The sequence below is a fragment of the Mobula birostris genome, chromosome 9, assembly GCF_030028105.1.
Source record: "Mobula birostris isolate sMobBir1 chromosome 9, sMobBir1.hap1, whole genome shotgun sequence".
NCBI classification, from domain to species: domain Eukaryota; kingdom Metazoa; phylum Chordata; class Chondrichthyes; order Myliobatiformes; family Myliobatidae; genus Mobula; species Mobula birostris.
Window position 1 is genome coordinate 92,606,555 of NC_092378.1, and position 72,089 is coordinate 92,678,643.

Here is a 72,089-nt window from a genome sequence, read left to right on the forward strand (position 1 = left end):
CTATTACTCCCTCCAATACTCAGATTGCTGTTACAGACCATAATTGATCCGAGACTATTACGCCCTGCAATACTCAGATTGCTGTATCAGACCATGATTGATCCGAGACTATTACTCCCTGCAATACTCATATTGCTGTACCAGACCATGATTGATCCACGACTATTACGCCCTGCAATACTCAGATTGCTGTACCAGACCATGATTGATCCGAGACTATTACTCCCTGCAATACTCAGATTGCTGTATCAGACCATGGTTGATCCGAGACTATTACTCCCTGCAATACTCAGATTGCTGTATCAGACCATGATTGATCCAAGACTATTACCCCCTGCAATAATCAGATTGCTGTATCAGACCATGATTGATCCGAGACTATTACTCCCTGCAATACTCAGATTGCTGTATCAGACCATGATTGATCCAAGACTATTACTCCCTGCAATACTCAGATTGCTGTACCAGACCATGATTGGTCCGAGACTATTACTCTCTGCAATACTCATATTACTGTACCAGACCATAATTGATCCGAGACTACTACTCCCTGCAATACTCAGATTGCTCTACCAGACCATGATTGATCCAAGACTATTACTGCCTGCAATACTCAGATTGCTGTACCAGACCATGATTGATCCGAGACTATTATCCCTGCAATACTCAGATTGCTGTATCAGACCATGATTGATCCGAGACTATTATCCCTGCAATACTCAGATTATTACTCCCTGCAATACTCAGATTGCTATATCAGACCATGATTGATCCGAGACTATTACTCGCTGGAATACTCAAATTGCTGTATCAGACCATGGTCGATCCGAGACTATTACTCCCTGCAATACTCAGATTGCTGTATCAGACCATGGTTTATCCGAGACTATTACTCCCTGCAATACTCAGATTGCTGTATCAGACCATAGTTGATCCGAGACTATTACTCAATGCAATACTCAGATTGCTGTACCAGACCATGATTGATCCGAGACTATTATCCCTACAATACTCAGATTGCTGTATCAGACCATGATTGATCCGAGACTATTATCCCTGCAATACTCAGATTATTACTCCCTGCAATACTCAGATTGCTGTATCGGACCATGATTGATCCAAGACTATTACTCCCTCCAATACTCAGATTGCTGTTACAGACCATAATTGATCCGAGACTATTACGCCCTGCAATACTCAGATTGCTGTATCAGACCATGATTGATCCGAGACTATTACTCCCTGCAATACTCATATTGCTGTACCAGACCATGATTGATCCACGACTATTACGCCCTGCAATACTCAGATTGCTGTACCAGACCATGATTGATTCGAGACTATTGTCCCTGCAATACGCAGATTGCTGTATCAGACCATGATTGATCCGAGACTATTATCCCTGCAATACTCATATTATTACTCCCTGCAATACTCAGATCGCTATACCAGACCATTATTGATCCGAGACTATTACTCCCTGCAATACTCGGATTGCTGTATCAGACCATGGTTGATCCGAGACTATTACTCCCTGCAATATTCAGATTGCTGTACCAGACCATGATTGATCTGAGACTATTACTCCCTGCAATACTAAGATTGCTGTATCAGACCATGATTGATCCGAGACTATTACTCCCTGCATACTCAGATTGCTGTACCATACCTTGATTGATCCGAGACTATTACTCCATGCAATACTCAGATTGCTGTACCAGACCATGATTGATACGAAACTATTGTCCCTGCAATACTCAGATTGCTGTATCAGCCATAATTGATCCGAGACTATTACTCCCTGCAATACTCAGATTGCTGTACCAGACCATAATGGATCTGAGACTATTATCCCTGCAATACTCAGATTGCTGTACCAGACCATTATTGATCCGAGACTATTACTCCCTGCAATACTCAGATTGCTGTACCAGACCATGATGGATCTGAGACTATTATCCCTGCAATACTCAGATTATTACTCCCTGCAATCCTCAGATTGCTGTATCAGACCATGATTGATCCGAGACTATTACTCCCTGCAATACTCAGATTGCTGTACCACACCATGATTGATCCGAGACTATTACTCCCTGCAATACTCCGATTGCTGTACCAGACCATGATTAATCCGAGGCTATTATCCCTGAAATACTCAAATTGCTCTTCCAGACCATGATTGATCCGAGATTATTACTCCCTGCAATACTCAGATTGCTGTACCAGACCATGATTGATCCGAGACTATTATCCCTGCAATACTCAGATTGCTGTATCAGACCATGATTGATCCGGGACTATTATCCCTGCAATACTCAGATTATTACTCCTTGCAATACTCAGATTGCTGTATCAGACCATGATTGATCCGAGACTATTACTCCCTGCAATACTCAGATTGCTGTACCAGACCATGATTGGTCCGAGACTATTACTCTCTGCAATACTCATATTACTGTACCAGACCATAATTGATCCGAGACTACTACTCCCTGCAATACTCAGATTGCTCTACCAGACCATGATTGATCCAAGACTATTACTGCCTGCAATACTCAGATTGCTGTACCAGACCATGATTGATCCGAGACTATTATCCCTGCAATACTCAGATTGCTGTATCAGACCATGATTGATCCGAGACTATTATCCCTGCAATACTCAGATTATTACTCCCTGCAATACTCAGATTGCTATATCAGACCATGATTGATCCGAGACGATTACTCGCTGGAATACTCAAATTGCTGTATCAGACCATAGTCGATCCGAGACTATTACTCCCTGCAATACTCAGATTGCTGTATGAGACCATGGTTTATCCGAGACTATTACTCCCTGCAATACTCAGATTGCTGTATCAGACCATAGTTGATCCGAGACTATTATCCCTACAATACTCAGATTGCTGTATCAGACCATGATTGATCCGAGACTATTATCCCTGCAATACTCAGATTATTACTCCCTGCAATACTCAGATTGCTGTATCGGACCATGATTGATCCAAGACTATTACTCCCTCCAATACTCAGATTGCTGTTACAGACCATAATTGATCCGAGACTATTACGCCCTGCAATACTCAGATTGCTGTATCAGACCATGATTGATCCGAGACTATTACTCCCTGCAATACTCATATTGCTGTACCAGACCATGATTGGTCCGAGACTATTACTCTCTGCAATACTCATATTACTGTACCAGACCATAATTGATCCGAGACTACTACTCCCTGCAATACTCAGATTGCTCTACCAGACCATGATTGATCCAAGACTATTACTGCCTGCAATACTCAGATTGCTGTACCAGACCATGATTGATCCGAGACTATTATCCCTGCAATACTCAGATTGCTGTATCAGACCATGATTGATCCGAGACTATTATCCCTGCAATACTCAGATTATTACTCCCTGCAATACTCAGATTGCTATATCAGACCATGATTGATCCGAGACTATTACTCGCTGGAATACTCAAATTGCTGTATCAGACCATGGTCGATCCGAGACTATTACTCCCTGCAATACTCAGATTGCTGTATCAGACCATGGTTTATCCGAGACTATTACTCCCTGCAATACTCAGATTGCTGTATCAGACCATAGTTGATCCGAGACTATTACTCAATGCAATATTCAGATTGCTGTACCAGACCATGATTGATCCGAGACTATTATCCCTACAATACTCAGATTGCTGTATCAGACCATGATTGATCCGAGACTATTATCCCTGCAATACTCAGATTATTACTCCCTGCAATACTCAGATTGCTGTATCGGACCATGATTGATCCAAGACTATTACTCCCTCCAATACTCAGATTGCTGTTACAGACCATAATTGATCCGAGACTATTACGCCCTGAAATACTCAGATTGCTGTATCAGACCATGATTGATCCGAGACTATTACTCCCTGCAATACTCATATTGCTGTACCAGACCATGATTGATCCACGACTATTACGCCCTGCAATACTCAGATTGCTGTACCAGACCATGATTGATTCGAGACTATTGTCCCTGCAATACGCAGATTGCTGTATCAGACCATGATTGATCCGAGACTATTATCCCTGCAATACTCATATTATTACTCCCTGCAATACTCAGATCGCTATACCAGACCATTATTGATCCGAGACTATTACTCCCTGCAATACTCGGATTGCTGTATCAGACCATGGTTGATCCGAGACTATTACTCCCTGCAATATTCAGATTGCTGTACCAGACCATGATTGATCTGAGACTATTACTCCCTGCAATACTAAGATTGCTGTATCAGACCATGATTGATCCGAGACTATTACTCCCTGCATACTCAGATTGCTGTACCATACCTTGATTGATCCGAGACTATTACTCCATGCAATACTCAGATTGCTGTACCAGACCATGATTGATACGAAACTATTGTCCCTGCAATACTCAGATTGCTGTATCAGCCATAATTGATCCGAGACTATTACTCCCTGCAATACTCAGATTGCTGTACCAGACCATAATGGATCTGAGACTATTATCCCTGCAATACTCAGATTGCTGTACCAGACCATTATTGATCCGAGACTATTACTCCCTGCAATACTCAGATTGCTGTACCAGACCATGATGGATCTGAGACTATTATCCCTGCAATACTCAGATTATTACTCCCTGCAATCCTCAGATTGCTGTATCAGACCATGATTGATCCGAGACTATTACTCCCTGCAATACTCAGATTGCTGTACCACACCATGATTGATCCGAGACTATTACTCCCTGCAATACTCCGATTGCTGTACCAGACCATGATTAATCCGAGGCTATTATCCCTGAAATACTCAAATTGCTCTTCCAGACCATGATTGATCCGAGATTATTACTCCCTGCAATACTCAGATTGCTGTACCAGACCATGATTGATCCGAGACTATTATCCCTGCAATACTCAGATTGCTGTATCAGACCATGATTGATCCGGGACTATTATCCCTGCAATACTCAGATTATTACTCCTTGCAATACTCAGATTGCTGTATCAGACCATGATTGATCCGAGACTATTACTCCCTGCAATACTCAGATTGCTGTACCAGACCATGATTGGTCCGAGACTATTACTCTCTGCAATACTCATATTACTGTACCAGACCATAATTGATCCGAGACTACTACTCCCTGCAATACTCAGATTGCTCTACCAGACCATGATTGATCCAAGACTATTACTGCCTGCAATACTCAGATTGCTGTACCAGACCATGATTGATCCGAGACTATTATCCCTGCAATACTCAGATTGCTGTATCAGACCATGATTGATCCGAGACTATTATCCCTGCAATACTCAGATTATTACTCCCTGCAATACTCAGATTGCTATATCAGACCATGATTGATCCGAGACGATTACTCGCTGGAATACTCAAATTGCTGTATCAGACCATAGTCGATCCGAGACTATTACTCCCTGCAATACTCAGATTGCTGTATGAGACCATGGTTTATCCGAGACTATTACTCCCTGCAATACTCAGATTGCTGTATCAGACCATAGTTGATCCGAGACTATTACTCCCTGCAATACTCAGATTGCTGTACCAGACCATGATTGATCCGAGACTATTATCCCTACAATACTCAGATTGCTGTATCAGACCATGATTGATCCGAGACTATTATCCCTGCAATACTCAGATTATTACTCCCTGCAATACTCAGATTGCTGTATCGGACCATGATTGATCCAAGACTATTACTCCCTCCAATACTCAGATTGCTGTTACAGACCATAATTGATCCGAGACTATTACGCCCTGCAATACTCAGATTGCTGTATCAGACCATGATTGATCCGAGACTATTACTCCCTGCAATACTCATATTGCTGTACCAGGCCATGATTGATCCACGACTATTACGCCCTGCAATACTCAGATTGCTGTACCAGACCATGATTAATTCGAGACTATTGTCCCTGCAATACGCAGATTGCTGTATCAGACCATGATTGATCCGAGACTATTATCCCTGCAATACTCATATTATTACTCCCTGCAATACTCAGATCGCTATACCAGACCATTATTGATCCGAGACTATTACTCCCTGCAATACTCGGATTGCTGTATCAGACCATGGTTGATCCGAGACTATTACTCCCTGCAATATTCAGATTGCTGTACCAGACCATGATTGATCTGAGACTATTACTCCCTGCAATACTAAGATTGCTGTATCAGACCATGATTGATACGAAATTATTGTCCCTGCAATACTCAGATTGCTGTATCAGCCATAATTGATCCGAGACTATTACTCCCTGCAATACTCAGATTGCTGTACCAGACCATAATGGATCTGAGACTATTATCCCTGCAATACTCAGATTGCTGTACCAGACCATTATTGAAACGAGACTATTACTCCCTGCAATACTCAGATTGCTGTACCAGACCATGATGGATCTGAGACTATTATCCCTGCAATACTCAGATTATTACTCCCTGCAATCCTCAGATTGCTGTATCAGACCATGATTGATCCGAGACTATTACTCCCTGCAATACTCAGATTGCTGTACCACACCATGATTGATCCGAGACTATTACTCCCTGCAATACTCCGATTGCTGTACCAGACCATGATTAATCCGAGACTATTATCCCTGAAATACTCAAATTGCTCTTCCAGACCATGATTGATCCGAGATTATTACTCCCTGCAATACTCAGATTGCTGTACCAGACCATGATTGATCCGAGACTATTATCCCTGCAATACTCAGATTGCTGTATCAGACCATGATTGATCCGGGACTATTATCCCTGTAATACTCAGATTATTACTCCTTGCAATACTCAGATTGCTGTATCAGACCATGATTGATCCGAGACTATTACTCCCTGCAATACACAGATTGCTGTATCAGACCATGGTTGATCCGAGACTATTACTCCCTGCAATACTCAGATTGCTGTATCAGACCATGGTTGATCCGAGACTATTACTCCCTGCAATACTCAGATTGCTGTACCAGACCATGATTGATCCGAGACTATTACTCCCTGCAATACTCAGATTGCTGTACCAGACCATGATTGATCCGAGACTATTATCCCTACAATACTCAGATTGCTGTATCAGACCATGATTGATCCGAGACTATTATCCCTGCAATACTCAGATTATTACTCCCTGCAATACTCAGATTGCTGTATCGGACCATGATTGATCCAAGACTATTACTCCCTCCAATACTCAGATTGCTGTTACAGACCATAATTGATCCGAGACTATTACGCCCTGCAATACTCAGATTGCTGTATCAGACCATGATTGATCCGAGACTATTACTCCCTGCAATACTCATATTGCTGTACCAGACCATGATTGATCCACGACTATTACGCCCTGCAATACTCAGATTGCTGTACCAGACCATGATTGATTCGAGACTATTGTCCCTGCAATACGCAGATTGCTGTATCAGACCATGATTGATCCGAGACTATTATCCCTGCAATACTCATATTATTACTCCCTGCAATACTCAGATCGCTATACCAGACCATTATTGATCCGAGACTATTAATCCCTGCAATACTCGGATTGCTGTATCAGACCATGGTTGATCCGAGACTATTACTCCCTGCAATATTCAGATTGCTGTACCAGACCATGATTGATCTGAGACTATTACTCCCTGCAATACTAAGATTGCTGTATCAGACCATGATTGATCCGAGACTATTACTCCCTGCATACTCAGATTGCTGTACCATACCTTGATTGATCCGAGACTATTACTCCATGCAATACTCAGATTGCTGTACCAGACCATGATTGATACGAAACTATTGTCCCTGCAATACTCAGATTGCTGTATCAGCCATAATTGATCCGAGACTATTACTCCCTGCAATACTCAGATTGCTGTACCAGACCATAATGGATCTGAGACTATTATCCCTGCAATACTCAGATTGCTGTACCAGACCATTATTGATCCGAGACTATTACTCCCTGCAATACTCAGATTGCTGTACCAGACCATGATGGATCTGAGACTATTATCCCTGCAATACTCAGATTATTACTCCCTGCAATCCTCAGATTGCTGTATCAGACCATGATTGATCCGAGACTATTACTCCCTGCAATACTCAGATTGCTGTACCACACCATGATTGATCCGAGACTATTACTCCCTGCAATACTCCGATTGCTGTACCAGACCATGATTAATCCGAGACTATTATCCCTGAAATACTCAAATTGCTCTTCCAGACCATGATTGATCCGAGATTATTACTCCCTGCAATACTCAGATTGCTGTACCAGACCATGATTGATCCGAGACTATTATCCCTGCAATACTCAGATTGCTGTATCAGACCATGATTGATCCGGGACTATTATCGCTGCAATACTCAGATTATTACTCCTTGCAATACTCAGATTGCTGTATCAGACCATGATTGATCCGAGACTATTACTCCCTGCAATACTCAGATTGCTGTACCAGACCATGATTGGTCCGAGACTATTACTCTCTGCAATACTCATATTACTGTACCAGACCATAATTGATCCGAGACTACTACTCCCTGCAATACTCAGATTGCTCTACCAGACCATGATTGATCCAAGACTATTACTGCCTGCAATACTCAGATTGCTGTACCAGACCATGATTGATCCGAGACTATTATCCCTGCAATACTCAGATTGCTGTATCAGACCATGATTGATCCGAGACTATTATCCCTGCAATACTCAGATTATTACTCCCTACAATACTCAGATTGCTATATCAGACCATGATTGATCCGAGACGATTACTCGCTGGAATACTCAAATTGCTGTATCAGACCATAGTCGATCCGAGACTATTACTCCCTGCAATACTCAGATTGCTGTATCAGACCATGGTTTATCCGAGACTATTACTCCCTGCAATACTCAGATTGCTGTATCAGACCATAGTTGATCCGAGACTATTACTCCCTGCAATACTCAGATTGCTGTACCAGACCATGATTGATCCGAGACTATTATCCCTACAATACTCAGATTGCTGTATCAGACCATGATTGATCCGAGACTATTATCCCTGCAATACTCAGATTATTACTCCCTGCAATACTCAGATTGCTGTATCGGACCATGAATGATCCAAGACTATTACTCCCTCCAATACTCAGATTGCTGTTACAGACCATAATTGATCCGAGACTATTACGCCCTGCTATACTCAGATTGCTGTATCAGACCATGATTGATCCGAGACTATTACTCCCTGCAATACTCATATTGCTGTACCAGACCATGATTGATCCACGACTATTACGCCCTGCAATGCTCAGATTGCTGTACCAGACCATGATTGATTCGAGACTATTGTCCCTGCAATACGCAGATTGCTGTATCAGACCATGATTGATCCGAGACTATTATCCCTGCAATACTCATATTATTACTCCCTGCAATACTCAGATCGCTATACCAGACCATTATTGATCCGAGACTATTACTCCCTGCAATACTCGGATTGCTGTATCAGACCATGGTTGATCCGAGACTATTACTCCCTGCAATATTCAGATTGCTGTACCAGACCATGATTGATCTGAGACTATTACTCCCTGCAATACTAAGATTGCTGTATCAGACCATGATTGATCCGAGACTATTACTCCCTGCATACTCAGATTGCTGTACCATACCTTGATTGATCCGAGACTATTACTCCATGCAATACTCAGATTGCTGTACCAGACCATGATTGATACGAAACTATTGTCCCTGCAATACTCAGATTGCTGTATCAGCCATAATTGATCCGAGACTATTACTCCCAGCAATACTCAGATTGCTGTACCAGACCATAATGGATCTGAGACTATTATCCCTGCAATACTCAGATTGCTGTACCAGACCATTATTGAAACGAGACTATTACTCCCTGCAATACTCAGATGGCTGTACCAGACCATGATGGATCTGAGACTATTATCCCTGCAATACTCAGATTATTACTCCCTGCAATCCTCAGATTGCTGTATCAGACCATGATTGATCCGAGACTATTACTCCCTGCAATACTCAGATTGCTGTACCACACCATGATTGATCCGAGACTATTACTCCCTGCAATACTCCGATTGCTGTACCAGACCATGATTAATCCGAGACTATTATCCCTGAAATACTCAAATTGCTCTTCCAGACCATGATTGATCCGAGATTATTACTCCCTGCAATACTCAGATTGCTGTACCAGACCATGATTGATCCGAGACTATTATCCCTGCAATACTCAGATTGCTGTATCAGACCATGATTGATCCGGGACTATTATCCCTGTAATACTCAGATTATTACTCCCTGCAATACTCAGATTGCTGTATCAGACCATGATTGATCCGAGACTATTACTCCCTGCAATACTCAGATTACTGTATCAGACCATGGTTGATCCCAGACTATTACTCCCTGCAATACTCAGATTGCTGTATCAGAGCATGATTGATCCAAGACTATTACTCCCTGCAATACTCAGATTGCTGTATCAGACCATGGTTGATCCAAGACTATTACTCCCTGCAATACTCAGATTGCTGTACCAGACCATGATTGATCCGAGACTATTATCCCTACAATACTCAGATTGCTGTATCAGACCATGATTGATCCGAGACTATTATCCCTGCAATACTCAGATTATTACTCCCTGCAATACTCAGATTGCTGTATCAGACCATGATTGATCCAAGACTATTACTCCCTCCAATACTCAGATTGCTGTACCAGACCATGATTGATCCGAGACTATTACGCCCTGCAATACTCAGATTGCTGTATCAGACCATGATTGATCCGAGACTATTACTCCCTGCAATACTCATATTGCGGTACCAGACCATGATTGATCCGAGACTATTACGCCCTGCAATACTCAGATTGCTGTACCAGACCATGATTGATCCGAGACTATTGTCCCTGCAATACTCATATTATTACTCCCTGCAATACTCAGATTGCTGTACCAGACCATTATTGATCCGAGACTATTACTCCCTGCAATACTCAGAATGCTGTATCAGACCATGGTTGAACCGAGACTATTACTCCCTGCAATATTCAGATTGCTGTACCAGACCATGATTGATCTGAGACTATTACTCCCTGCAATACTAAGATTGCTGTATCAGACCATGATTGATCCGAGACTATTACTCCCTGCATACTCAGATTGCTGTACCATACCTTGATTGATCCGAGACTATTACTCCATGCAATACTCAGATTGCTGTACCAGACCATGATTGATACGAAACTATTGTCCCTGCAATACTCAGATTGCTGTATCAGCCATAATTGATCCGAGACTATTACTCCCTGCAATACTCAGATTGCTGTACCAGACCATGATGGATCTGAGACTATTATCCCTGCAATACTCAGATTGCTGTACCAGACCATTATTGATCCGAGACTATTACTCCCTGCAATACTCAGATTGCTGTACCAGACCATGATGTATCTGAGACTATTATCCCTGCAATACTCAGATTGCTGTATCAGACCATGATTGATCCGAGACTATTATCCCTGCAATACTCAGATTATTACTCCCTGCAATCCTCAGATTGCTGTATCAGACCATGATTGATCCGAGACTATTACTCCCTGCAATACTCAGATTGCTGTACCAGACCATGATTGATCCGAGACTATTTCTCCCTGCAATACGTCGATTGCTGTAACAGACCATGATTAATCCGAGACTATTATCCCTGAAATACTCAGATTGCTGTACCAGACCATGATTGATCCGAGACTATTATCCCTGCAATACTCAGATTTCTGTATCAGACCATGATTGATCCGAGACTATTATCCCTGCAATACTCAGATTGCTGTATCAGACCATGATTGATCGGGACTATTATCCCTGCAATACTCAGATTGCTGTATCAGACCATGATTGATCCAAGACTATTACTCCCTGCAATACTCAGATTGCTGTATCAGACCATTGTTGATCCGAGACTATTACTCCCTGCAATACTCAAATTGCTGTACCAGACCATGGTTGATCCGAGACTATTACTCCCTGCAATACTCAGATTGCTGTACCAGACCATGATTGATCCGAGACTATTATCCCTGCAATGCTCAGATTGCTGTACCAGACCATGATTGATCCGAGACTATTATCCCTGCAATACTCAGATTATTACTCCCTGCAATACTCAGATTGCTGTATCAGACCATGATTGATCCGAGACTATTATCCCTGCAATACTCAGATTGCTGTATCAGACCATGATTGATCCGGGACTATTACTCCCTGCAATACTCAAATTGCTGTATCAGTCCATGATTGATCCGAGACTATTACTCCCTGCAATACTCAGATTGCTGTATCAGACCATGATTGATCCGAGACTATTACTCCCTGCAATACTCAAATTGCTGTATCAGTCCATGATTGATCCGAGACTATTACTCCCTGCAATACTCAGATTGCTGTATCAGACCATGGTTGATCCGAGACTATTACTCCCTGCAATACTCAGATTGCTGTATCAGACCATGGTTGATCCGAGACTATTACTCCCTGCAATACTCAGATTGCTGTACCAGATAATGATTGATCCGAGACTATTACACCCTGCAATACTCAGATTGCTGTATCGGACCATGATATTTCCGAGACTATTATTCCCTGCAATGCTCAGATTGCTGTATCAGACCATTGTTGATCCGAGACTATTACTCCCTGCAATACTCAGATTGCTGTATCAGACCATGGTTGATCCGAGACTATTATTCCCTGCAATACTCAGATTGCTGTATCAGACCATGGTTGATCCGAGACTATTACTCCCTGCAATACTCAGATTGCTGTACCAGGCCATGATTGATCCGAGACTATTATCCCTGCAATGCTCAGATTATTACTCCTGCAATACTCAGATTGCTGTACCAGACCATGATTGATCTGAGACTATTACTCCCTGCATACTCAGATTGCTGTACCAGACAAGATTGATCCGAGACTATTATCCCTGCAATACTCAAATTGCTGTATCAGTCCATGATTGATCCGAGACTATTACTCCCTGCAATACTCAGATTGCTGTATCAGACCATGATTGATCCGAGACTATTATCCCTGCAATACTCAGATTATTACTCCCTGCAATCCTCAGATTGCTGTATCAGACCATGATTGATCCGAGACTATTACTCCCTGCAATACTCAGATTGCTGTACCAGACCATGATTGATCCGAGACTATTTCTCCCTGCAATACGTCGATTGCTGTAACAGACCATGATTAATCCGAGACTATTATCCCTGAAATACTCAGATTGCTGTACCAGACCATGATTGATCCGAGACTATTATCCCTGCAAATACTCAGATTTCTGTATCAGACCATGATTGATCCGAGACTATTATCCCTGCAATACTCAGATTGCTGTATCAGACCATGATTGATCCGGGACTATTATCCCTGCAATACTCAGATTGCTGTATCAGACCATGATTGATCCAAGACTATTACTCCCTGCAATACTCAGATTGCTGTATCAGACCATTGTTGATCCGAGACTATTACTCCCTGCAATACTCAAATTGCTGTACCAGACCATGGTTGATCCGAGACTATTACTCCCTGCAATACTCAGATTGCTGTACCAGACCATGATTGATCCGAGACTATTATCCCTGCAATGCTCAGATTGCTGTACCAGACCATGATTGATCCGAGACTATTATCCCTGCAATACTCAGATTATTACTCCCTGCAATACTCAGATTGCTGTATCAGACCATGATTGATCCGAGACTATTATCCCTGCAATACTCAGATTGCTGTATCAGACCATGATTGATCCGGGACTATTACTCCCTGCAATACTCAAATTGCTGTATCAGTCCATGATTGATCCGAGACTATTACTCCCTGCAATACTCAGATTGCTGTATCAGACCATGATTGATCCGAGACTATTACTCCCTGCAATACTCAAATTGCTGTATCAGTCCATGATTGATCCGAGACTATTACTCCCTGCAATACTCAGATTGCTGTATCAGACCATGGTTGATCCGAGACTATTACTCCCTGCAATACTCAGATTGCTGTATCAGACCATGGTTGATCCGAGACTATTACTCCCTGCAATACTCAGATTGCTGTACCAGATAATGATTGATCCGAGACTATTACACCCTGCAATACTCAGATTGCTGTATCGGACCATGATATTTCCGAGACTATTATTCCCTGCAATGCTCAGATTGCTGTATCAGACCATTGTTGATCCGAGACTATTACTCCTGCAATACTCAGATTGCTGTATCAGACCATGGTTGATCCGAGACTATTATTCCCTGCAATACTCAGATTGCTGTATCAGACCATGGTTGATCCGAGACTATTACTCCCTGCAATACTCAGATTGCTGTACCAGGCCATGATTGATCCGAGACTATTATCCCTGCAATGCTCAGATTATTACTCCCTGCAATACTCAGATTGCTGTACCAGACCATGATTGATCTGAGACTATTACTCCCTGCATACTCAGATTGCTGTACCAGACCAAGATTGATCCGAGACTATTATCCCTGCAATACTCAAATTGCTGTATCAGTCCATGATTGATCCGAGACTATTACTCCCTGCAATACTCAGATTGCTGTATCAGACCATGGTTGATCCGAGACTATTACTCCCTGCAATACTCAGATTGCTGTATCAGACCATGGTTGATCCGAGACTATTACTCCCTGCAATACTCAGATTGCTGTACCAGATAATGATTGATCCGAGACTATTACACCCTGCAATACTCAGATTGCTGTATCGGACCATGATATTTCCGAGACTATTATTCCCTGCAATGCTCAGATTGCTGTATCAGACCATTGTTGATCCGAGACTATTACTCCCTGCAATACTCAGATTGCTGTATCAGACCATGGTTGATCCGAGACTATTATTCCCTGCAATACTCAGATTGCTGTATCAGACCATGGTTGATCCGAGACTATTACTCCCTGCAATACTCAGATTGCTGTACCAGGCCATGATTGATCCGAGACTATTATCCCTGCAATGCTCAGATTATTACTCCCTGCAATACTCAGATTGCTGTACCAGACCATGATTGATCTGAGACTATTACTCCCTGCATACTCAGATTGCTGTACCAGACCAAGATTGATCCGAGACTATTATCCCTGCAATACTCAGATTGATGTATCAGACCACGATTGATCCGGGACTATTGTCCCTGCAATACTCAGATTATTACTCCCTGCAATACTCAGATTGCTGTACCAGACCATGATTGATCCGAGACTATTACTCCCTGCAATACTCAGATGTCTGTACCAGACCATGATTGATCCGAGGCTATTATCCCTGCAATACTCAGATTTCGGTATCAGACCATGTTTGATCCGAGACTATTATCCCTGCAATACTCAGATTATTACTCCCTGCAATACTCAGATTGCTGTATCAGACCATGATTGATCCGAGACTATTACTCCCTGCAATTCTCAGATTGCTGTATCAGACCATGGTTGATCCCAGACTATTACTCCCTGCAATACTCAGATTGCTGTATCAGAGCATGATTGATCCAAGACTATTACTCCCTGCAATACTCAGATTGCTGTATCAGACCATCGTTGATCCAAGACTATTACTCCCTGCAATACTCAGATTGCTGTATCAGACCATGATTGATCCAAGACTATTACTTCCTGCAATACTCAGATTGCTGTACCAGACCATGATTGGTCCGAGACTATTACTCTCTGCAATGCTAATATTGCTGTACTAGAACATAATTGATCCGAGACTATTACTCCCTGCAATACTCAGATTGCTGTACCAGACCATGATTGATCCAAGGCTATTACTCCCTGCAATACTCAGATTGCTGTACCAGACCATGATTGATCCGAGACTATTACTCTCTGCAATACTCAGATTGCTGTATCAGACCATGATTGATCCGAGACTATTATCCCTGCAATACTCAGATTATTACTCCCTGCAAAACTCAGATTGCTGTACCAGACCATGATTGATCCGAGACTATTACTCCCTGCAATACTCAGATTGGTGTACCAGACCATGATTGATCCGAGACTATTACTCCCTGCAATACACAGATTGCTGTACGACCATGATTGATCCGAGACTATTACTCCCTGCAATACACAGATTGCTGTATCAGACCATTGTGATCCGAGACTATTACTCCCTGCAATACTCAGATTGCTGTATCAGACCATGGTTAATCCGAGACTATTACTCTCTGCAATACTCAGATTGCTGTATCAGACCATGGTTGATCCGAGACTATTATTCCCTGCAATACTCAGATTGCTGTATCAGACCATGGTTGATCCGAGACTATTACTCCCTGCAATACTCAGATTGCTTTACCAGACATGTTTGATCCGAGACTATTATCCCTGCAATACTCAGATTATTACTCCCTGCAATACTCAGATTGCTGTATCAGACCATGATTGATCCGAGACTATTACTCCCTGCAATACTCAGATTGCTGTACCAGACCATGATTGATCAGAGACTATTACTCCCTGCAATACTCCGATTGCTGTACCAGACCATGATTAATCCGAGACTATTATCCCTGCAATGCTCAGATTGCTGTACCAGACCATTATTGATCCGCGACTATTACTCCCTGCAATACTCAGAATGCTGTATCAGACCATGGTTGAACCGAGACTATTACTCCCCTGCAATATTCAGATTGCTGTACCAGACCATGATTGATCTGAGACTATTACTCCCTGCAATACTAAGATTGCTGTATCAGACCATGATTGATCCGAGACTATTACTCCCTGCATACTCAGATTGCTGTACCATACCTTGATTGATCCGAGACTATTACTCCATGCAATACTCAGATTGCTGTACCAGACCATGATTGATCCGAAACTATTGTCCCTGCAATACTCAGATTGCTGTATCAGCCATAATTGATCCGAGACTATTACTCCCTGCAATACTCAGATTGCTGTACCAGACCATGATGGATCTGAGACTATTATCCCTGCAATACTCAGATTGCTGTACCAGACCATTATTGATCCGAGACTATTACTCCCTGCAATACTCAGATTGCTGTACCAGACCATGATGGATCTGAGACTATTATCCCTGCAATACTCAGATTGCTGTATCAGACCATGATTGATCCGAGACTATTATCCCTGCAATACTCAGATTATTACTCCCTGCAATCCTCAGATTGCTGTATCAGATCATGATTGATCCGAGACTATTACTCCCTGCAATACTCAGATTGCTGTACCAGACCATGATTGATCCGAGACTATTTCTCCCTGCAATACGTCGATTGCTGTAACAGACCATGATTAATCCGAGACTATTATCCCTGAAATACTCAGATTGCTGTACCAGACCATGATTGATCCGAGACTATATTCCCTGCAATACTCAGATTTCTGTATCAGACCATGGTTGATCCGAGACTATTATTCCCTGCAATACTCAGATTGCTGTATCAGACCATGGTTGATCCGAGACTATTACTCCCTGCAATACTCAGATTGCTTTACCAGACATGTTTGATCCGAGACTATTATCCCTGCAATACTCAGATTATTACTCCCTGCAATACTCAGATTGCTGTATCAGACCATGATTGATCCGAGACTATTACTCCCTGCAATACTCAGATTGCTGTACCAGACCATGATTGATCAGAGACTATTACTCCCTGCAATACTCCGATTGCTGTACCAGACCATGATTAATCCGAGACTATTATCCCTGCAATGCTCAGATTGCTGTACCAGACCATGATTGATCCGCGACTATTATTCCCTGCAATACTCAGAATGCTGTATCAGACCATGGTTGAACCGAGACTATTACTCCTTGCAATATTCAGATTGCTATACCAGACCATGATTGATCTGAGACTATTACTCCCTGCAATACTAAGATTGCTGTATCAGACCATGATTGATCCGAGACTATTACTCCCTGCATACTCAGATTGCTGTACCATACCTTGATTGATCCGAGACTATTACTCCATGCAATACTCAGATTGCTGTACCAGACCATGATTGATCCGAAACTATTGTCCCTGCAATACTCAGATTGCTGTATCAGCCATAATTGATCCGAGACTATTACTCCCTGCAATACTCAGATTGCTGTACCAGACCATGATGGATCTGAGACTATTATCAATGCAATACTCAGATTGCTGTACCAGACCATTATTGATCCGAGACTATTACTCCCTGCAATACTCAGATTGCTGTACCAGACCATGATGGATCTGAGACTATTATCCCTGCAATACTCAGATTGCTGTATCAGACCATGATTGATCCGAGACTATTATCCCTGCAATACTCAGATTATTACTCCCTGCAATCCTCAGATTGCTGTATCAGACCATGATTGATCCGAGACTATTACTCCCTGCAATACTCAGATTGTTGTACCAGACCATGATTGATCCGAGACTATTTCTCCCTGCAATACGTCGATTGCTGTAACAGACCATGATTAATCCGAGACTATTATCCCTGAAATACTCAGATTGCTGTACCAGACCATGATTGATCCGAGACTATTATCCCTGCAATACTCAGATTTCTGTATCAGACCATGATTGATCCGAGACTATTATCCCTGCAAAACTCAGATTGCTGTATCAGACCATGATTGATCCGGGACTATTATCCCTGCAATACTCAGATTGCTGTATCAGACCATAATTGATCCGAGACTATTACTCCCTTCAATACTCAGATTGCTGTATCAGACCATGGTTGATCGGAGACTATTACTCCCTACAATACTCATATTGCTTTATCAGACCATGGTTGATCCGAGACTATTACTCCCTGCAATACTCAGATTGCTGTACCAGACCATGATTGATCCGAGACTATTATTCCCTACAATACGAAGTTTGCTGTATCAGACCATGATTGATCCAAGACTATTACTCCCTGCAATACTCAGATTGCTGTATCAGACCATTGTTGATCCGAGACTATTACTCCCTGCAATACTCAAATTGCTGTACCAGACCATGGTTGATCCGAGACTATTACTCCCTGCAATACTCAGATTGCTGTACCAGACCATGATTGATCCGAGACTATTATCCCTGCAATGCTCAGATTGCTGTACCAGACCATGATTGATCCGAGACTATTATCCCTGCAATACTCAGATTATTACTCCCTGCAATACTCAGATTGCTGTATCAGACCATGATTGATCCGAGACTATTACTCCCTGCAATACTCAGATTGCTGTATCAGACCATGATTGATCTGGGACTATTACTCCCTGCAATACTCAAATTGCTGTATCAGTCCATGATTGATCCGAGACTATTACTCCCTGCAATACTCAGATTGCTGTATCAGACCATGATTGATCCGAGACTATTACTCCCTGCAATACTCAAATTGCTGTATCAGTCCATGATTGATCCGAGACTATTACTCCCTGCAATACTCAGATTGCTGTATCAGACCATGGTTGATCCGAGACTATTGCTCCCTGCAATACTCAGATTGCTGTATCAGACCATGGTTGATCCGAGACTATTACTCCCTGCAATACTCAGATTGCTGTACCAGATAATGATTGATCCGAGACTATTACACCCTGCAATACTCAGATTGCTGTATCGGACCATGATATTTCCGAGACTATTATTCCCTGCTTCCCTGCAATACTCAGATTGCTGTATCAGACCATTGTTGATCCGAGACTATTACTCCCTGCAATACTCAGATTGCTGTATCAGACCATGGTTGATCCGAGACTATTATTCCCTGCAATACTCAGATTGCTGTATCAGACCATGGTTGATCCGAGACTATTACTCCCTGCAATACTCAGATTGCTGTACCAGACCATGATTGATCCGAGACTATTATCCCTGCAATACTCAGATTATTACTCCCTGCAATACTCAGATTGCTGTACCAGACCATGATTGATCTGAGACTATTACTCTCTGCATACTCAGATTGCTGTACCAGACCAAGATTGATCCGAGACTATTATCCCTGCAATACTCAGATTGCTGTATCAGACCACGATTGATCCGGGACTATTGTCCCTGCAATACTCAGATTATTACTCCCTGCAATACTCAGATTGCTGTATCAGACCATGATTGATCCGAGACTATTACTCCCTGCAATTCTCAGATTGCTGTATCAGACCATGGTTGATCCCAGACTATTACTCCCTGCAATACTCAGATTGCTGTATCAGAGCATGATTGATCCAAGACTATTACTCTCTGCAATGCTAATATTGCTGTACCAGAACATAATTGATCCGAGACTATTACTCCCTGCAATACTCAGATTGCTGTACCAGACCATGATTGATGCAAGAGTATTACTCCCTGCAATACTCAGATTGCTGTACCAGACCATGATTGATCCGAGACTATTACTCTCTGCAATACTCAGATTGCTGTATCAGACCATGATTGATCCGAGACTATTATCCCTGCAATACTCAGATTATTACTCCCTGCAAAACTCAGATTGCTGTATCAGACCATGATTGATCCGAGACTATTACTCCCTGCAATACTCAGATTGCTGTATCAGACCATGGTTGATCCGAGACTATTACTCCCTGCAATACTCAGATTGCTGTATCAGACCATGGTTGATCCGAGACTATTACTCCCTGCAATACTCAGATTGCTGTACCAGACCATGATTGATCCGAGACTATTACTCCCTGCAATACACAGATTGCTGTACGACCATGATTGATCCGAGACTATTACTCCCTGCAATACACAGATTGCTGTATCAGACCATTGGTGATCCGAGACTATTACTCCCTGCAATACTCAGATTGCTGTATCAGACCATGGTTGATCCGAGACTATTACTCTCTGCAATACTCAGATTGCTGTATCAGACCATGGTTGATCCGGGACTATTATTCCCTGCAATACTCAGATTGCTGTATCAGACCATGGTTGATCCGAGACTATTACTCCCTGCAATACTCAGATTGCTTTACCAGACATGTTTGATCCGAGACTATTATCCCTGCAATACTCAGATTATTACTCCCTGCAATACTCAGATTGCTGTATCAGACCATGATTGATCCGAGACTATTACTCCCTGCAATACTCAGATTGCTGTACCAGACCATGATTGATCAGAGACTATTACTCCCTCCAATACTCCGATTGCTGTACCAGACCATGATTAATCCGAGACTATTATCCCTGCAATGCTCAGATTGCTCTACCAGACCATGATTGATCCGCGACTATTATCCCTGCAATAATCAGATTGCTGTATCAGACCACGATGGATCCGGGACTATTCTCCCTGCAATACTCAGATTATTACTCCCTGCAATACTCAGATGGCTGTACCAGACCATGATTGATCCGAGGCTATTATGCCTGCAATACTCAGATTTCGGTATCAGACCATGTTTGATCCGAGACTGTTATCCCTGCAATACTCAGAGTATTACTCCCTGCAATACTCAGATTGCTGTATCAGACCATGATTGATCCGAGACTATTACTCCCTGCAATACTCAGACTACTGTATCAGACCATGGTTGATCTGAGACTATTACTCCCTGCAATACTCAGATTGCTGTATCAGACCATGATTGATCCAAGACTATTACTCCCTGCAATACTCAGATTGCTGTATCAGACCACGGTTTATCCGAGACTATTACTCCCTGCAATACTCAGATTGCTGTATCAGACCATGCGTGATCCGAGTCTATTACTCCCTGCAATACTCAGATTGCTGTACCAGACCATGATTGATCCGAGACTATTATCCCTACAATACTCAGATTGCTGTATCAGACCATGATTGATCCGAGAGTATTATCCCTGCAATACTCAGATTATTACTCCCTGCAATACTCACATTGCTGTATCAGACCATGATTGATCCAAGACTATTACTGCCTGCAATACTCAGATTGCTGTACCAGACCATGATTGATCCGAGACTATTACTCACTGCATACTCAGATTGCTATACCTTACCATGATTGATCCGAGACTATTACTCCCTGCAATACTCAGATTGCTGTACCAGAGCATGATTGATCCGAAACTATTGTCCCTGCAATACTCAGATTGCTGTATCAGACCACAATTGATCCGAGACTATTATCCCTGCAATACTCAGATTATTACTCCCTGCAATACTCAGATTGCTGTACCAGACCATGATTGATCCGAGACTATTATCCCTGCAATGCTCAGATTGCTGTACCAGACCATGATTGATCCGAGACTATTATTCCTGCAATACTCAGATTATTACTCCCTGCAATACTCAGATTGCTGTATCAGACCATGATTGATCCGAGACTATTACTCCCTGCAATACTCAGATTGCTGTATCAGACCATGATTGATCCGGGACTATTACTCCCTGCAATACTCAAATTGCTGTATCAGTCCATGATTGATCCGAGACTATTACTCCCTGCAATACTCAGATTGCTGTATCAGACCATGATTGATCCGAGACTATTACTCCCTGCAATACTCAGATTGCTGTACTAGACCATGATTGATCCGAGTCTATTACTCCCTGCAATACTCAGATTGCTGTACCAGACCATGATTGATCCGAGACTATTATCCCTGCAATACTCAGATTATTACTCCCTGCAATACTCAGATTGCTGTACCAGACCATGATTGATCTGAGACTATTACTCTCTGCATACTCAGATTGCTGTACCAGACCAAGATTGATCCGAGACTATTATCCCTGCAATACTCAGATTGCTGTATCAGACCACGATTGATGCAAGAGTATTACTCCCTGCAATACTCAGATTGCTGTACCAGACCATGATTGATCCGAGACTATTACTCTCTGCAATACTCAGATTGCTGTATCAGACCATGATTGATCCGAGACTATTATCCCTGCAATACTCAGATTATTACTCCCTGCAAAACTCAGATTGCTGTATCAGACCATGATTGATCCGAGACTATTACTCCCTGCAATACTCAGATTGCTGTATCAGACCATGGTTGATCCGAGACTATTACTCCCTGCAATACTCAGATTGCTGTATCAGACCATGGTTGATCCGAGACTATTACTCCCTGCAATACTCAGATTGCTGTACCAGACCATGATTGATCCGAGACTATTACTCCCTGCAATACACAGATTGCTGTACGACCATGATTGATCCGAGACTATTACTCCCTGCAATACACAGATTGCTGTATCAGACCATTGGTGATCCGAGACTATTACTCCCTGCAATACTCAGATTGCTGTATCAGACCATGGTTGATCCGAGACTATTACTCTCTGCAATACTCAGATTGCTGTATCAGACCATGGTTGATCCGAGACTATTATTCCCTGCAATACTCAGATTGCTGTATCAGACCATGGTTGATCCGAGACTATTACTCCCTGCAATACTCAGATTGCTTTACCAGACATGTTTGATCCGAGACTATTATCCCTGCAATACTCAGATTATTACTCCCTGCAATACTCAGATTGCTGTATCAGACCATGATTGATCCGAGACTATTACTCCCTGCAATACTCAGATTGCTGTACCAGACCATGATTGATCAGAGACTATTACTCCCTCCAATACTCCGATTGCTGTACCAGACCATGATTAATCCGAGACTATTATCCCTGCAATGCTCAGATTGCTCTACCAGACCATGATTGATCCGCGACTATTATCCCTGCAATAATCAGATTGCTGTATCAGACCACGATGGATCCGGGACTATTCTCCCTGCAATACTCAGATTATTACTCCCTGCAATACTCAGATGGCTGTACCAGACCATGATTGATCCGAGGCTATTATGCCTGCAATACTCAGATTTCGGTATCAGACCATGTTTGATCCGAGACTGTTATCCCTGCAATACTCAGAGTATTACTCCCTGCAATACTCAGATTGCTGTATCAGACCATGATTGATCCGAGACTATTACTCCCTGCAATACTCAGACTACTGTATCAGACCATGGTTGATCTGAGACTATTACTCCCTGCAATACTCAGATTGCTGTATCAGACCATGATTGATCCAAGACTATTACTCCCTGCAATACTCAGATTGCTGTATCAGACCACGGTTTATCCGAGACTATTACTCCCTGCAATACTCAGATTGCTGTATCAGACCATGCGTGATCCGAGTCTATTACTCCCTGCAATACTCAGATTGCTGTACCAGACCATGATTGATCCGAGACTATTATCCCTACAATACTCAGATTGCTGTATCAGACCATGATTGATCCGAGAGTATTATCCCTGCAATACTCAGATTATTACTCCCTGCAATACTCACATTGCTGTATCAGACCATGATTGATCCAAGACTATTACTGCCTGCAATACTCAGATTGCTGTACCAGACCATGATTGATCCGAGACTATTACTCACTGCATACTCAGATTGCTATACCTTACCATGATTGATCCGAGACTATTACTCCCTGCAATACTCAGATTGCTGTACCAGAGCATGATTGATCCGAAACTATTGTCCCTGCAATACTCAGATTGCTGTATCAGACCACAATTGATCCGAGACTATTATCCCTGCAATACTCAGATTATTACTCCCTGCAATACTCAGATTGCTGTACCAGACCATGATTGATCCGAGACTATTATCCCTGCAATGCTCAGATTGCTGTACCAGACCATGATTGATCCGAGACTATTATTCCTGCAATACTCAGATTATTACTCCCTGCAATACTCAGATTGCTGTATCAGACCATGATTGATCCGAGACTATTACTCCCTGCAATACTCAGATTGCTGTATCAGACCATGATTGATCCGGGACTATTACTCCCTGCAATACTCAAATTGCTGTATCAGTCCATGATTGATCCGAGACTATTACTCCCTGCAATACTCAGATTGCTGTATCAGACCATGATTGATCCGAGACTATTACTCCCTGCAATACTCAGATTGCTGTACTAGACCATGATTGATCCGAGTCTATTACTCCCTGCAATACTCAGATTGCTGTACCAGACCATGATTGATCCGAGACTATTATCCCTGCAATACTCAGATTATTACTCCCTGCAATACTCAGATTGCTGTACCAGACCATGATTGATCTGAGACTATTACTCTCTGCATACTCAGATTGCTGTACCAGACCAAGATTGATCCGAGACTATTATCCCTGCAATACTCAGATTGCTGTATCAGACCACGATTGATGCAAGAGTATTACTCCCTGCAATACTCAGATTGCTGTACCAGACCATGATTGATCCGAGACTATTACTCTCTGCAATACTCAGATTGCTGTATCAGACCATGATTGATCCGAGACTATTATCCCTGCAATACTCAGATTATTACTCCCTGCAAAACTCAGATTGCTGTATCAGACCATGATTGATCCGAGACTATTACTCCCTGCAATACTCAGATTGCTGTATCAGACCATGGTTGATCCGAGACTATTACTCCCTGCAATACTCAGATTGCTGTATCAGACCATGGTTGATCCGAGACTATTACTCCCTGCAATACTCAGATTGCTGTACCAGACCATGATTGATCCGAGACTATTACTCCCTGCAATACACAGATTGCTGTACGACCATGATTGATCCGAGACTATTACTCCCTGCAATACACAGATTGCTGTATCAGACCATTGGTGATCCGAGACTATTACTCCCTGCAATACTCAGATTGCTGTATCAGACCATGGTTGATCCGAGACTATTACTCTCTGCAATACTCAGATTGCTGTATCAGACCATGGTTGATCCGAGACTATTATTCCCTGCAATACTCAGATTGCTGTATCAGACCATGGTTGATCCGAGACTATTACTCCCTGCAATACTCAGATTGCTTTACCAGACATGTTTGATCCGAGACTATTATCCCTGCAATACTCAGATTATTACTCCCTGCAATACTCAGATTGCTGTATCAGACCATGATTGATCCGAGACTATTACTCCCTGCAATACTCAGATTGCTGTACCAGACCATGATTGATCAGAGACTATTACTCCCTCCAATACTCCGATTGCTGTACCAGACCATGATTAATCCGAGACTATTATCCCTGCAATGCTCAGATTGCTCTACCAGACCATGATTGATCCGCGACTATTATCCCTGCAATAATCAGATTGCTGTATCAGACCACGATGGATCCGGGACTATTCTCCCTGCAATACTCAGATTATTACTCCCTGCAATACTCAGATGGCTGTACCAGACCATGATTGATCCGAGGCTATTATGCCTGCAATACTCAGATTTCGGTATCAGACCATGTTTGATCCGAGACTGTTATCCCTGCAATACTCAGAGTATTACTCCCTGCAATACTCAGATTGCTGTATCAGACCATGATTGATCCGAGACTATTACTCCCTGCAATACTCAGACTACTGTATCAGACCATGGTTGATCTGAGACTATTACTCCCTGCAATACTCAGATTGCTGTATCAGACCATGGGTGATCCGAGTCTATTACTCCCTGCAATACTCAGATTGCTGTACCAGACCATGATTGATCCGAGACTATTATCCCTACAATACTCAGATTGCTGTATCAGACCATGATTGATCCGAGAGTATTATCCCTGCAATACTCAGATTATTACTCCCTGCAATACTCACATTGCTGTATAAGACCATGATTGATCCAAGACTATTACTGCCTGCAATACTCAGATTGCTGTACCAGACCATGATTGATCCGAGACTATTACTCCCTGCATACTCAGATTGCTATACCTTACCATGATTGATCCGAGACTATTACTCCCTGCAATACTCAGATTGCTGTACCAGAGCATGATTGATCCGAAACTATTGTCCCTGCAATACTCAGATTGCTGTATCAGACCACAATTGATCCGAGACTATTATCCCTGCAATACTCAGATTATTACTCCCTGCAATACTCAGATTGCTGTACCAGACCATGATTGATCCGAGACTATTATCCCTGCAATGCTCAGATTGCTGTACCAGACCATGATTGATCCGAGACTATTATTCCTGCAATACTCAGATTATTACTCCCTGCAATACTCAGATTGCTGTATCAGACCATGATTGATCCGAGACTATTACTCCCTGCAATACTCAGATTGCTGTATCAGACCATGATTGATCCGGGACTATTACTCCCTGCAATACTCAAATTGCTGTATCAGTCCATGATTGATCCGAGACTATTACTCCCTGCAATACTCAGATTGCTGTATCAGACCATGATTGATCCGAGACTATTACTCCCTGCAATACTCAGATTGCTGTACTAGACCATGATTGATCCGAGTCTATTACTCCCTGCAATACTCAGATTGCTGTACCAGACCATGATTGATCCGAGACTATTATCCCTACAATACTCAGATTGCTGTATCAGACCATGATTGATCCGAGAGTATTATCCCTGCAATACTCAGATTATTACTCCCTGCAATACTCACATTGCTGTATCAGACCATGATTGATCCAAGACTATTACTGCCTGCAATACTCAGATTGCTGTACCAGACCATGATTGATCCGAGACTATTACTCCCTGCATACTCAGATTGCTGTACCTTACCATGACTGATCCGAGACTATTAATCCCTGCAATACTCAGATTGCTGTACCAGAGCATGATTGATCCGAAACTATTGTCCCTGCAATACTCAGATTGCTGTATCAGACCACAATTGATCCGAGACTATTATCCCTGCAATACTCAGATTATTACTCCCTGCAATACTCAGATTGCTGTACCAGACCATGATTGATCCGAGACTATTATCCCTGCAATGCTCAGATTGCTGTACCAGACCATGATTGATCCGAGACTATTATCCCTGCAATACTCAGATTATTACTCCCTGCAATACTCAGATTGCTGTATCAGACCATGATTAATCCGAGACTATTACTCCCTGCAATACTCAGATTGCTGTATCAGACCATGATTGATCCGGGACTATTACTCCCTGCAATACTCAAATTGCTGTATCAGTCCATGATTGATCCGAGACTATTACTCCCTGCAATACTCAGATTGCTGTATCAGCCCATGATTGATCCGAGACTATTACTCCCTGCAATACTCAAATTGCTGTATCAGTCCATGATTGATCCGAGACTATTACTCCCTGCAATACTCAGATTGATGTATCAGACCATGGTTGATCCGAGACTATTACTCCCTGCAATACTCAGATTGCTGTATCAGACCATGGTTGATCCGAGACTATTACTCCCTGCAATACTCAGATTGCTGTACCAGACAATGATTGATCCGAGACTATTACACCCTGCAATACTCAGATTGCTGTATCGGACCATGATATTTCCGAGACTATTATTCCCTGCAATGCTCAGATTGCTGTATCAGACCATTGTTGATCCGAGACTATTACTCCCTGCAATACTCACATTGCTGTATCAGACCATGATTGATCCAAGACTATTACTGCCTGCAATACTCAGATTGCTGTACCAGACCATGATTGATCCGAGACTATTACTCCCTGCATACTCAGATTGCTGTACCTTACCATGACTGATCCGAGACTATTAATCCCTGCAATACTCAGATTGCTGTACCAGAGCATGATTGATCCGAAACTATTGTCCCTGCAATACTCAGATTGCTGTATCAGACCACAATTGATCCGAGACTATTATCCCTGCAATACTCAGATTATTACTCCCTGCAATACTCAGATTGCTGTACCAGACCATGATTGATCCGAGACTATTATCCCTGCAATGCTCAGATTGCTGTACCAGACCATGATTGATCCGAGACTATTATCCCTGCAATACTCTGATTATTACTCCCTGCAATACTCAGATTGCTGTATCAGACCATGATTGATCCGAGACTATTACTCCCTGCAATACTCAGATTGCTGTATCAGACCATGATTGATCCGGGACTATTACTCCCTGCAATACTCAAATTGCTGTATCAGTCCATGATTGATCCGAGACTATTACTCCCTGCAATACTCAGATTGCTGTATCAGCCCATGATTGATCCGAGACTATTACTCCCTGCAATACTCAAATTGCTGTATCAGTCCATGATTGATCCGAGACTATTACTCCCTGCAATACTCAGATTGCTGTATCAGACCATGGTTGATCCGAGACTATTACTCCCTGCAATACTCAGATTGCTGTATCAGACCATGGTTGATCCGAGACTATTACTCCCTGCAATACTCAGATTGCTGTACCAGACAATGATTGATCCGAGACTATTACACCCTGCAATACTCAGATTGCTGTATCGGACCATGATATTTCCGAGACTATTATTCCCTGCAATGCTCAGATTGCTGTATCAGACCATTGTTGATCCGAGACTATTACTCCCTGCAATACTCAGATTGCTGTATCAGACCATGGTTGATCCGAGACTATTATTCCCTGCAATACTCAGATTGCTGTATCAGACCATGGTTGATCCGAGACTATTACTCCCTGCAATACTCAGATTGCTGTACCAGACCATGATTGATCCGAGACTATTATCCCTGCAATACTCAGATTATTACTCCCTGCAATACTCAGATTGCTGAACCAGACCATGATTGATCTGAGACTATTACTCCCTGCATACTCAGATTGCTGTACCAGACCAAGATTGATCCGAGACTATTATCCCTGCAATACTCAGATTGCTGTATCAGACCACGATTGATCCGGGACTATTGTCCCTGCAATACTCAGATTATTACTCCCTGCAATACTCAGATTGCTGTACCAGACCATGATTGATCCGAGACTATTACTCCCTGCAATACTCAGATGTCTCTGCCAAACCATGATTGATCCGAGGCTATTATCCCTGCAATACTCAGATTTCGGTATCAGACCATGTTTGATCCGAGACTATTATCCCTGCAATACTCAGATTATTACTCCCTGCAATACTCAGATTGCTGTATCAGACCATGATTGATCCGAGACTATTACTCCCTGCAATTCTCAGATTGCTGTATCAGACCATGGTTGATCCCAGACTATTACTCCCTGGAATACTCAGATTGCTGTATCAGAGCATGATTGATCCAAGACTATTACTCCCTGCAATACTCAGATTGCTGCATCAGACCATCGTTGATCCAAGACTATTACTCCCTGCAATACTCAGATTGCTGTATCAGACCATGATTGATCCAAGACTATTACTTCCTGCAATACTCAGATTGCTGTACCAGACCATGATTGGTCCGAGACTATTACTCTCTGCAATGCTAATATTGCTGTACCAGAACATAATTGATCCGAGACTATTACTCCCTGCAATACTCAGATTGCTGTACCAGACCATGATTGATCCAAGACTATTACTCCCTGCAATACTCAGATTGCTGTACCAGACCATGATCGATCCGAGACTATTATCCCTGCAATACTCAGATTATTACTCCCTGCAAAACTCATATTGCTGTACCAGACCATGATTGATCCGAGACTATTACTCCCTGCAATACTCAGATTGCTGTATCAGACCATGTTTGATCCGAGACTATTACTCCCTGCAATACTCAGATTGCTGTATCAGACCATGGTTGATCCGAGACTATTACTCCCTGCAATACTCAGATTGCTGTATCAGACTATTGTTGATCCGAGACTATTACTCCCTGCAATACTCAAATTGCTGTACCAGACCATGGTTGATCCGAGACTATTACTCCCTGCAATACTCAGATTGCTGTACCAGACCATGATTGATCCGAGACTATTATCCCTGCAATGCTCAGATTGCTGTACCAGACCATGATTGATCCGAGACTATTATCCCTGCAATACTCAGATTATTACTCCCTGCAATACTCAGATTGCTGTATCAGACCATGATTGATCCGAGACTATTACTCCCTGCAATACTCAGATTGCTGTATCAGACCATGATTGATCTGGGACTATTACTCCCTGCAATACTCAAATTGCTGTATCAGTCCATGATTGATCCGAGACTATTACTCCCTGCAATACTCAGATTGCTGTATCAGACCATGATTGATCCGAGACTATTACTCCCTGCAATACTCAAATTGCTGTATCAGTCCATGATTGATCCGAGACTATTACTCCCTGCAATACTCAGATTGCTGTATCAGACCATGGTTGATCCGAGACTATTGCTCCCTACAATACTCAGATTGCTGTATCAGACCATGGTTGATCCGAGACTATTACTCCCTGCAATACTCAGATTGCTGTACCAGATAATGATTGATCCGAGACTATTACACCCTGCAATACTCAGATTGCTGTATCGGACCATGATATTTCCGAGACTATTATTCCCTGCAATGCTCAGATTGCTGTATCAGACCATTGTTGATCCGAGACTATTACTCCCTGCAATACTCAGATTGCTGTATCAGACCATGGTTGATCCGAGACTATTATTCCCTGCAATACTCAGATTGCTGTATCAGACCATGGTTGATCCGAGACTATTACTCCCTGCAATACTCAGATTGCTGTACCAGACCATGATTGATCCGAGACTATTATCCCTGCAATACTCAGATTATTACTCCCTGCAATACTCAGATTGCTGTACCAGACCATGATTGATCTGAGACTATTACTCTCTGCATACTCAGATTGCTGTACCAGACCAAGATTGATCCGAGACTATTATCCCTGCAATACTCAGATTGCTGTATCAGACCACGATTGATCCGGGACTATTGTCCCTGCAATACTCAGATTATTACTCCCTGCAATACTCAGATTGCTGTATCAGACCATGATTGATCCGAGACTATTACTCCCTGCAATTCTCAGATTGCTGTATCAGACCATGGTTGATCCCAGACTATTACTCCCTGCAATACTCAGATTGCTGTATCAGAGCATGATTGATCCAAGACTATTACTCCCTGCAATACTCAGATTGCTGTATCAGACCATCGTTGATCCAAGACTATTACTCCCTGCAATACTCAGATTGCTGTATCAGACCATGATTGATCCAAGACTATTACTTCCTGCAATACTCAGATTGCTGTACCAGACCATGATTGGTCCGAGACTATTACTCTCTGCAATGCTAATATTGCTGTACCAGAACATAATTGATCCGAGACTATTACTCCCTGCAATACTCAGATTGCTGTACCAGACCATGATTGATGCAAGAGTATTACTCCCTGCAATACTCAGATTGCTGTACCAGACCATGATTGATCCGAGACTATTACTCTCTGCAATACTCAGATTGCTGTATCAGACCATGATTGATCCGAGACTATTATCCCTGCAATACTCAGATTATTACTCCCTGCAAAACTCAGATTGCTGTATCAGACCATGATTGATCCGAGACTATTACTCCCTGCAATACTCAGATTGCTGTATCAGACCATGGTTGATCCGAGACTATTACTCCCTGCAATACTCAGATTGCTGTATCAGACCATGGTTGATCCGAGACTATTACTCCCTGCAATACTCAGATTGCTGTACCAGACCATGATTGATCCGAGACTATTACTCCCTGCAATACACAGATTGCTGTACGACCATGATTGATCCGAGACTATTACTCCCTGCAATACACAGATTGCTGTATCAGACCATTGGTGATCCGAGACTATTACTCCCTGCAATACTCAGATTGCTGTATCAGACCATGGTTGATCCGAGACTATTACTCTCTGCAATACTCAGATTGCTGTATCAGACCATGGTTGATCCGAGACTATTATTCCCTGCAATACTCAGATTGCTGTATCAGACCATGGTTGATCCGAGACTATTACTCCCTGCAATACTCAGATTGCTTTACCAGACATGTTTGATCCGAGACTATTATCCCTGCAATACTCAGATTATTACTCCCTGCAATACTCAGATTGCTGTATCAGACCATGATTGATCCGAGACTATTACTCCCAGCAATACTCAGATTGCTGTACCAGACCATGATTGATCAGAGACTATTACTCCCTCCAATACTCCGATTGCTGTACCAGACCATGATTAATCCGAGACTATTATCCCTGCAATGCTCAGATTGCTCTACCAGACCATGATTGATCCGCGACTATTATCCCTGCAATACTCAGATTGCTGTACCAGACCATGATTGATCCGAGACTATTATCCCTGCAATACTCAGATTATTACTCCCTGCAATACTCAGATTGCTGTATCAGACCATGATTGATCCGAGACTATTACTCCCTGCAATACTCAGATTGCTGTATCAGACCATGATTGATCTGGGACTATTACTCCCTGCAATACTCAAATTGCTGTATCAGTCCATGATTGATCCGAGACTATTACTCCCTGCAATACTCAGATTGCTGTATCAGACCATGATTGATCCGAGACTATTACTCCCTGCAATACTCAGATTACTGTATCAGACCATGGTTGATCTGAGACTATTACTCCCTGCAATACTCAGATTGCTGTATCAGACCATGATTGATCCAAGACTATTACTCCCTGCAATACTCAGATTGCTGTATCAGACCACGGTTTATCCGAGTCTATTACTCCCTGCAATACTCAGATTGCTGTATCAGACCATGGGTGATCCGAGTCTATTACTCCCTGCAATACTCAGATTGCTGTACCAGACCATGATTGATCCGAGACTATTATCCCTACAATACTCAGATTGCTGTATCAGACCATGATTGATCCGAGAGTATTATCCCTGCAATACTCAGATTATTACTCCCTGCAATACTCACATTGCTGTATCAGACCATGATTGATCCAAGACTATTACTGCCTGCAATACTCAGATTGCTGTACCAGACCATGATTGATCCGAGACTATTACTCCCTGCATACTCAGATTGCTATACCTTACCATGATTGATCCGAGACTATTACTCCCTGCAATACTCAGATTGCTGTACCAGAGCATGATTGATCCGAAACTATTGTCCCTGCAATACTCAGATTGCTGTATCAGACCACAATTGATCCGAGACTATTATCCCTGCAATACTCAGATTATTACTCCCTGCAATACTCAGATTGCTGTACCAGACCATGATTGATCCGAGACTATTATCCCTGCAATGCTCAGATTGCTGTACCAGACCATGATTGATCCGAGACTATTATTCCTGCAATACTCAGATTATTACTCCCTGCAATACTCAGATTGCTGTATCAGACCATGATTGATCCGAGACTATTACTCCCTGCAATACTCAGATTGCTGTATCAGACCATGATTGATCCGGGACTATTACTCCCTGCAATACTCAAATTGCTGTATCAGTCCATGATTGATCCGAGACTATTACTCCCTGCAATACTCAGATTGCTGTATCGGACCATGATTGATCCGAGACTATTACTCCCTGCAATACTCAGATTGCTGTACTAGACCATGATTGATCCGAGTCTATTACTCCCTGCAATACTCAGATTGCTGTACCAGACCATGATTGATCCGAGACTATTATCTCTACAATACTCAGATTGCTGTATCAGACCATGATTGATCCGAGAGTATTATCCCTGCAATACTCAGATTATTACTCCCTGCAATACTCACATTGCTGTATCAGACCATGATTGATCCAAGACTATTACTGCCTGCAATACTCAGATTGCTGTGCCAGACCATGATTGATCCGAGACTATTACTCCCTGCATACTCAGATTGCTGTACCTTACCATGACTGATCCGAGACTATTAATCCCTGCAATACTCAGATTGCTGTAGCAGAGCATGATTGATCCGAAACTATTGTCCCTGCAATACTCAGATTGCTGTATCAGACCACAATTGATCCGAGACTATTATCCCTGCAATACTCAGATTATTACTCCCTGCAATACTCAGATTGCTGTACCAGACCATGATTGATCCGAGACTATTATCCCTGCAATGCTCAGATTGCTGTACCAGACCATGATTGATCCGAGACTATTATCCCTGCAATACTCTGATTATTACTCCCTGCAATACTCAGATTGCTGTATCAGACCATGATTGATCCGAGACTATTACTCCCTGCAATACTCAGATTGCTGTATCAGACCATGATTGATCCGGGACTATTACTCCCTGCAATACTCAAATTGCTGTATCAGTCCATGATTGATCCGAGACTATTACTCCCTGCAATACTCAGATTGCTGTATCAGCCCATGATTGATCCGAGACTATTACTCCCTGCAATACTCAAATTGCTGTATCAGTCCATGATTGATCCGAGACTATTACTCCCTGCAATACTCAGATTGATGTATCAGACCATGGTTGATCCGAGACTATTACTCCCTGCAATACTCAGATTGCTGTATCAGACCATGGTTGATCCGAGACTATTACTCCCTGCAATACTCAGATTGCTGTACCAGACAATGATTGATCCGAGACTATTACACCCTGCAATACTCAGATTGCTGTATCGGACCATGATATTTCCGAGACTATTATTCCCTGCAATGCTCAGATTGCTGTATCAGACCATTGTTGATCCGAGACTATTACTCCCTGCAATACTCACATTGCTGTATCAGACCATGATTGATCCAAGACTATTACTGCCTGCAATACTCAGATTGCTGTACCAGACCATGATTGATCCGAGACTATTACTCCCTGCATACTCAGATTGCTGTACCTTACCATGACTGATCCGAGACTATTAATCCCTGCAATACTCAGATTGCTGTACCAGAGCATGATTGATCCGAAACTATTGTCCCTGCAATACTCAGATTGCTGTATCAGACCACAATTTATCCGAGACTATTATCCCTGCAATACTCAGATTATTACTCCCTGCAATACTCAGATTGCTGTACCAGACCATGATTGATCCGAGACTATTATCCCTGCAATGCTCAGATTGCTGTACCAGACCATGATTGATCCGAGACTATTATCCCTGCAATACTCTGATTATTACTCCCTGCAATACTCAGATTGCTGTATCAGACCATGATTGATCCGAGACTATTACTCCCTGCAATACTCAGATTGCTGTATCAGACCATGATTGATCCGGGACTATTACTCCCTGCAATACTCAAATTGCTGTATCAGTCCATGATTGATCCGAGACTATTACTCCCTGCAATACTCAGATTGCTGTATCAGCCCATGATTGATCCGAGACTATTACTCCCTGCAATACTCAAATTGCTGTATCAGTCCATGATTGATCCGAGACTATTACTCCCTGCAATACTCAGATTGCTGTATCAGACCATGGTTGATCCGAGACTATTACTCCCTGCAATTCTCAGATTGCTGTATCAGACCATGGTTGATCCCAGACTATTACTCCCTGCAATACTCAGATTGCTGTATCAGAGCATGATTGATCCAAGACTATTACTCCCTGCAATACTCAGATTGCTGTATCAGACCATCGTTGATCCAAGACTATTACTCCCTGCAATACTCAGATTGCTGTATCAGACCATGATTGATCCAAGACTATTACTTCCTGCAATACTCAGATTGCTGTACCAGACCATGATTGGTCCGAGACTATTACTCTCTGCAATGCTAATATTGCTGTACCAGAACATAATTGATCCGAGACTATTACTCCCTGCAATACTCAGATTGCTGTACCAGACCATGATTGATGCAAGAGTATTACTCCCTGCAATACTCAGATTGCTGTACCAGACCATGATTGATCCGAGACTATTACTCTCTGCAATACTCAGATTGCTGTATCAGACCATGATTGATCCGAGACTATTATCCCTGCAATACTCAGATTATTACTCCCTGCAAAACTCAGATTGCTGTATCAGACCATGATTGATCCGAGACTATTATTCCCTGCAATACTCAGATTGCTGTATCAGACCATGGTTGATCCGAGACTATTACTCCCTGCAATACTCAGATTGCTGTATCAGACCATGGTTGATCCGAGACTATTACTCCCTGCAATACTCAGATTGCTGTACCAGACCATGATTGATCCGAGACTATTACTCCCTGCAATACACAGATTGCTGTACGACCATGATTGATCCGAGACTATTACTCCCTGCAATACACAGATTGCTGTATCAGACCATTGGTGATCCGAGACTATTACTCCCTGCAATACTCAGATTGCTGTATCAGACCATGGTTGATCCGAGACTATTACTCTCTGCAATACTCAGATTGCTGTATCAGACCATGGTTGATCCGAGACTATTATTCCCTGCAATACTCAGATTGCTGTATCAGACCATGGTTGATCCGAGACTATTACTCCCTGCAATACTCAGATTGCTTTACCAGACATGTTTGATCCGAGACTATTATCCCTGCAATACTCAGATTATTACTCCCTGCAATACTCAGATTGCTGTATCAGACCATGATTGATCCGAGACTATTACTCCCAGCAATACTCAGATTGCTGTACCAGACCATGATTGATCAGAGACTATTACTCCCTCCAATACTCCGATTGCTGTACCAGACCATGATTAATCCGAGACTATTATCCCTGCAATGCTCAGATTGCTCTACCAGACCATGATTGATCCGCGACTATTATCCCTGCAATAATCAGATTGCTGTATCAGACCACGATGGATCCGGGACTATTCTCCCTGCAATACTCAGATTATTACTCCCTGCAATACTCAGATTGCTGTACCAGACCATGATTGATCCGAGACTATTATCCCTGCAATACTCAGATTATTACTCCCTGCAATACTCAGATTGCTGTATCAGACCATGATTGATCCGAGACTATTACTCCCTGCAATACTCAGATTGCTGTATCAGACCATGATTGATCTGGGACTATTACTCCCTGCAATACTCAAATTGCTGTATCAGTCCATGATTGATCCGAGACTATTACTCCCTGCAATACTCAGATTGCTGTATCAGACCATGATTGATCCGAGACTATTACTCCCTGCAATACTCAGATTACTGTATCAGACCATGGTTGATCTGAGACTATTACTCCCTGCAATACTCAGATTGCTGTATCAGACCATGATTGATCCAAGACTATTACTCCCTGCAATACTCAGATTGCTGTATCAGACCACGGTTTATCCGAGACTATTACTCCCTGCAATACTCAGATTGCTGTATCAGACCATGGGTGATCCGAGTCTATTACTCCCTGCAATACTCAGATTGCTGTACCAGACCATGATTGATCCGAGACTATTATCCCTACAATACTCAGATTGCTGTATCAGACCATGATTGATCCGAGAGTATTATCCCTGCAATACTCAGATTATTACTCCCTGCAATACTCACATTGCTGTATCAGACCATGATTGATCCAAGACTATTACTGCCTGCAATACTCAGATTGCTGTATCAGACCATGGTTGATCCCAGACTATTACTCCCTGCAATACTCAGATTGCTGTATCAGAGCATGATTGATCCAAGACTATTACTCCCTGCAATACTCAGATTGCTGTATCAGACCATCGTTGATCCAAGACTATTACTCCCTGCAATACTCAGATTGCTGTATCAGACCATGATTGATCCAAGACTATTACTTCCTGCAATACTCAGATTGCTGTACCAGACCATGATTGGTCCGAGACTATTACTCTCTGCAATGCTAATATTGCTGTACCAGAACATAATTGATCCGAGACTATTACTCCCTGCAATACTCAGATTGCTGTACCAGACCATGATTGATGCAAGAGTATTACTCCCTGCAATACTCAGATTGCTGTACCAGACCATGATTGATCCGAGACTATTACTCTCTGCAATACTCAGATTGCTGTATCAGACCATGATTGATCCGAGACTATTATCCCTGCAATACTCAGATTATTACTCCCTGCAAAACTCAGATTGCTGTATCAGACCATGATTGATCCGAGACTATTACTCCCTGCAATACTCAGATTGCTGTATCAGACCATGGTTGATCCGAGACTATTACTCCCTGCAATACTCAGATTGCTGTATCAGACCATGGTTGATCCGAGACTATTACTCCCTGCAATACTCAGATTGCTGTACCAGACCATGATTGATCCGAGACTATTACTCCCTGCAATACACAGATTGCTGTACGACCATGATTGATCCGAGACTATTACTCCCTGCAATACACAGATTGCTGTATCAGACCATTGGTGATCCGAGACTATTACTCCCTGCAATACTCAGATTGCTGTATCAGACCATGGTTGATCCGAGACTATTACTCTCTGCAATACTCAGATTGCTGTATCAGACCATGGTTGATCCGAGACTATTATTCCCTGCAATACTCAGATTGCTGTATCAGACCATGGTTGATCCGAGACTATTACTCCCTGCAATACTCAGATTGCTTTACCAGACATGTTTGATCCGAGACTATTATCCCTGCAATACTCAGATTATTACTCCCTGCAATACTCAGATTGCTGTATCAGACCATGATTGATCCGAGACTATTACTCCCAGCAATACTCAGATTGCTGTACCAGACCATGATTGATCAGAGACTATTACTCCCTCCAATACTCCGATTGCTGTACCAGACCATGATTAATCCGAGACTATTATCCCTGCAATGCTCAGATTGCTCTACCAGACCATGATTGATCCGCGACTATTATCCCTGCAATAATCAGATTGCTGTATCAGACCACGATGGATCCGGGACTATTCTCCCTGCAATACTCAGATTATTACTCCCTGCAATACTCAGATTGCTGTACCAGACCATGATTGATCCGAGACTATTATCCCTGCAATACTCAGATTATTACTCCCTGCAATACTCAGATTGCTGTATCAGACCATGATTGATCCGAGACTATTACTCCCTGCAATACTCAGATTGCTGTATCAGACCATGATTGATCTGGGACTATTACTCCCTGCAATACTCAAATTGCTGTATCAGTCCATGATTGATCCGAGACTATTACTCCCTGCAATACTCAGATTGCTGTATCAGACCATGATTGATCCGAGACTATTACTCCCTGCAATACTCAGATTACTGTATCAGACCATGGTTGATCTGAGACTATTACTCCCTGCAATACTCAGATTGCTGTATCAGACCATGATTGATCCAAGACTATTACTCCCTGCAATACTCAGATTGCTGTATCAGACCACGGTTTATCCGAGTCTATTACTCCCTGCAATACTCAGATTGCTGTATCAGACCATGGGTGATCCGAGTCTATTACTCCCTGCAATACTCAGATTGCTGTACCAGACCATGATTGATCCGAGACTATTATCCCTACAATACTCAGATTGCTGTATCAGAACATGATTGATCCGAGAGTATTATCCCTGCAATACTCAGATTATTACTCCCTGCAATACTCACATTGCTGTATCAGACCATGGGTGATCCGAGTCTATTACTCCCTGCATACTCAGATTGCTATACCTTACCATGATTGATCCGAGACTATTACTCCCTGCAATACTCAGATTGCTGTACCAGAGCATGATTGATCCGAAACTATTGTCCCTGCAATACTCAGATTGCTGTATCAGACCACAATTGATCCGAGACTATTATCCCTGCAATACTCAGATTATTACTCCCTGCAATACTCAGATTGCTGTACCAGACCATGATTGATCCGAGACTATTATCCCTGCAATGCTCAGATTGCTGTACCAGACCATGATTGATCCGAGACTATTATTCCTGCAATACTCAGATTATTACTCCCTGCAATACTCAGATTGCTGTATCAGACCATGATTGATCCGAGACTATTACTCCCTGCAATACTCAGATTGCTGTATCAGACCATGATTGATCCGGGACTATTACTCCCTGCAATACTCAAATTGCTGTATCAGTCCATGATTGATCCGAGACTATTACTCCCTGCAATACTCAGATTGCTGTATCAGACCATGATTGATCCGAGACTATTACTCCCTGCAATACTCAGATTGCTGTACTAGACCATGATTGATCCGAGTCTATTACTCCCTGCAATACTCAGATTGCTGTACCAGACCATGATTGATCCGAGACTATTATCTCTACAATACTCAGATTGCTGTATCAGACCATGATTGATCCGAGAGTATTATCCCTGCAATACTCAGATTATTACTCCCTGCAATACTCACATTGCTGTATCAGACCATGATTGATCCAAGACTATTACTGCCTGCAATACTCAGATTGCTGTACCAGACCATGATTGATCCGAGACTATTACTCCCTGCATACTCAGATTGCTGTACCTTACCATGACTGATCCGAGACTATTAATCCCTGCAATACTCAGATTGCTGTAGCAGAGCATGATTGATCCGAAACTATTGTCCCTGCAATACTCAGATTGCTGTATCAGACCACAATTGATCCGAGACTATTATCCCTGCAATACTCAGATTATTACTCCCTGCAATACTCAGATTGCTGTACCAGACCATGATTGATCCGAGACTATTATCCCTGCAATGCTCAGATTGCTGTACCAGACCATGATTGATCCGAGACTATTATCCCTGCAATACTCTGATTATTACTCCCTGCAATACTCAGATTGCTGTATCAGACCATGATTGATCCGAGACTATTACTCCCTGCAATACTCAGATTGCTGTATCAGACCATGATTGATCCGGGACTATTACTCCCTGCAATACTCAAATTGCTGTATCAGTCCATGATTGATCCGAGACTATTACTCCCTGCAATACTCAGATTGCTGTATCAGCCCATGATTGATCCGAGACTATTACTCCCTGCAATACTCAAATTGCTGTATCAGTCCATGATTGATCCGAGACTATTACTCCCTGCAATACTCAGATTGATGTATCAGACCATGGTTGATCCGAGACTATTACTCCCTGCAATACTCAGATTGCTGTATCAGACCATGGTTGATCCGAGACTATTACTCCCTGCAATACTCAGATTGCTGTACCAGACAATGATTGATCCGAGACTATTACACCCTGCAATACTCAGATTGCTGTATCGGACCATGATATTTCCGAGACTATTATTCCCTGCAATGCTCAGATTGCTGTATCAGACCATTGTTGATCCGAGACTATTACTCCCTGCAATACTCACATTGCTGTATCAGACCATGATTGATCCAAGACTATTACTGCCTGCAATACTCAGATTGCTGTACCAGACCATGATTGATCCGAGACTATTACTCCCTGCATACTCAGATTGCTGTACCTTACCATGACTGATCCGAGACTATTAATCCCTGCAATACTCAGATTGCTGTACCAGAGCATGATTGATCCGAAACTATTGTCCCTGCAATACTCAGATTGCTGTATCAGACCACAATTTATCCGAGACTATTATCCCTGCAATACTCAGATTATTACTCCCTGCAATACTCAGATTGCTGTACCAGACCATGATTGATCCGAGACTATTATCCCTGCAATGCTCAGATTGCTGTACCAGACCATGATTGATCCGAGACTATTATCCCTGCAATACTCTGATTATTACTCCCTGCAATACTCAGATTGCTGTATCAGACCATGATTGATCCGAGACTATTACTCCCTGCAATACTCAGATTGCTGTATCAGACCATGATTGATCCGGGACTATTACTCCCTGCAATACTCAAATTGCTGTATCAGTCCATGATTGATCCGAGACTATTACTCCCTGCAATACTCAGATTGCTGTATCAGCCCATGATTGATCCGAGACTATTACTCCCTGCAATACTCAAATTGCTGTATCAGTCCATGATTGATCCGAGACTATTACTCCCTGCAATACTCAGATTGCTGTATCAGACCATGGTTGATCCGAGACTATTACTCCCTGCAATTCTCAGATTGCTGTATCAGACCATGGTTGATCCCAGACTATTACTCCCTGCAATACTCAGATTGCTGTATCAGAGCATGATTGATCCAAGACTATTACTCCCTGCAATACTCAGATTGCTGTATCAGACCATCGTTGATCCAAGACTATTACTCCCTGCAATACTCAGATTGCTGTATCAGACCATGATTGATCCAAGACTATTACTTCCTGCAATACTCAGATTGCTGTACCAGACCATGATTGGTCCGAGACTATTACTCTCTGCAATGCTAATATTGCTGTACCAGAACATAATTGATCCGAGACTATTACTCCCTGCAATACTCAGATTGCTGTACCAGACCATGATTGATGCAAGAGTATTACTCCCTGCAATACTCAGATTGCTGTACCAGACCATGATTGATCCGAGACTATTACTCTCTGCAATACTCAGATTGCTGTATCAGACCATGATTGATCCGAGACTATTATCCCTGCAATACTCAGATTATTACTCCCTGCAAAACTCAGATTGCTGTATCAGACCATGATTGATCCGAGACTATTACTCCCTGCAATACTCAGATTGCTGTATCAGACCATGGTTGATCCGAGACTATTACTCCCTGCAATACTCAGATTGCTGTATCAGACCATGGTTGATCCGAGACTATTACTCCCTGCAATACTCAGATTGCTGTACCAGACCATGATTGATCCGAGACTATTACTCCCTGCAATACACAGATTGCTGTACGACCATGATTGATCCGAAACTATTACTCCCTGCAATACACAGATTGCTGTATCAGACCATTGGTGATCCGAGACTATTACTCCCTGCAATACTCAGATTGCTGTATCAGACCATGGTTGATCCGAGACTATTACTCTCTGCAATACTCAGATTGCTGTATCAGACCATGGTTGATCCGAGACTATTATTCCCTGCAATACTCAGATTGCTGTATCAGACCATGGTTGATCCGAGACTATTACTCCCTGCAATACTCAGATTGCTTTACCAGACATGTTTGATCCGAGACTATTATCCCTGCAATACTCAGATTATTACTCCCTGCAATACTCAGATTGCTGTATCAGACCATGATTGATCCGAGACTATTACTCCCAGCAATACTCAGATTGCTGTACCAGACCATGATTGATCAGAGACTATTACTCCCTCCAATACTCCGATTGCTGTACCAGACCATGATTAATCCGAGACTATTATCCCTGCAATGCTCAGATTGCTCTACCAGACCATGATTGATCCGCGACTATTATCCCTGCAATAATCAGATTGCTGTATCAGACCACGATGGATCCGGGACTATTCTCCCTGCAATACTCAGATTATTACTCCCTGCAATACTCAGATTGCTGTACCAGACCATGATTGATCCGAGACTATTATCCCTGCAATACTCAGATTATTACTCCCTGCAATACTCAGATTGCTGTATCAGACCATGATTGATCCGAGACTATTACTCCCTGCAATACTCAGATTGCTGTATCAGACCATGATTGATCTGGGACTATTACTCCCTGCAATACTCAAATTGCTGTATCAGTCCATGATTGATCCGAGACTATTACTCCCTGCAATACTCAGATTGCTGTATCAGACCATGATTGATCCGAGACTATTACTCCCTGCAATACTCAGATTACTGTATCAGACCATGGTTGATCTGAGACTATTACTCCCTGCAATACTCAGATTGCTGTATCAGACCATGATTGATCCAAGACTATTACTCCCTGCAATACTCAGATTGCTGTATCAGACCACGGTTTATCCGAGACTATTACTCCCTGCAATACTCAGATTGCTGTATCAGACCATGGGTGATCCGAGTCTATTACTCCCTGCAATACTCAGATTGCTGTACCAGACCATGATTGATCCGAGACTATTATCCCTACAATACTCAGATTGCTGTATCAGACCATGATTGATCCGAGAGTATTATCCCTGCAATACTCAGATTATTACTCCCTGCAATACTCACATTGCTGTATCAGACCATGATTGATCCAAGACTATTACTGCCTGCAATACTCAGATTGCTGTACCAGACCATGATTGATTCGAGACTATTACTCCCTGCATACTCAGATTGCTATACCTTACCATGATTGATCCGAGACTATTACTCCCTGCAATACTCAGATTGCTGTACCAGAGCATGATTGATCCGAAACTATTGTCCCTGCAATACTCAGATTGCTGTATCAGACCACAATTGATCCGAGACTATTATCCCTGCAATACTCAGATTATTACTCCCTGCAATACTCAGATTGCTGTACCAGACCATGATTGATCCGAGACTATTATCCCTGCAATGCTCAGATTGCTGTACCAGACCATGATTGATCCGAGACTATTATTCCTGCAATACTCAGATTATTACTCCCTGCAATACTCAGATTGCTGTATCAGACCATGATTGATCCGAGACTATTACTCCCTGCAATACTCAGATTGCTGTATCAGACCATGATTGATCCGGGACTATTACTCCCTGCAATACTCAAATTGCTGTATCAGTCCATGATTGATCCGAGACTATTACTCCCTGCAATACTCAGATTGCTGTATCAGACCATGATTGATCCGAGACTATTACTCCCTGCAATACTCAGATTGCTGTACTAGACCATGATTGATCCGAGTCTATTACTCCCTGCAATACTCAGATTGCTGTACCAGACCATGATTGATCCGAGACTATTATCCCTACAATACTCAGATTGCTGTATCAGACCATGATTGATCCGAGAGTATTATCCCTGCAATACTCAGATTATTACTCCCTGCAATACTCACATTGCTGTATCAGACCATGATTGATCCAAGACTATTACTGCCTGCAATACTCAGATTGCTGTACCAGACCATGATTGATCCGAGACTATTACTCCCTGCATACTCAGATTGCTGTACCTTACCATGACTGATCCGAGACTATTAATCCCTGCAATACTCAGATTGCTGTAGCAGAGCATGATTGATCCGAAACTATTGTCCCTGCAATACTCAGATTGCTGTATCAGACCACAATTGATCCGAGACTATTATCCCTGCAATACTCAGATTATTACTCCCTGCAATACTCAGATTGCTGTACCAGACCATGATTGATCCGAGACTATTATCCCTGCAATGCTCAGATTGCTGTACCAGACCATGATTGATCCGAGACTATTATCCCTGCAATACTCTGATTATTACTCCCTGCAATACTCAGATTGCTGTATCAGACCATGATTGATCCGAGACTATTACTCCCTGCAATACTCAGATTGCTGTATCAGACCATGATTGATCCGGGACTATTACTCCCTGCAATACTCAAATTGCTGTATCAGTCCATGATTGATCCGAGACTATTACTCCCTGCAATACTCAGATTGCTGTATCAGCCCATGATTGATCCGAGACTATTACTCCCTGCAATACTCAAATTGCTGTATCAGTCCATGATTGATCCGAGACTATTACTCCCTGCAATACTCAGATTGATGTATCAGACCATGGTTGATCCGAGACTATTACTCCCTGCAATACTCAGATTGATGTATCAGACCATGGTTGATCCGAGACTATTACTCCCTGCAATACTCAGATTGCTGTACCAGACAATGATTGATCCGAGACTATTACACCCTGCAATACTCAGATTGCTGTATCGGACCATGATATTTCCGAGACTATTATTCCCTGCAATGCTCAGATTGCCGTATCAGACCATTGTTGATCCGAGACTATTACTCCCTGCAATACTCACATTGTTGTATCAGACCATGATTGATCCAAGACTATTACTGCCTGCAATACTCAGATTGCTGTACCAGACCATGATTGATCCGAGACTATTACTCCCTGCATACTCAGATTGCTGTACCTTACCATGACTGATCCGAGACTATTAATCCCTGCAATACTCAGATTGCTGTACCAGAGCATGATTGATCCGAAACTATTGTCCCTGCAATACTCAGATTGCTGTATCAGACCACAATTTATCCGAGACTATTATCCCTGCAATACTCAGATTATTACTCCCTGCAATACTCAGATTGCTGTACCAGACCATGATTGATCCGAGACTATTATCCCTGCAATGCTCAGATTGCTGTACCAGACCATGATTGATCCGAGACTATTATCCCTGCAATACTCTGATTATTACTCCCTGCAATACTCAGATTGCTGTATCAGACCATGATTGATCCGAGACTATTACTCCCTGCAATACTCAGATTGCTGTATCAGACCATGATTGATCCGTGACTATTACTCCCTGCAATACTCAAATTGCTGTATCAGTCCATGATTGATCCGAGACTATTACTCCCTGCAATACTCAGATTGCTGTATCAGCCCATGATTGATCCGAGACTATTACTCCCTGCAATACTCAAATTGCTGTATCAGTCCATGATTGATCCGAGACTATTACTCCCTGCAATACTCAGATTGCTGTATCAGACCATGGTTGATCCGAGACTATTACTCCCTGCAATACTCAGATTGCTGTATCAGACCATGGTTGATCCGAGACTATTACTCCCTGCAATACTCAGATTGCTGTACCAGACAATGATTGATCCGAGACTATTACACCCTGCAATACTCAGATTGCTGTATCGGACCATGATATTTCCGAGACTATTATTCCCTGCAATGCTCAGATTGCTGTATCAGACCATTGTTGATCCGAGACTATTACTCCCTGCAATACTCAGATTGCTGTATCAGACCATGGTTGATCCGAGACTATTATTCCCTGCAATACTCAGATTGCTGTATCAGACCATGGTTGATCCGAGACTATTACTCCCTGCAATACTCAGATTGCTGTACCAGACCATGATTGATCCGAGACTATTATCCCTGCAATACTCAGATTATTACTCCCTGCAATACTCAGATTGCTGTACCAGACCATGATTGATCTGAGACTATTACTCCCTGCATACTCAGATTGCTGTACCAGACCAAGATTGATCCGAGACTATTATCCCTGCAATACTCAGATTGCTGTATCAGACCACGATTGATCCGGGACTATTGTCCCTGCAATACTCAGATTATTACTCCCTGCAATACTCAGATTGCTGTACCAGACCATGATTGATCCGAGACTATTACTCCCTGCAATACTCAGATGTCTCTGCCAAACCATGATTGATCCGAGGCTATTATCCCTGCAATACTCAGATTTCGGTATCAGACCATGTTTGATCCGAGACTATTATCCCTGCAATACTCAGATTATTACTCCCTGCAATACTCAGATTGCTGTATCAGACCATGATTGATCCGAGACTATTACTCCCTGCAATTCTCAGATTGCTGTATCAGACCATGGTTGATCCCAGACTATTACTCCCTGCAATACTCAGATTGCTGTATCAGAGCATGATTGATCCAAGACTATTACTCCCTGCAATACTCAGATTGCTGCATCAGACCATCGTTGATCCAAGACTATTACTCCCTGCAATACTCAGATTGCTGTATCAGACCATGATTGATCCAAGACTATTACTTCCTGCAATACTCAGATTGCTGTACCAGACCATGATTGGTCCGAGACTATTACTCTCTGCAATGCTAATATTGCTGTACCAGAACATAATTGATCCGAGACTATTACTCCCTGCAATACTCAGATTGCTGTACCAGACCATGATTGATCCAAGACTATTACTCCCTGCAATACTCAGATTGCTGTACCAGACCATGATTGATCCGAGACTATTATCCCTGCAATACTCAGATTATTACTCCCTGCAAAACTCATATTGCTGTACCAGACCATGATTGATCCGAGACTATTACTCCCTGCAATACTCAGATTGCTGTATCAGACCATGGTTGATCCGAGACTATTACTCCCTGCAATACTCAGATTGCTGTATCAGACCATGGTTGATCCGAGACTATTACTCCCTGCAATACTCAGATTGCTGTACCAGACCATGATTGATCCGAGACTATTACTCCCTGCAATACACAGATTGCTGTATCAGACCATGATTGATCCGAGACTATTACTCCCTGCAATACACAGATTGCTGTATCAGACCATTGGTGATCCGAGACTATTACTCCCTGCAATACTCAGATTGCTGTATCAGACCATGGTTGATCCGAGACTATTACTCTCTGCAATACTCAGATTGCTGTATCAGACCATGGTTGATCCGAGACTATTATTCCCTGCAATACTCAGATTGCTGTATCAGACCATGGTTGTTCCGAGACTATTACTCCCTGCAATACTCAGATTGCTTTACCAGACATGTTTGATCCGAGACTATTATCCCTGCAATACTCAGATTATTACTCCCTGCAATACTCAGATTGCTGTATCAGACCATGATTGATCCGAGACTATTACTCCCTGCAATACTCAGATTGCTGTACCAGACCATGATTGATCAGAGACTATTACTCCCTGCAATACTCCGATTGCTGTACCAGACCATGATTAATCCGAGACTATTATCCCTGCAATGCTCAGATTGCTGTACCAGACCATGATTGATCCGAGACTATTATCCCTGCAATACTCAGATTGCTGTATCAGACCACGATGGATCCGGGACTATTCTCCCTGCAATACTCAGATTATTACTCCCTGCAATACTCAGATGGCTGTACCAGACCATGATTGATCCGAGGCTATTATGCCTGCATTACTCAGATTTCGGTATCAGACCATGTTTGATCCGAGACTATTATCCCTGCAATACTCAGAGTATTACTCCCTGCAATACTCAGATTGCTGTATCAGACCATGATTGATCCGAGACTATTACTCCCTGCAATACTCAGATTACTGTATCAGACCATGGTTGATCTGAGACTATTACTCCCTGCAATACTCAGATTGCTGTATCAGACCATGATTGATCCAAGACTATTACTCCCTGCAATACTCAGATTGCTGTATCAGACCACGGTTTATCCGAGACTATTACTCCCTGCAATACTCAGATTGCTGTATCGGACCATGGGTGATCCGAGTCTATTACTCCCTGCAATACTCAGATTGCTGTACCAGACCATGATTGATCCGAGACTATTATCCCTACAATACTCAGATTGCTGTATCAGACCATGATTGATCCGAGAGTATTATCCCTGCAATACTCAGATTATTACTCCCTGCAATACTCACATTGCTGTATCAGACCATGATTGATCCAAGACTATTACTGCCTGCAATACTCAGATTGCTGTACCAGACCATGATTGATCCGAGACTATTACTCCCTGCATACTCAGATTGCTGTACCTTACCATGATTGATCCGAGACTATTACTCCCTGCAATACTCAGAATGCTGTACCAGAGCATGATTGATCCGAGACTATTATCCCTGCAATACTCAGATTATTACTCCCTGCAATACTCAGATTGATGTACCAGACCATGATTGATCCGAGACTATTATCCCTGCAATGCTCAGATTGCTGTACCAGACCATGATTGATCCGAGACTATTATCCCTGCAATACTCAGATTATTACTCCCTGCAATACTCAGATTGCTGTATCAGACCATGATTGATCCGAGACTATTACTCCCTGCAATACTCAGATTGCTGTATCAGACCATGATTGATCCGGGACTATTACTCCCTGCAATACTCAAATTGCTGTATCAGTCCATGATTGATCCGAGACTATTACTCCCTGCAATACTCAGATTGCTGTATCAGACCATGATTGATCCGAGACTATTACTCCCTGCAATACTCAAATTGCTGTATCACTCCATGATTGATCCGAGACTATTACTCCCTGCAATACTCAGATTGCTGTATCAGACCATGGTTGATCCGAGACTATTACTCCCTGCAATACTCAGATTGCTGTATCAGACCATGGTTGATCCGAGACTATTACTCCCTGCAATACTCAGATTGCTGTACCAGACAATGATTGATCCGAGACTATTACACCCTGCAATACTCAGATTGCTGTATCGGACCATGATATTTCCGAGACTATTATTCCCTGCAATGCTCAGATTGCTGTATCAGACCATTGTTGATCCGAGACTATTACTCCCTGCAATACTCAGATTGCTGTATCAGACCATGGTTGATCCGAGACTATTATTCCCTGCAATACTCAGATTGCTGTATCAGACCATGGTTGATCCGAGACTATTACTCCCTGCAATACTCAGATTGCTGTACCAGACCATGATTGATCCGAGACTATTATCCCTGCAATACTCAGATTATTACTCCCTGCAATACTCAGATTGCTGTACCAGACCATGATTGATCTGAGACTATTACTCCCTGCATACTCAGATTGCTGTACCAGACCAAGATTGATCCGAGACTATTATCCCTGCAATACTCAGATTGCTGTATCAGACCACGATTGATCCGGGACTATTGTCCCTGCAATACTCAGATTATTACTCCCTGCAATACTCAGATTGCTGTACCAGACCATGATTGATCCGAGACTATTACTCCCTGCAATACGCAGAAGTCTGTACCAAACCATGATTGATCCGAGGCTATTATCCCTGCAATACTCAGATTTCGGTATCAGACCATGTTTGATCCGAGACTATTATCCCTGCAATACTCAGATTATTACACCCTGCAATACTCAGATTGCTGTATCAGACCATGATTGATCCGAGACTATTATTCCCTGCAATTCTCAGATTGCTGTATCAGACCATTTTTTATCCCAGACTATTACTCCCTGCAATACTCAGATTGCTGTATCAGAGCATGATTGATCCAAGACTATTACTCCCTGCAATACTCAGATTGCTGTATCAGACCATCGTTGATCCAAGACTATACTCCCTGCAATACTCAGATTGCTGTATCAGACCATGATTGATCCAAGTCTATTACTTCCTGCAATACTCAGATTGCTGTACCAGACCATGATTGGTCCGAGACTATTACTCTCTGCAATGCTAATATTGCTGTACCAGAACATAATTGATCCGAGACTATTACTCCCTGCAATACTCAGATTGCTGTACCAGACCATGATTGATCCAAGACTATTACTCCCTGCAATACTCAGATTGCTGTACCAGACCATGATTGATCCGAGAGTATTACTCTCTGCAATACTCAGATTGCTGTATCAGACCATGATTGATCCGAGACTATTATCCCTGCAATACTCAGATTATTACTCCCTGCAAAACTCATATTGCTGTATCAGACCATGATTGATCCGAGACTATTACTCCCTGCAATACTCAGATTGCTGTATCAGACCATGGTTGATCCGAGACTATTACTCCCTGCAATACTCAGATTGCTGTATCAGACCATGGTTGATCCGAGACTATTACTCCCTGCAATACTCAGATTGCTGTACCAGACCATGATTGATCCGAGACTATTACTCCCTGCAATACACAGATTGCTGTATCAGACCATGATTGATCCGAGACTATTACTCCCTGCAATACACAGATTGCTGTATCAGACCATTGGTGATCCGAGACTATTACTCCCTGCAATACTCAGATTGCTGTATCACACCATGGTTGATCCGAGACTATTACTCTCTGCAATACTCAGATTGCTGTATCAGACCATGGTTGATCCGAGACTATTATTCCCTGCAATACTCAGATTGCTGTATCAGACCATGGTTGATCCGAGACTATTACTCCCTGCAATACTCAGATTGCTTTACCAGACATGTTTGATCCGAGACTATTATCCTTGCAATACTCAGATTATTACTCCCTGCAATACTCAGATTGCTGTATCAGACCATGATTGATCCGAGACTATTACTCCCTGCAATACTCAGATTGCTGTACCAGACCATGATTGATCAGAGACTATTACTCCCTGCAATACACCGATTGCTGTACCAGACCATGATTAATCCGAGACTATTATCCCTGCAATGCTCAGATTGCTGTACCAGACCATGATTGATCCGAGACTATTATCCCTGCAATACTCAGATTGCTGTATCAGACCACGATGGATCCGGGACTATTCTCCCTGCAATACTCAGATTGCTGTACCAGACAATGATTGATCCGAGACTATTACACCCTGCAATACTCAGATTGCTGTATCGGACCATGATATTTCCGAGACTATTATTCCCTGCAATGCTCAGATTGCTGTATCAGACCATTGTTGATCCGAGACTATTACTCCCTGCAATACTCAGATTGCTGTATCAGACCATGGTTGATCCGAGACTATTATTCCCTGCAATACTCAGATTGCTGTATCAGACCATGGTTGATCCGAGACTATTACTCCCTGCAATACTCAGATTGCTGTACCAGACCATGATTGATCCGAGACTATTATCCCTGCAATACTCAGATTATTACTCCCTGCAATACTCAGATTGCTGTACCAGACCATGATTGATCTGAGACTATTACTCCCTGCATACTCAGATTGCTGTACCAGACCAAGATTGATCCGAGACTATTATCCCTGCAATACTCAGATTGCTGTATCAGACCACGATTGATCCAGGACTATTGTCCCTGCAATACTCAGATTATTACTCCCTGCAATACTCAGATTGCTGTACCAGACCATGATTGATCCGAGACTATTACTCCCTGCAATTCTCAGATTGCTGTATCAGACCATGGTTGATCCCAGACTATTACTCCCTGCAATACTCAGATTGCTGTATCAGAGCATGATTGATCCAAGTCTATTACTCCCTGCAATACTCAGATTGCTGTATCAGACCATCGTTGATCCAAGACTATACTCCCTGCAATACTCAGATTGCTGTATCAGACCATGATTGATCCAAGTCTATTACTTCCTGCAATACTCAGATTGCTGTACCAGACCATGATTGGTCCGAGACTATTACTCTCTGCAATGCTAATATTGCTGTACCAGAACATAATTGATCCGAGACTATTACTCCCTGCAATACTCAGATTGCTGTACCAGACCATGATTGATCCAAGACTATTACTCCCTGCAATACTCAGATTGCTGTACCAGACCATGATTGATCCGAGAGTATTACTCTCTGCAATACTCAGATTGCTGTATCAGACCATGATTGATCCGAGACTATTATCCCTGCAATACTCAGATTATTACTCCCTGCAAAACTCATATTGCTGTATCAGACCATGATTGATCCGAGACTATTACTCCCTGCAATACTCAGATTGCTGTATCAGACCATGGTTGATCCGAGACTATTACTCCCTGCAATACTCAGATTGCTGTATCAGACCATGGTTGATCCGAGACTATTACTCCCTGCAATACTCAGATTGCTGTACCAGACCATGATTGATCCGAGACTATTACTCCCTGCAATACACAGATTGCTGTATCAGACCATGATTGATCCGAGACTATTACTCCCTGCAATACACAGATTGCTGTATCAGACCATTGGTGATCCGAGACTATTACTCCCTGCAATACTCAGATTGCTGTATCACACCATGGTTGATCCGAGACTATTACTCTCTGCAATACTCAGATTGCTGTATCAGACCATGGTTGATCCGAGACTATTATTCCCTGCAATACTCAGATTGCTGTATCAGACCATGGTTGATCCGAGACTATTACTCCCTGCAATACTCAGATTGCTTTACCAGACATGTTTGATCCGAGACTATTATCCTTGCAATACTCAGATTATTACTCCCTGCAATACTCAGATTGCTGTATCAGACCATGATTGATCCGAGACTATTACTCCCTGCAATACTCAGATTGCTGTACCAGACCATGATTGATCAGAGACTATTACTCCCTGCAATACACCGATTGCTGTACCAGACCATGATTAATCCGAGACTATTATCCCTGCAATGCTCAGATTGCTGTACCAGACCATGATTGATCCGAGACTATTATCCCTGCAATACTCAGATTGCTGTATCAGACCACGATGGATCCGGGACTATTCTCCCTGCAATACTCAGATTGCTGTACCAGACAATGATTGATCCGAGACTATTACACCCTGCAATACTCAGATTGCTGTATCGGACCATGATATTTCCGAGACTATTATTCCCTGCAATGCTCAGATTGCTGTATCAGACCATTGTTGATCCGAGACTATTACTCCCTGCAATACTCAGATTGCTGTATCAGACCATGGTTGATCCGAGACTATTATTCCCTGCAATACTCAGATTGCTGTATCAGACCATGGTTGATCCGAGACTATTACTCCCTGCAATACTCAGATTGCTGTACCAGACCATGATTGATCCGAGACTATTATCCCTGCAATACTCAGATTATTACTCCCTGCAATACTCAGATTGCTGTACCAGACCATGATTGATCTGAGACTATTACTCCCTGCATACTCAGATTGCTGTACCAGACCAAGATTGATCCGAGACTATTATCCCTGCAATACTCAGATTGCTGTATCAGACCACGATTGATCCAGGACTATTGTCCCTGCAATACTCAGATTATTACTCCCTGCAATACTCAGATTGCTGTACCAGACCATGATTGATCCGAGACTATTACTCCCTGCAATTCTCAGATTGCTGTATCAGACCATGGTTGATCCCAGACTATTACTCCCTGCAATACTCAGATTGCTGTATCAGAGCATGATTGATCCAAGTCTATTACTCCCTGCAATACTCAGATTGCTGTATCAGACCATCGTTGATCCAAGACTATTACTCCCTGCAATACTCAGATTGCTGTATCAGACCATGATTGATCCAAGACTATTACTTCCTGCAATACTCAGATTGCTGTACCAGACCATGATTGGTCCGAGACTATTACTCTCTGCAATGCTTATATTGCTGTACCAGAACATAATTGATCCGAGACTATTACTCCCTGCAATACACAGATTGCTGTACCAGACCATGATTGATCCAAGACTATTACTCCCTGCAATACTCAGATTGCTGTACCAGACCATGATTGATCCGAGACTATTACTCTCTGCAATACTCAGATTGCTGTATCAGACCATGATTGATCCGAGACTATTATCCCTGCAATACTCAGATTATTACTCCCTGCAAAACTCATATTGCTGTATCAGACCATGATTGATCCGAGACTATTATTCCCTGCAATACTCAGATTGCTGTATCAGACCATGGTTGATCCGAGACTATTACTCCCTGCAATACTCAGATTGCTGTATCAGACCATGGTTGATCCGAGACTATTACTCCCTGCAATACTCAGATTGCTGTACCAGACCATGATTGATCCGAGACTATTACTCCCTGCAATACACAGATTGCTGTATCAGACCATGATTGATCCGAGACTATTACTCTCTGCAATACTCAGATTGCTGTATCAGACCATGGTTGATCCGAGACTATTATTCCCTGCAATACTCAGATTGCTGTATCAGACCATGGTTGATCCGAGACTATTACTCCCTGCAATACTCAGATTGCTTTACCAGACATGTTTGATCCGAGACTGTTATCCCTGCAATACTCAGATTATTACTCCCTGCAATACTCAGATTGCTGTACCAGACCATGATTGATCAGAGACTATTACTCCCTGCAATACTCCGATTGCTGTACCAGACCATGATTAATCCGAGACTATTATCCCTGCAATGCTCAGATTGCTGTACCAGACCATGATTGATCCGAGACTATTATCCCTGCAATACTCAGATTGCTGTATCAGACCACGATGGATCCGGGACTATTCTCCCTGCAATACTCAGATTTTTACTCCCTGCAATACTCAGATGGCTGTACCAGACCATGATTGATCCGAGGCTATTATGCCTGCATTACTCAGATTTCGGTATCAGACCATGTTTGATCCGAGACTATTATCCCTGCAATACTCAGAGTATTACTCCCTGCAATACTCAGATTGCTGTATCAGACCATGATTGATCCGAGACTATTACTCCCTGCAATACTCAGATTACTGTATCAGACCATGGTTGATCTGAGACTATTACTCCCTGCAATACTCAGATTGGTGTATCAGACCATGATTGATCCAAGACTATTACTCCCTGCAATACTCAGATTGCTGTATCAGACCACGGTTTATCCGAGACTATTACTCCCTGCAATACTCAGATTGCTGTATCGGACCATGGGTGATCCGAGTCTATTACTCCCTGCAATACTCAGATTGCTGTACCAGACCATGATTGATCCGAGACTATTATCCCTACAATACTCAGATTGCTGTATCAGACCATGATTGATCCGAGAGTATTATCGCTGCAATACTCAGATTATTACTCCCTGCAATACTCACATTGCTGTATCAGACCATGATTGATCCAAGACTATTACTGCCTGCAATACTCAGATTGCTGTACCAGACCATGATTGATCCGAGACTATTACTCCCTGCATACTCAGATTGCTGTACCTTACCATGATTGATCCGAGACTATTACTCCCTGCAATACTCAGATTGCTGTACCAGAGCATGATTGATCCGAAACTATTGTCCCTGCAATACTCAGATTGCTGTATCAGACCACAATTGATCCGAGACTATTATCCCTGCAATACTCAGATTATTACTCCCTGCAATACTCAGATTGCTGTACCAGACCATGATTGATCCGAGACTATTACTCCCAGCAATACTCAGATTGCTGTATCAGACCATGATTATTCCGAGACTATTACTCCCTGCAATACTCAGATTGCTGTATCAGACCATTATTGATCCGAGACTATTACTCCCTGCAATACTCAGATTGCTGTATCAGACCATGATTGATCCGAGACTATTATCACTGCAATACTCAGATTATTACTCCCTGCAATACTCAGATTGCTGTATCAGACCATGATTGATCCGGGACTATTACTGCCTGCAATACTCAGATTGCTGTACCAGACCATGATTGATCAGAGACTATTACTCCCTGCAATACTCCGATTGCTGTACCAGACAATGATTAATCCGAGACTATTATCCCTGCAATGCTCAGATTGCTGTACCAGACCATGATTGATCCGAGACTATTATCCCTGCAATACTCAGATTATTGCTCCCTGCAAAACTCAGATTGCTGTATCAGACCATGATTGATCCGAGACTATTACTCCCTGCAATACTCAGATTGCTGTATCAGTCCATGGTTGATCCGAGACTATTACTCCCTGCAATACTCAGATTGCTGTACCAGACCATGATTGATCCGAGACTATTACTCCCTGCAATACACAGATTGCTGTATCAGACCATGATTGATCCGAGACTATTACTCCCTGCAATACTCAGATTGCTGTATCAGACCATTGGTGATCCGAGACTATTACTCCCTGAAATACACAGATTGCTGTATCAGACCATGGTTGATCCGAGACCATTACTCTCTGCAATACTCAGATTGCTGTATCAGACCATGGTTGATCCGAGACTATTATTCCCTGCAATACTCAGATTGCTGTATCAGACCATGGTTGATCCGAGACTATTACTCCCATCAATACTCAGATTGCTGTATCAGTCCATGATTATTCCGAGACTATTACTCCCTGCAATACTCAGATTGCTGTATCAGACCATGATTGATCCGAGACTATTATCCCTGCAATACTCAGATTATTACTCCCTGCAATACTCAGATTGCTGTATCAGACCATGGTTGATCCAAGACTATTACTCCCTGCAATACTCAGATTTCTGTATCAGACCACGGTTTATCCGAGACTATTATTCCCTGCAATACTGAGATTGCTGTATCAGACCATGGGTGATCCGAGTCTATTACTCCCTGCAATACTCAGATTGCTGTACCAGACCATGATTGATCCGAGACTATTATCACTACAATACTCAGATTGCTGTATCCGACCATGATTGATCCGAGAGTATTATACCTGCAATACTCAGATTATTACTCCCTGCGATACTCACATTGCTGTATCAGACCATGATTGATCCGAGACTATTACTCTCTGCAATTCTCAGATTGCTGTATCAGACCATGGTTGATCCCAGACTATTACTCCCTGCAATACTCAGATTGCTGTATCAGAGCATGATTGATCCAAGACTATTACTCCCTGCAATACTCAGATTGCTGTACCAGACCATGATTGATCCAAGACTATTACTCCCTGCAATACTCAGATTGCTGTATCAGACCATGATTGATCCGAGACTATTATCCCTGCAATACTCAGATTGCTGTATCAGACCATGATTGATCCGAGACTATTATCCCTGCAATACTCAGATTATTACTCCCTGCAAAACTCAGATTGCTGTATCAGACCATGATTGATCCGAGACTATTACTCCCTGCAATACTCAGATTGCTGTATCAGACCATGGTTGATCCGAGACTATTACTCCCTGCAATACTCAGATTGCTGTATCAGACCATGGTTGATCCGAGACTATTACTCCCTGCAATACTCAGATTGCTGTACCAGACCATGATTGATCCGAGACTATTACTCCCTGCAATACACAGATTGCTGTATCAGACCATGATTGATCCGAGACTATTACTCCCTGCAATACACAGATTGCTGTATCAGACCATTGGTGATCCGAGACTATTACTCCCGGCAATACTCGGATTGCTGTATCAGACCATGGTTGATCCGAGACTATTACTCTCTGCAATACTCAGATTGCTGTATCAGACCATGGTTGATCCGAGACTATTATTCCCTGCAATACTCAGTTTGCTGTATCAGACCATGGTAGATCCGAGACTATTACTCCCTGCAATACTCAGATTGCTTTACCAGACATGTTTGATCCGAGACTATTATCCCTGCAATACTCAGATTATTACTCCCTGCAATACTCAGATTGCTGTATCAGACCATGATTGATCCGAGACTATTACTCCCTGCAATACTCAGATTGCTGTACCAGACCATGATTGATCAGAGACTATTACTCCCTGCAATACTCCGATTGCTGTACCAGACCATGAATAATCCGAGACTATTATCCCTGCAATGCTCAGATTGCTGTACCAGACCATGATTGATCCGAGACTATTATCCCTGCAATACTCAGATTGCTGTATCAGACCACGATGGATCCGGGACTATTCTCCCTGCAATACTCAGATTATTACTCCCTGCAATACTCAGATGGCTGTACCAGACCATGATTGATCCGAGGCTATTATGCCTGCAATACTCAGATTTCGGTATCAGACCATGTTTGATCCGAGACTATTATCCCTGCAATACTCAGAGTATTACTCCCTGCAATACTCAGATTGCTGTATCAGACCATGATTGATCCGAGACTATTACTCCCTGCAATACTCAGATTACTGTATCAGACCATGGTTGATCTGAGACTATTAATCCCTGCAATACTCAGATTGCTGTATCAGACCATGATTGATCCAAGACTATTACTCCCTGCAATACTCAGATTGCTGTATCAGACCACGGTTTATCCGAGACTATTACTCCCTGCAATACTCAGATTGCTGTATCAGACCATGGGTGATCCGAGTCTATTACTCCCTGCAATACTCAGATTGCTGTACCAGACCATGATTGATCCGAGACTATTATCCCTACAATACTCAGATTGCTGTATCAGACCATGATTGATCCGAGAGTATTATCCCTGCAATACTCAGATTATTACTCCCTGCAATACTCACATTGCTGTATCAGACCATGATTGATCCAAGACTATTACTGCCTGCAATACTCAGATTGCTGTACCAGACCATGATTGATCCGAGACTATTACTCCCTGCATACTCAGATTGCTGTACCTTACCATGATTGATCCGAGACTATTACTCCCTGCAATACTCAGATTGCTGTACCAGAGCATGATTGATCCGAAACTATTGTCCCTGCAATACTCAGATTGCTGTATCAGACCACAATTGATCCGAGACTATTATCCCTGCAATACTCAGATTATTACTCCCTGCAATACTCAGATTGCTGTACCAGACCATGATTGATCCGAGACTATTACTCCCAGCAATACTCAGATTGCTGTATCAGTCCATGATTATTCCGAGACTATTACTCCCTGCAATACTCAGATTGCTGTATCAGACCATTATTGATCCGAGACTATTACTCCCTGCAATACTCAGATTGCTGTACCAGACCATGATGGATCTGAGACTATTATCCCTGCAATACTCAGATTACTGTATCAGACCATGATTGATCCGAGACTATTATGACTGCAATACTCAGATTATTACTCCCTGCAATACTCAGATTGCTGTATCAGACCATGATTGATCCGAGACTATTACTGCCTGCAATACTCAGATTGCTGTACCAGACCATGATTGATCAGAGACTATTACTCCCTGCAATACTCCGATTGCTGTACCAGACCATGATTAATCCGAGACTATTATCCCTGCAATGCTCAGATTGCTGTACCAGACCATGATTGATCCGAGACTATTATCCCTGCAATACTCAGATTATTACTCCCTGCAAAACTCAGATTGCTGTATCAGACCATGATTGATCCGAGACTATTACTCCCTGCAATACTCAGATTGCTGTATCAGACCATGGTTGATCCGAGACTATTACTCCCTGCAATACTCAGATTGCTGTATCAGACCATGGTTGATCCGAGACTATTACTCCCTGCAATACTCAGATTGCTGTACCAGACCATGATTGATCCGAGACTATTACTCCCTGCAATACACAGATTGCTGTATCAGACCATGATTGATCCGAGACTATTACTCCCTGCAATACTCAGATTGCTGTATCAGACCATTGGTGATCCGAGACTATTACTCCCTGAAATACACAGATTGCTGTATCAGACCATGGTTGATCCGAGACTATTACTCTCTGCAATACTCAGATTGCTGTATCAGACCGTGGTTGATCCGAGACTATTATTCCCTGCAATACTCAGATTGCTGTATCAGACCATGGTTGATCCGAGACTATTACTCCCTGCAATACTCAGATTGCTGTACCAGACCATGTTTGATCCGAGACTATTATCCCTGCAATACTCAGATTATTACTCCCTGCAATACTCAGATTGCTGTACCAGACCATGATTGATCCGAGACTATTACTCCCTGCAATATTCAGATTGCTGTACCAGACCATGATTGATCTGAGACAATTACTCCCTGCAATACTCAGATTGCTGTATCAGACCATGATTGATCCGAGACTATTACTCCCTGCATACTCAGATTGCTGTACATTACCATGATTGATCCGAGACTATTACTCCCTGCAATACTCAGATTGCTGTACCAGAGCATGATTGATCCGAAACTATTGTCCCTGCAATACTCAGATTGCTGTATCAGACCATAATTGATCCGAGACTATTATCCCTGCAATACTCAGATTATTACTCCCTGCAATACTCAGATTGCTGTACCAGACCATGATTGATCCGAGACTATTACTTCCAGCAATACTCAGATTACTGTATCAGTCCATGATTATTCCGAGACTATTACTCCCTGCAATACTCAGATTGCTGTATCAGACCATTATTGATCCGAGACTATTACTCCCTGCAATACTCAGATTGCTGTACCAGACCATGATGGATCTGAGACTATTATCCCTGCAATACTCAGATTGCTGTATCAGACCATGATTGATCCGAGACTATTATCCCTGCAATACTCAGATTATTACTCCCTGCAATACTCAGATTGCTGTATCGGACCATGACTGATCCGAGACTATTACTGCCTGCAATACTCCGATTGCTGTACCAGACCATGATTAATCCGAGACTATTACTCCCTGCAATACTCAGATTGCTGTATCAGACCATGGTTGATCCGAGACTATTACTCCCTACAATACTCAGATTGCTGTATCAGACCATGGTTGATCCGAGACTATTACTCCCTGCAATACTCAGATTGCTGTACCAGACCATGATTGATCCGAGACTATTATTCCCTACAATACGAAGTTTGCTTTATCAGACCATGATTGATCCAAGACTATTACTCCCTGCAATACTCAGATTGCTGTATCAGACCATTGTTGATCCGAGACTATTACTCCCTGCAATACTCAAATTGCTGTACCAGACCATGGTTGATCCGAGACTATTACTCCCTGCAATACTCAGATTGCTGTACCAGAACATGATTGATCCGAGACTATTATCCCTGCAATGCTCAGATTATTACTCCCTGCAATACTCAGATTGCTGTACCAGACCATGATTGATCTGAGACTATTACTCCCTGCATACTCAGATTGCTGTACCAGACCAAGATTGATCCGAGACTATTATCCCTGCAATACTCAGATTGCTGTATCAGACCACGATTGATCCGGGACTATTGTCCCTGCAATACTCAGATGTCTGTACCAGACCATGATTGATCCGAGGCTATTATCCCTGCAATACTCAGATTATTACTCCCTGCAATACTCAGATTGCTGTATCAGACCATGATTGATCCGAGACTATTACTCCCTGCAATTCTCAGATTGCTGTATCAGAGCATGATTGATCCAAGACTATTACTCCCTGCAATACTCAGATTGCTGTATCAGACCATGGTTGATCCAAGACTATTACTCCCTGCAATACTCAGATTGCTGTATCAGACCATGATTGATCCAGGACTATTACTTCCTGCAATACTCAGATTGCTGTACCAGACCATGATTGGTCCGAGACTATTACTCTCTGCAATGCTAATATTGCTGTACCAGAACATAATTGATCCGAGACTATTACTCCCTGCAATACTCAGATTGCTGTACCAGACCATGATTGATCCAAGACTATTACTCCCTGCAATACTCAGATTGCTGTACCAGACCATGATTGATCCGAGACTATTACTCTCTGCAATACTCAGATTGCTGTATCAGACCATGATTGATCCGAGACTATTATCCCTGCAATACTCAGATTATTACTCCCTGCAATACTCAGATGTCTGTAACAGACCATGATTGATCCGAGGCTATTATCCCTGCAATACTCAGATTTCGGTATCAGACCATGTTTGATCCGAGACTATTATCCCTGCAATACTCAGATTATTACTCCCTGCAATACTCAGATTGCTGTATCAGACCATGATTGATCCGAGACTATTACTCCCTGCAATTCTCAGATTGCTGTATCCGACCATGGTTGATCCCAGACTATTACTCCCTGCAATACTCAGATTGCTGTATCAGAGCATGATTGATCCAAGACTATTACTCCCTGCAATACTCAGATTGCTGTATCAGACCATGGTTGATCCAAGACTATTACTCCCTGCAATACTCAGATTGCTGTATCAGACCATGATTGATCCAGGACTATTACTTCCTGCAATACTCAGATTGCTGTACCAGACCATGATTGGTCCGAGACTATTACTCTCTGCAATGCTAATATTGCTGTACCAGAACATAATTGATCCGAGACTATTACTCCCTGCATTACTCAGATTGCTGTACCAGACCATGATTGATCCAAGACTATTACTCCCTGCAATACTCAGATTGCTGTACCAGACCATGATTGATCCGAGACTATTACTCTCTGCAATACTCAGATTGCTGTATCAGACCATGATTGATCCGAGACTATTATCCCTGCAATACTCAGATTATTACTCCCTGCAAAACTCAGATTGCTGTATCAGACCATGATTGATCCGAGACTATTACTCCCTGCAATACTCAGATTGCTGTATCAGACCATGGTTGATCCGAGACTATTACTCCCTGCAATACTCAGATTGCTGTACCAGACCATGATTGATCCGAGACTATTACTCCCTGCAATACACAGATTGCTGTATCAGACCATGATTGATCCGAGACTATTACTCCCTGCAATACTCAGATTGCTGTATCAGACCATTGGTGATCCGAGACTATTACTCCCTGCAATACTCAGATTGCTGTATCAGACCATGGTTGATCCGAGACTATTACTCCCTGCAATGCTCAGATTGCTGTATCAGACCATGGTTGATCCGAGACTATTATTCCCTGCAATACTCAGATTGCTGTATCAGACCATGGTTGATCCGAGACTATTACTCCCTGCAATACTCGGATTGCGTTACCAGACATGTTTGATCCGAGACTATTATCCCTGCAATACTCAGATTATTACTCCCTGCAATACTCAGATTGCTGTATCAGACCATGATTGATCCGAGACTATTACTCCCTGCAATACTCAGATTGCTGTACCAGACCATGATTGATCAGAGACTATTACTCCCTGCAATACTCCGATTGCTGTACCAGACCATGATTAATCCGAGACTATTATCCCTGCAATGCTCAGATTGCTGTACCAGACCATGATTGATCCGAGACTATTATCCCTGCAATACTCAGATTGCTGTATCAGACCACGATGGATCCGGGACTATTCTCCCTGCAATACTCAGATTATTACTCCCTGCAATGCTCAGATGGCTGTACCAGACCATGATTGATCCGAGGCTATTATGCCTGCAATACTCAGATTTCGGTATCAGACCATGGTTGATCTGAGACTATTACTCCCTGCAATACTCAGATTGCTGTATCAGACCATGATTGATCCAAGACTATTACTCCCTGCAATACTCAGATTGCTGTATCAGACCATGGTTGATCCAAGACTATTACTCCCTGCATTACTCCGATTTCTGTATCAGACCACGGTTTATCCGAGACTATTACTCCCTGCAATACTCAGATTGCTGTATCAGACCATGGGTGATCCGAGTCTATTACTCCCCGCAATACTCAGATTGCTGTACCAGACCATGATTGATCCGAGACTATTATCCCTACAATACTCAGATTGCTGTATCAGACCATGATTGATCCGAGAGTATTATCCCTGCAATACTCAGATTATTACTCCCTGCAATACTCACATTGCTGTATCAGACCATGATTGATCCAAGACTATTACTGCCTGCAATACTCAGATTGCTGTATCAGACCATGATTGATCCGAGACTATTACTCCCTGCATACTCAGATTGCTGTAACTTACCATGATTGATCCGAGACTATTACTCCCTGCAATACTCAGATTGCTGTACCAGAGCATGATTGATCCGAAACTATTGACCCTGCAATACTCAGATTGCTGTATCAGACCACAATTGATCCGAGACTATTATCCCTGCAATACTCAGATTATTACTCCCTGCAATACTCAGATTGCTGTACCAGACCATGATTGATCCGAGACTATTACTCCCAGCAATGCTCAGATTCCTGTATCAGTCCATGATTATTCCGAGACTATTACTCCCTGCAATACTCAGATTGCTGTATCAGACCATTATTGATCCGAGACTATTACTCCCTGCAATACTCAGATTGCTCTACCAGACCATGATGGATCTGAGACTATTATCCCTGCAATACTCAAATTGCTGTATCAGTCCATGTTTGATCCGAGACTATTACTCCCTGCAATACTCAGATTGCTGTATCAGACCATGATTGATCCGAGACTATTACTCCCTGCAATACTCAAATTGCTGTATCAGTCCATGATTGATCCGAGACTATTACTCCGTGCAATACTCAGATTGCTGTATCAGACCATGGTTGATCCGAGACTATTACTCCCTGCAATACTCAGATTGCTGTATCAGACCATGGTTGATCCGAGACTATTACTCCCTGCAATACTCAGATTGCTGTACCAGACCATGATTGATCCGAGACTATTACACCCTGCAATACTCAGATTGCTGTATCAGACCATGATATTTCCGAGACTATTATTCCCTGCAATGCTCAGATTGCTGTATCAGACCATTGTTGATCCGAGACTATTACTCCCTGCAATACTCAGATTGCTGTATCAGACCATGGTTGATCCGAGACTATTATTCCCTGCAATACTCAGATTGCTGTATCAGACCATGGTTGATCCGAGACTATTACTCCCTGCAATACTCAGATTGCTGTACCAGACCATGATTGATCCGAGACTATTATCCCTGCAATACTCAGATTATTACTCCCTGCAATTCTCAGATTGCTGTACCAGACCATGATTGATCTGAGACTATTACTCCCTGCATACTCAGATTGCTGTACCAGACCAAGATTGATCCGAGACTATTATCCCTGCAATACTCAGATTGCTGTATCAGACCACGATTGATCCGGGACTGTTGTCCCTGCAATACTCAGATTATTACTCCCTGCAATACTCAGATTGCTGTACCAGACCATGATTGATCCCAGACTATTACTCCCTGCAATACTCAGATGTCTGTACCAGACCATGATTGATGCGAGGCTATTATCCCTGCAATACTCAGATTTCGGTATCAGACCATGTTTGATCCGCGACTATTATCCCTGCAATACTCAGATTATTACTCCCTGCAATACTCAGATTGCTGTATCAGACCATGATTGATCCCAGACTATTACTCCCTGCAATTCTCAGATTGTTGTATCAGACCATGGTTGATCCCAGACTATTACTCCCTGCAATACTCAGATTGCTGTATCAGAGCATGATTGATCCAAGACTATTACTCCCTGCAATACTCAGATTGCTGTATCAGACCATGGTTGATCCAAGACTATTACTCCCTGCAATACTCAGATTGCTGTATCAGACCATGATTGATCCAGGACTATTACTTCCTGCAATACTCAGATTGCTGTACCAGACCATGATTGGTCCGAGACTATTACTCTCTGCAATACTAATATTGCTGTACCAGAACATAATTGATCCGAGACTATTACTCCCTGCAATACTCAGATTGCTGTACCAGACCATGATTGATCCAAGACTATTACTCCCTGCAATACTCAGATTGCTGTACCAGACCATGATTGATCCGAGACTATTACTCTCTGCAATACTCAGATTGCTGTATCAGACCATGATTGATCCGAGACTATTATCCCTGCAATACTCAGATTATTACTCCCTGCAAAACTCAGATTGCTGTATCAGACCATGATTGATCCGAGACTATTACTCCCTGCAATACTCAGATTGCTGTATCAGACCATGGTTGATCCGAGACTATTACTCCCTGCAATACTCAGATTGCTGTATCAGACTATGGTTGATCCGAGACTATTTCTCCCTGCAATACTCAGATTGCTGTACCAGACCATGATTGATCCGAGACTATTACTCCCTGCAATACACAGATTGCTGTATCAGACCATGATTGATCCGAGACTATTATCCCTGCAATACTCAGATTGCTGTATCAGACCATTGGTGATCCGAGACTATTACTCCCTGCAATACTCAGATTGCTGTATCACACCATGGTTGATCCGAGACTATTACTCTCTGCAATACTCAGATTGCTGTATCAGACCATGGTTGATCCGAGACTATTATTCCCTGCAATACTCAGATTGCTGTATCAGACCATGGTTGATCCGAGACTATTACTCCCTGCAATACTCGGATTTCTTTACCAGACATGTTTGATCCGAGACTATTATCCCTGCAATACTCAGATTATTACTCCCTGCAATACTCAGATTGCTGTATCAGACCATGATTGATCCGAGACTATTACTCCCTGCAATACTCAGATTGCTGTACCAGACCATGATTGATCAGAGACTATTACTCCCTGCAATACTCCGATTCCTGTACCAGACCATGATTAATCCGAGCCTATTATCCCTGCAATGCTCAGATTGCTGTACCAGACCATGATTGATCCGAGACTATTATCCCTGCAATACTCAGATTGCTGTATCAGACCACGATGGATCCGGGACTATTCTCCCTGCAATACTCAGATTATTACTCCCTGCAATACTCAGATGGCTGTACCAGACCATGATTGATCCGAGGCTATTATGCCTGCAATACTCAGATTTCGGTATCAGACCATGTTTGATCCGAGACTATTATCCCTGCAATACTCAGATTACTGTATCAGACCATGGTTGATCTGAGACTATTACTCCCTGCAATACTCAGATTGCTGTATCAGACCATGATTGATCCAAGACTATTACTCCCTGCAATACTCAGATTGCTGTACCAGACCATGATTGATCCGAGACTATTACTCTCTGCAATACTCAGATTGCTGTATCAGACCATGATTGATCCGAGACTATTATCCCTGCAATACTCAGATTATTACTCCCTGCAAAACTCAGATTGCTGTATCAGACCATGATTGATCCGAGACTATTACTCCCTGCAATACTCAGATTGCTGTATCAGACCATGGTTGATCCGAGACTATTACTCCCTGCAATACTCAGATTGCTGTATCAGACCATGGTTGATCCGAGACTATTACTCCCTGCAATACTCAGATTGCTGTACCAGACCATGATTGATCCGAGACTATTACTCCCTGCAATACACAGATTGCTGTATCAGACCATGATTGATCCGAGACTATTATCCCTGCAATACTCAGATTGCTGTATCAGACCATTGGTGATCCGAGACTATTACTCCCTGCAATACTCAGATTGCTGTATCAGACCATGGTTGATCCGAGACTATTACTCTCTGCAATACTCAGATTGCTGTATCAGACCATGGTTGATCCGAGACTATTATTCCCTGCAATACTCAGATTGCTGTATCAGACCATGGTTGATCCGAGACTATTACTCCCTGCAATACTCGGATTGCTTTACCAGACATGTTTGATCCGAGACTATTATCCCTGCAATACTCAGATTATTACTCCCTGCAATACTCAGATTGCTGTATCAGACCATGATTGATCCGAGACTATTACTCCCTGCAATACTCAGATTGCTGTACCAGACCATGATTGATCAGAGACTATTACTCCCTGCAATACTCCGATTGCTGTACCAGACCATGATTAATCCGAGACTATTATCCCTGCAATGCTCAGATTGCTGTACCAGACCATGATTGATCCGAGACTATTATCCCTGCAATACTCAGATTATTACTCCCTGCAAAACTCAGATTGCTGTATCAGACCATGATTGATCCGAGACTATTACTCCCTGCAATACTCAGATTGCTGTATCAGACCATGGTTGATCCGAGACTATTACTCCCTGCAATACTCAGATTGCTGTATCAGACCATGGTTGATCCGAGACTATTACTCCCTGCAATACTCAGATTGCTGTACCAGACCATGATTGATCCGAGACTATTACTCCCTGCAATACACAGATTGCTGTATCAGACCATGATTGATCCGAGACTCTTACTCCCTGCAATACTCAGATTGCTGTATCAGACCATTGGTGATCCGAGACTATTACTCCCTGAAATACTCAGATTGCTGTATCAGACCATGGTTGATCCGAGACTATTACTCTCTGCAATACTCAGATTGCTGTATCAGACCATGGTTGATCCGAGACTATTACTCCCTGCAATACTCAGATTGCTGTACCAGAACATGTTTGATCCGAGACTATTATCCCTGCAATACTCAGATTATTACTCCCTGCAATACTCAGATTGCTGTACCAGATCATGATTGATCCGAGACTATTACTCCCTGCAATATTCAGATTGCTGTACCAGACCATGATTGATCTGAGACTATTACTCCCTGCAATGCTCAGATTGCTGTATCAGACCATGATTGATCCGAGACTATTACTCCCTGCAATACTCAGATTGCTGTACCAGACCATGATGGATCTGAGACTATTATCCCTGCAATACTCAGATTGCTGTATCAGACCATGATTGATCCGAGACTATTATCCCTGCAATACTCAGATTATTACGCCCTGCAATACTCAGATTGCTGTATCAGACCATGATTGATCCGAGACTATTACTGTCTGCAATACTCAGATTGCTGTACCAGACCATGATTGATCAGAGACTATTACTCCCTGCAATACTCCGATTGCTGTACCAGACCATGATTAATCCGAGACTATTATCCCTGCAATGCTCAGATTGCTGTACCAGACCATGATTGATCCGAGACTATTATCCCTGCAATACTCAGATTGCTGTATCAGACCACGATGGATCCGGGACTATTCTCCCTGCAATACTCAGATTATTACTCCCTGCAATACTCAGATGCCTGTACCACACCATGATTGATCCGAGGCTATTATGCCTGCAATACTCAGATTTCGGTATCAGACCATGTTTGATCCGAGACTATTATCCCTGCAATACTCAGAGTATTACTCCCTGCAATACTCAGATTGCTGTATCAGACCATGATTGATCCGAGACTATTACTCCCTGCAATACTCAGATTACTGTATCAGACCATGGTTGATCTGAGACTATTACTCCCTGCAATACTCAGATTGCTGTATCAGACCATGATTGATCCAAGACTATTACTCCCTGCAATACTCAGATTGCTGTATCAGACCATGGATGATCCAAGACTATTACTCCCTGCAATACTCAGATTTCTGTATCAGACCACGGTTTATCCGAGACTATTACTCCCTGCAATACTCAGATTGCTGTATCAGACCATGGGTGATCCGAGTCTATTACTCCCTGCAATACTCAGATTGCTGTACCAGACCATGATTGATCCGAGACTATTATCCCTACAATACTCAGATTGCTGTATCAGACCATGATTGATCCGAGAGTATTATCCCTGCAATACTCAGATTATTACTCCCTGCAATACTCACATTGCTGTATCAGACCATGATTGATCCAAGACTATTACTGCCTGCAATACTCAGATTGCTGTACCAGACCATGATTGATCCGAGACTATTACTCCCTGCATACTCAGATTGCTCTATCTTACCATGATTGATCCGAGACTATTACTCCCTGCAATACTCAGATTGCTGTACCGGAGCATGATTGATCCGAAACTATTGTCCCTGCAATACTCAGATTGCTGTATCAGACCATAATTGATCCGAGACTATTATCCCTGCAATACTCAGATTATTACTCCCTGCAATACTCAGATTGCTGTACCAGACCATGATTGATCCGAGACTATTACTCCCAGCAATACTCAGATTGCTGTATCAGTCCATGATTATTCCGAGACTATTACTCCCTGCAATACTCAGATTGCTGTATCAGACCATTATTGATCCGAGACTATTACTCCCTGCAATACTCAGATTGCTGTACCAGACCATGATGGATCTGAGACTATTATCCCTGCAATACTCAGATTGCTGTATCAGACCATGATTGATCCGAGACTATTACTCCCTGCAATACTCAGATTGCTGTACCAGACCATGA